This window comes from Rhamphochromis longiceps, linkage group LG13 (genome assembly GCF_057381845.1).
Source record: "Rhamphochromis longiceps isolate RC_006_pf linkage group LG13, R_longiceps_female_GT1.1, whole genome shotgun sequence".
Lineage (NCBI taxonomy): Eukaryota > Metazoa > Chordata > Actinopteri > Cichliformes > Cichlidae > Rhamphochromis > Rhamphochromis longiceps.
Window position 1 is genome coordinate 10547959 of NC_140569.1, and position 61096 is coordinate 10609054.

The window sequence follows — 61096 nt, forward strand, 5'->3', positions numbered from 1 at the left end:
GTTTGTGGCTGTTTCTTCAGTTTTGAAAGCAAAAGTATGACAGGTTTGAATACAACAGCAGGAACGCTGAAACTGTAGTCGAGATATGTCGCTTTAATGACTGTTACACAGGATTTTTTCCTGGCTCAGAGTAGGCCTGTTTGGTACACACTTAAGCATGATCAGTTTAAATAAAGTATCGTCTATGAGTCTGTGTTACCAGTGTACCATTCTGTGTTTAAAAAATCCTCTAAACTGGAAAAACTTGGATGTTACCTGTAACAAAGTCCTCCTCTGCTCCCTGTAGGTGCTGTGCAGTGTCACATTTGATTCCCTGGAGTCCAGCATCAAAACAGATATTATCACTACAGCTTTAAGGTAAAACAACCCGAACACATATCCCAAAAAGTTGATTCTGTTCATCTGGAAGTAGCGTTTTCAGCGGGAGAGAAAATTTCGTTACTCATCCAAGTGACTTCTTCAGTCACTTGCAGACCCCTGCAGGTTTCCCCTTAGATCCTGAGACTGAAGAAGTCACTTTGATGAGTGACTAAACATTTGTCCCGCTGAAAACGCTACATCCAGATAAACAGAATCAACTTTTTGGAATTTCCTTACATGGATGCTCAGACGGGAGCATGACCATAACTGGATATTTGTTGCTCATGCTGATACTGTTTATCATGGATTAAAAAAACGGTATCACCTCATATACTTTATATATACAGATATGCAGTATGTTAATGTAGTATTGAAAAGGATCATTGTTCAGGAAGTTTCAAGGAATGTATTTCAAAAGCTAGTTATTAATTGTGGAGATACTGCCAGCGTCTACCAACATCTGCACTCCTGTGATGCATGCATTTCTTTTTCCAGTGGCATCAAAGACAAAAACTTTATGCTTCATTATGAAGTAAGTAAAATCATTTTTTAAGTCACATAGTTTATCAGATATTAAATATAATTGTTTTAGTTTTCAAATAGAGCTGTAAAGTCAACTTTCCTTTCTTTTAGTTCCCCCCATATGCAACCAATGAGACTGGAAAGATGGGAGGCCTCAACAGGCGAGAGCTTGGACATGGTTTGTTTGACTTTTTTCATCCTCTGTTTGTATTCAGTCTAATAATCCCTCATTTCCATCAAGAATCTTTTGTGCATTGTTCGTGTTTTTGCAGGAGCTCTGGCCGAGAAGGCTCTGAGACCAGTCATTCCTAAGGACTTCCCTTTCACCATCAGGGTCACTGCTGAGGTGTTAGAGTCAAATGGTGAGTGCGGGGAAGCAATTTTATAAGTCGTAATATAAAAAGTCACAAATACGAATGTGTCCATTGCTCTTATTTTTCAACATATTTCCATCTCTGCATGTCCTCTCAGGATCCTCCTCTATGGCTTCAGCGTGTGGGGGCAGCCTCGCTCTTATGGATGCAGGTACTGTTCTGACTTTTTAGTTAATCCAGGAAAAATCCAGTTGTAAATTGCTCTCTGGACCTTAGACGTGCAGACAGCAAACATCAGCTTTTTTTTTTCAAAGTGACCTGAATTTTGCATGTGTCTGGATACGATGCTAGTCAGATAATATGTCATATAATAATGATTAACTAATATATCTAAATCTGTGTTGCCAGGTGTGCCCATCTCTTCTGCTGTGGCAGGTGTAGCCATTGGTCTCATCTCCAAGGCTAACCCAGAAAAACCTGCTGAGATAGAAAACTACAGACTATTAACAGACATTCTGGTAAGTCCAGTTTGTGATCAGTTATTATCACTAACAAGTGGAAGAAAGATTATAGTTGAATGCTCAAAATGTTATTGCAGTTGTTCCTGGGTATGACAGGTGTTGAATATGAGCTCTTAACTGTTTCGTAAACAGGGAATAGAGGATTACCTGGGAGATATGGACTTCAAACTGGCAGGAACAAACAAGGGTATCACTGCTTTACAGGTACTGCATTGAGTAACTTGTAATAAGTGTCTAAGAAAGATGTTTTAGAAGTAAAATTTAATAAAGCTAGCTGAAGGGACATCACTTTTTCATAGAAATGTTTTAATATAAACTGTACTCAATGTGTAAAATATTAAAGAAGAGACCAGTATAGTGTTAGAGCTTTATTTTATTCTCTTTTTATTATAAGACAACACTAACTTGTCTCTGTAATGGCAAGTTAAGCAGGATTCTTCTTAGTGAAAGTGTTGTTCTGCTTAAACGACTGCGTGGTGAAACATAAATGGCCTTTCTGATACAGATGAAATGTATTAACTAAATTTTCTTTATTTTACCTCCAGGCTGATGTGAAGATTCCTGGGTTGCCACTGAAGGTGGTCATGGAGGCAATCCAACAGGCCACAGGTAGCCCCAAAACTGAGAAATATACTCTTTATTAAAATTTTATTTGCATGGCTGTTTTTCAGCATTTGCCTGTTGTTGTGTTTCAGTGGCAAAGAGGGAGATCTTGGGCATTATGAACAAATGCATAGCAAAACCCAGAGAGAGCAGGAAAGAGAATGGACCTGTTGTAGGTAGGTTATTTCTGAATATTATATATATAGAAAGATGCAATATTTAATAGACAGTTTTTACTGTCATCTGTTCCAATATGTGATGTTTTCTGTCTTCAGAAAATGTCCGGGTACCTGTCTCAAGGCGAGCTCGCTTTGTTGGCCCTGGAGGCTACAACCTCCGCAGGCTTCAAGCTCAAACAGGTAATGTATAAGTAATAAAGTCTGAAAAAGGCAACTTGGAATGTGATGGTGACGTGATGCTAATCCAGCAGCACACAGATTTGTTTTTTCATAATAGAAACTGTTGTGCAGAATATAAAAACGTCACCACGTTTTCTTCTTTGCCTTTAGGTGTGACGATAAGTCAGGTAGACGAAGAGACTTTTTCCGTGTTCGCTCCAACACCAGGAGCCATGAACGAAGCCCAACACTTCATCAGCGAGATCTGCAAAGATGATGTGAGTCTCCCCCACTTGTAATTACCTTTATAATAGCAGTCTGTCTTTATTCAGAGCCTTTCAAAATTTGTGTTAAAATTTGCTCTACAGAGAACCCGAAACAGATTAAAAAAAGAGTAATATAGTATAAAGCTTAAGCTAGATGGCATTTAAACAAAGAAATAAGAGAAATAATCCTGATCAGTACACTTAAAAAAACAGGAAAGCTCTCAGCATGCTCTAATAAAACATAAAATATATATGTCTATATTTATATATTCTAATAGTTTCTTTGCACCCTTTTATGCACATATATAAACTCAATTGCTGTTTTATATCACAATGCAAACATGACCTGCATAAACAAATCAAAACATTAAGAACAACTGCTTACACATATTACACATATTCATAATGTATGTAGGTGAAAATGGGTCTATTTCTTTGTTTTGCAGCAAGAACAGCAGCTGGAGTTTGGTGCTATCTACACTGCCACCATCACAGAAATAAGGTAAACTAAAACAATGCGTTATTTACCAACAGTGTTTGTTTACAGTTATTTCTCCACACTTGGAAACTGATTTATGTATAAATAAAGTATTGCAGCCTTCATACATTCATCTGTTCTTCTGCTCCTCTGCTTTAGGGACATTGGCGTGATGGTGAAACTTTATCCCAACATGACTCCTGTCCTGCTGCACAACTCCCAGCTGGACCACAAACGGGTTTGTGAATTTGTCTGCGTAAAATGGTTTTCCTTTTGAGTCTGATGGTAAGATTTCTACTTAAGTCACTTCCTTTATTTTCCTTTTAGATCAAACATCCGAGTGCTTTGGGCTTAGAGGTGGGACAGGAGATACAGGTGCGTCTCGGTTACTGCAGACAAGGCATTGCGTATTTCAGTCTGGGATGCTTGTATCTAAACTGTGTTCTGCTAACAGGTCAAGTATTTTGGACGGGACCCAACAGATGGCAGAATGAGGCTTTCGCGGAAGGTGCTCCAGTCTACTGCTGCAAGCGTCGTAAAGAGACTGAATGACAAACAGAGCATCTCCATGGGTTCAAGCGACATGCAGACGACCAGTACAGATTCGTGACACTCCCCCATGACTGCCTAACTTCTGGCTTTTCTGTCAGAGTAGACTTGGACTGAGTCAACTTTCCCTTTTCAAACAACAGATCTTGTTACGAACTATACATAAAGAAGGTTACTCCGCTGCTGAGAGCATGGATGTGGCTAAAATGCTGCTGACATCATGACTCTGAGAATTTGCACAAACAAACGGATAAGACGAGGAGGCAAACATTTTCAAAAATACAAGTGTCTACCCATTTTCATGCTCTGTTGTTTGACTGTATCAAAGTCATAAGATTTTTCTTTCATTACACAACAACAGTGCTTCTGTCATTCACATGTGTGATAATGTTGCCTCTTGAGGCATATTTGGTATCTGTTGTAGCAGCGTGTCCACTAAAGAAAAGAAAGGCAAGTGGGTGATGTGTTAGAGAGAGGCGTTTTCTTAATCTTTATATGGTGTTGCATTTATATTATATGTGAGTAATAAAATGTAAATAAAAAATCAGCCACAGGTGGGCCACATGCCAGTGTACTCCTAGTGCTGTTACCAACCATGGATAAGTAGGTCAGGAAGGGGATCCGATGTAAAATCTTCAAATCAAATATGTGGATCATCAAGAATGAACGACTACCAATGGTGCTGTTGACCAGCAGGGTGCTGGTGGAAACTGCTGTGCAAAGACAAAGAAAGAGGAAAGCAGGAGAGAAAGAAAGGTTTGTAAATGAGAGTTTACAAACCCAACTAAAAGGAGTAGCAGTATGTAGACGTAATATGTAAATAAAGTCATTAATGATTTCTTTATTCATGTCTTTAAGTCAACAAAACACCTTCCAACCGTGCCAGAATGTACTGAGTACATGCATTTTCTTCATAAAAAGCTGATTTAATTGCATGTTTCAGTGGCCACATGCAGGCACACAAGTACTGCTTCAGCGTGTTTTAAAAAAGACAGTTGCTTCACAAGCAACTGCTTCACAAGGGCGGCACGGTGGTTAGCACTGTTGCCGCACAGCAACCTGAGTTCAATTCCAACATCAGGCCGGGGTCTTTCTGTGTGGAGTTTGCATGTTCTCCCCGTGTTTGCGTGGGTTCTCTCCGAGTACTCCGGCTTCCTCCCACCGTCCAAAGACATGCAGCTTGTGGGGATAGGTTAATTGATTAATCCAAATTGTCACTAGGTGTGAATGTGAGTGTGAATGGTTGTCTGTCCCTATGTGTTAGCCCTGCGACAGACTGGCGACCTGTCCAGGGTGTACCCCGCCTTTCGCCCTATGACAGCTGGGATAGGCTCCAGCGCCCCCCGCGACCCTGAAAAGGATAAGCGGAAGCGAATGGATGGATGGATGGACAGTTGCTTCACAATAGAAAAGGTTCATCCAGTGGGTCCTTAAAAGAAACTGAGTGGTGGAAATGATAACAGGAGAGCTGTAAAATTTCAACATTTATTTAAAACAATTTATTGCATAATATTGGACAGGGAAAGATCTAATAACTCTTTGGAGTCTTACAGAAGAATTAAGTGTTTCTCTGTTCAGCCTTAATCTAAGAGTGTTAGTAGTAATGTGTAGGGTTGCATCAGGAAGGGCCTACAGATCTGGAGGGAGGAGGAATGAAAATCAGTAGAAGCAAGGCAGAATACATGTGTATGACTTAAATACCTCTGGGCTACAATCCAAAACAACAGACAGTGCACAAGACAGTATAGGCAGGGTGGAGTGGCTGTCGAGGTAATTTGTGGATATATTGGACAAAGGATGTTGAAGACGAAGCTTGCCAGACAGGAGGACAAGAGGATAACCTCCGAGAAGATTGATGGATGCAGAGGAAGGTTGATGTGACAGAGGAGGATGGACTGAGATGGAGGCAGATGATCCTCTGTGGCTCACCTTTCTCTGCAGAATAGTTTGAATTCAGTCATGTTGGGAGGTTCGTGAACATGAACGGCCTGTTTAAGGTCATGCGTCTAATTTAGGTCCCAACTTTGAATAGACCAATCCCAAACCTTTGTTTTGTTTTTGTTTTTTTGTTTTTTTTGAGGCATTCAGTGAAGTTTTGGTGTTTTGGATCATTGTCTTGCCGCATAACCCAAGTCTGCTAAAATTTCAGATGGCTGGACATTCTCATTCATGATTTTCTGGTAGAGGACAGACTTCACGGTTCCATCAGCTGCATAAAGCAGCAAACCAGCCCCAGACCATCACACTACCGTCACCATGTTTGACTGTTGCTTTGATATTCTTTTAATTAAATGTTAGTTTTACTTACCAAAAAGTTAATCTTTTGTCTGAGGAATATTTTCCAAGAAGTCTAGAAACTTATGCCAAAAAAACCCATCAAGCTTTTATTCCTTTCTTTCTCTGTAGATCATGGCTTGAAGTGTTGCTTTTTCCAAGACAAATTCCTCGTTTGTGTAAAAAAAAAAAAAACTTGTCAGTTATGATTGTGATTAATTAACGTGAAAAACTCTGTTAATCTTCTGCTTAAGTAAGTATCTGCTTCCTCTATGAATTAAACAAGCTGAACAAAATCACATCTGTACATTATGCCAACATCTGCAAACAGCTATGGGTGCTATTACCTTTCTCTACCGTTGGTGACGCGGTGAGCTGGAGGAGCCGCAGTTCTGCCATTGGACGATGCAGCCCGGGGGAGGAGACCCCGCGGCAGTTAGCGCTTGATTGACGTAGAAAAAGAAAAAGAACACAAGATCGGATTACAAGATGGCGGTCTGTGGACGTTAGCAAGAAGGCCGTTAGAGTTGTTGTGTTCTCTCAGAATTTTCCAGTTTAATATTAGGCCCCTTAATAAGTAGATTCACGTCGTAATATGTTTATGAAATACCTACTAATATATTTTGTTGCTATTGGGAACTAAATTTAAACATGCATGTTTTATAACATGCGGTTGGAAACAAAGTTAACAGGTCGAGGAAAACACTAGACGGGTGAGGTGATAGCTTGTTAGCAGAAAGCTAGCCTGCTAGCTCCGACTCGTTTAAACCATGTCGGACACTCGGCGGCGAGTGAAGGTATATACGCTGAATGAAGATCGGCAATGGGATGATCGGGGTACCGGGCACGTTTCGTCTACATTTGTCGAACGACTGAGGGGGATATCGTTATTAGTTCGGGCTGAATCGGACGGTAAGTTCCCTGTTAGCATAGTTGTTGCGGTGGTTAGCATGCTAACTCCTGGTTGTTCGGAGAGAGCGCTTCGATTGCCCACAGTGGGCACCAGATTACCTTATTAGACTTTTTTTCTACATGTGGGGCAGACTTCGCCGTCATAGTGCCAGAACTGTTAATATTAGGCACGTCTCTCAATAAATGGCAAATATTTATTGAATAGCTGTTGCTAGCATGCTTATTAGTTTAGTCCGACGGGATCTCTATAGCATGGTGCCCCTGAAAGTCTGAACGCATAAACTTGTTATTGCTCTTTGTGGTTCATGTATGTGACAAAGAAAGTACATAACGTTATTACAATAGAATCTAAGGTCTGCTGTAGTTATTTTACCTTTGTTTTTAAGCATTTTAGTTTAATTCGATTGTTTTTGTGTGTATTTGCATAGCCATGACTGTTTATTCCCAGGCAGAATAACAAACCTCGTCTTTAAAGAACCGGCTTTCTAACTGGTTTGAATATTTAGTCACCTATATCTCTGTGCTTTAGGATCACTGCTATTGGAATCGAAGATAAGTCCAAATACTGCATATCAAAAACAACAGGTAAGTTTTTATTATTACCTGAGTCTGGCTCAGCTACAGATAGCACACATATTTAAATAATCCCAACACTGGTTTGAGATCTGCTGCTGGATAGTTAATGTAATCTAGGCGAGACAGTAGAAATTGGCTGACTGATGCAATTGTAAACTTGGTATCGAGTAATAATCGGGTAATGCCGTGAGTAATTACCACATATGAACCACACCGGTTTGTAAATCAAGGTATCATTAGAATTATGGCATAAATATGAAGTCTTCCCACATTTATAGCTGAGTGTCTGAAAGTCAACTTCCACCTTCCTTTAACAGTGAGCTGCTGTAATTGATGAAACATTTAACTAATTCAACTTAACCTTAACCTTGTAACTCTGCAAGTTCCTAAATAAAGAAAAATATTTTCCACCTTTTTCTAAATATTTTTGCACGTCTTTAAAATTACTGCTCTTTGTTGAAGGTTGTTGAATAACTTCCTTTTTTTAGGTATTGGAGGCTGACAGCAGCTCTTGTTCTCAGACATGTTGAGGCGTGTTTTTTTTTTTTTTCTTTCTTTTTTTTTGTTGTTGTGTTGCATGGGTTTTTTTTTAATGTATCACTGTTATTGTGATATGACACTTTTATATTACCTAAAAATTTATAGAATTATTAATGATTAGGGTCTGGCTAACTTCAGGTTTAATCCTGGATTTCCAGTGTTTTGGAGCTGGTTTACTTCTTATGGGGTACATTACTGTGGTAATTTACACTCGCCTAATCTCCTCAGGAATGGGGCATGTTTGAGACAAGAGATCAACATGTTTGAAATCGCGTCCCATGGAACAATTATTTCTATGAAATAATGCATAAAGATCAATTAGAGCTTAGTGTGCAGATATTAAGAAAATCTGAAGTTTGTCTCAGCATCGGTAAGAAATAGAGATTCTTGAGGGCAACTTTATTCCTTGCTTCTTTCCTGTTGACTGCAAACAATATTAAAGCAACTTTATTGTTGTATAGGCTGTAATACATTGAAATGATACTAAAACAGGCAATTTAAACCTTTTCGTTTCTGACGTCATGAAACATTTGCAAGTTGGCTACTTACCAGTTTGAAATCTTTTATTTTGTTAAATTTTGTCTCTACTTGCCCTTAGACTATTTCAAATTGCGGAGACTGAGTGAAAGAAGCGGCAAATCTAAACGTCATTAGCTTCTTTTTGTTGTAATATAGTAATGAGGTCTTCCCAGATCTTTGACATTAAGTTTGTTGCCTTAAATTATCAAAATTTGTACACACTTTACTATTTACTTTAATCATTATTACTTTAAGACATATATAACAATACTTTAAAATTACACAGCGCTTTTCTTCTCACACAGACTGACACTGCTGTTTTGGCTACAGAAGTTGTGTTGCAGCGAGTCTGTATTATCGGTTTACCTACTTCATGTTATATAATGCTAATTTTATAGCATGATAGTATTCATAAACTATGCCCCTCAGCTGCTAATAGACCGGTTCATGTTTCTGGTTGGTCATGCTGCCATTGCTGCCTCTTTCATGTGAATGTGGTCATAGCTAGATCGAAAAACCCCTGTTTGACTTATTTGATAACCACCTTGGTGAAGCTAGGTACAAAAAAGATATTCTGCATGTGTTTAGCTTGCTTTGTCTGTTGTAGACTTTTGTTCAAATCATTTTCATACTCTGTGGATAAGTCACTGTCATGCTAGAGGAGTGCATTCCCACCAGGATAGAAAACTTTATCCTTCAGATACACTTTAAGGATTTGCACCCAAATCCTGCCAGCAATACGTACAAGAAGGCATAACGGAGCCACAAGATCCTCTGTCTGCAGGAGTTAAATGTTGACGTTTTTATTTTCCTTTGCTGCCTGTGTGTGTGTGTGCACACATTTGTAAGCATGTGTTCAGTTAACATACAATTTAATGAAGTGTATCTTGAATAAGTGTCTGTGTGTGTCTGTGAGTGCCTGCCGTGAAAGAGTTAAGCGTGTCCGTGTGTAAAGTTTAATAATCCTTTGTCTTTGTTCCAGGACACATTGATTGTCTGGTCAGAAGCAGATAACTATGACCTTGCACTCAGTTTCCAGGAAAAGGCTGGCTGTGATGAGATCTGGGAAAGAATTTGCCAGGTAAAACTCAAACCAGGAACATACAGCTGTTTCACTGATGCTAAAATTCCATTGAGCCTACCACAATGGGCAAGCTCTGTTGATCTATTTAATAGTTTGTGTACTGGACAAATTACTGAGAAACGTTAACCTGTGCAAAGAGGTGACTGTACACATGATACTATCAATTGTGTTCATTTAATAATAGCTTTTATTTGTGACTCAGGTCCAAGGTAGAGACCCTGCTCTGGACATCACCCAGGACCCCATTGATGAGTCTGAGGAAGAGCGCTTTGAGGAGATTCCAGAGACAAGCCACTTAGTTGAGCTCCCCCCTTGTGAGCAAGGCAGACTGGAGGAAATTGCCGACTTGGTTACCTCTGTCCTTTCTTCACCCATCCGGAGGGAAAAGCTTGCCCTGGCCCTGATGACTGAGGGCTACATCAAGAAACTCCTGGGTCTCTTTAGAGTATGTGAGGAAGTGGACAACAGGGAAGGCCTCCATCACCTCTATGAGATTGTCCGAGGCGTCTTATTTCTCAATAAAGCAGCCCTCTTTGAGGTGATGTTCTCTGACGACTGTATCATGGATGTGGTGGGCTGCCTGGAGTACGACCCAGCATTGGTTCAACCTAAACGCCACCGGGAATTCTTGACCAAGACGGCGAAATTTAAGGAGGTGATCCCTATCACAGACTCTGAACTGCGGCAGAAGATCCACCAGACATACAGAGTTCAGTACATCCAGGACATAATCCTGCCCACACCATCTGTCTTTGAGGAGAACTTCCTATCCACACTCACCTCCTTCATCTTCTTCAACAAGGTGGAAATTGTCAGTATGTTGCAGGTAAGGATTCAAACCAAGCTATTTATAAAACAACATTATGAGTTAATTATTTAATCCACTGTGTAGTTTAGCCAGTACATATACAGTATTGCTGTACATGTTGTGACTAATTAAAATTTGTTTGACAAATGACCCTGCTTGTAGATTAGTCCACCAAGATGACTCATGCTTAAAACCAAATTAAAATTTTTTCTTTAAATGTATTTAATTCTCATGTGAAATGTTAAATCAAGTGGGAAAGCTCAAATAATAAGTGTGAACAGATGGAAATGTATAAGCCTGTAATGACTGTACAAATAATGTATGCGTAAGATGTGTGTGTCAAGTTTTGTATTGTGATGATGACCAATTAAAACTATACATTAAAACATTTTCAAAATCTTTGAGTGAATAGGTTTAGGCCCATTGTAACACTTGTATGTGGATTGTAATATGGTGCAAATGTGAGGCATATGTTCTGAACAATAAGTTTTATACCACACAATTATTTTCATGGTGTAAACAAACAGGACCTTAGAATTCTTTCATTTCACAGTCAGGTGACTGATTTTAATTTTCTGTACGGTTCTAGGACTCATGGGTTTATTGCTGGAATAATTTGCCTTTCATTCTTGTTGTGCTGAAATTGCAAGTCAGGATTAGATTTTCTGTTTATTTTTAAGACCTGTTTCTTTATTGTTCTGATGTTTTAACCCGGCTTTAAATGTGCCGCAGGAGGATGAGAAGTTCCTAACGGAGGTCTTTGCACAGCTCACAGATGATGCGACTGAGGACAGTAAAAGGAGAGAATTGGCAAGTTTTAAGAAGTTTTTTTTGTTCTTGTTGTTTTTTTTTTTGTTTTTTTTTTTGGACATATGTTGAAACCTCAAAGTAGTTGCCTTTCATAACCATGTTTGAGAAATGAGCCCAGAAATGGCGGTAGGCACAGTGATTTTTATTTGGGACCGGTTTAATTATTTTGATCTTTGCATTTCTCATTTATATTGTCATTTATCTATCTCCTTTTTTTTCCTCCTCTCCTTAGGTGAACTTCGTCAAAGAATTCTGTGCGTTTTCACAAACGTTGCAGCCTCAAAACAGGGATGCGTTCTTCAAAACTCTGGCAAATCTAGGCATTTTACCTGCTCTTGAAATAGTAATGGTACGTTATAGTTCTGGCATGAATGTGTATCTGAGGTAGTCTTAATAAAAGTCTTTTTTGATTGGTCAATGCTCAGTTGAATTAACTTCTTTTTTTTTTTTTTTTTTTTTTTTGTTCAGGGAATGGATGACTTGCAGGTGAGGGCAGCAGCTACTGATATCTTCTCTTACCTGGTGGAATTCAGCCCCTCCATGGTTAGGGAATTTGTCATGCAGGAACCTCAGCAGACAGATGATGTAAGCATCTAATCATTATTTTTTTTAAAAAAAAAAAAGAACTTTCTCTTTAATGAAAGCAGTGTTTTGGCAGCCCAGGCTCTCTCAGTTTCAAATAGTTCATTACCACATCAGGCATGTAGAACAGTCCATAACTGAGGTGAAATCTAAATAAGGAAAACTGTTTGCTTTATGAACAATGAGGGAAACGAGGTGTTTTGTATTGTGACAACAGCCTGTCACTGTTGGGGCTCACGTGATGTGCTCGATTTTTACTACAGAGCCATAACATTTGAAGGCATTTTATAGCTGATACACAATTTACATGTTTGATAAAGTAGTATAAAAACACAGAACTGTTATAGAGAATTACTGAGACAAACTTTCTTTAGTGTCCTCTGTTGATCTTCTGTTCTGTGTACAAGAAGGCTTTTTTTTGTTTGTTTTAATACTGTGTGTTTGCCCTGTTTTTTGAGAGAGACAGTTTTCTTTTCATGCCATACAAAATTTATTTTTAATCTGAGCGCGCTACTGTGTTAACTTCTCCTTTGTTTGCTTTGTGTATTTGTGTTTCAGGATGTTCTCCTGATAAATGTTGTGATTAAGCAGATGATTTGTGACTCTGACCCAGAGCTGGGGGGAGCTGTCCAGCTGATGGGTCTGCTCAGGACACTCATCGACCCTGAGAATATGTTGGCTTCCACCAACGTAAGCAAAATCAACCAGATTTTTGTTGATTTCTTCCCCTTTCCTTTTTCTCCAGCCATTGCTCAATGTTGATCACTCTGCTTTTTCATTTAAATCAGTTGTTCTCAGACTTTTATTTGGTGTGACTCATTTCCCCACACTTTTTAGTCATTAACAATGAAGAAAGGATCCAATTTAGTCAAATTAGGGTCAGTGGAGTCTTCTGTATTTAAAAAAAACAAAGTCTACAAAGTCAAGTTTATTCAACTTAGTTTCACGCATTATTTTTACCCACCTGCAGTGGCTCTGCCAGTGAGTCCTGCCTCACAGTTGAAGAAACACTGATGTAAAGCAGCACATTTATGGTGCCTACCTCATTGTTATCTGACAAAATCCCCCATCTGTGTCTCCACATGTCCGTTACCACCGCTAGATTAAGTATATGTGTCCCCTGAGTGAAACCTTAAACACTTATTAAAGTTTTTTTGTGTTTGTTTTTTCTGCTAGAAAACTGAGAAGACAGAGTTTCTGAGTTTCTTCTACAAATACTGCATGCACGTGTTGACTGCTCCTCTGCTGGCCAACACTGCACTTGACAAAAATTCAAAAGGTGAGCTGGGAAGTTAAACTAGGGTACAACAGACTGGAAGAAAGGAAATTTCACTGTTTAATCTATGTAATCACATTTCAGATCTGCAGGAGGGATCAACAAAGGTCAACCCAGTGTGCCCAGGTGGGTGTTATTTAAACTGTCAACCATGAACTACTCAACAGTTAGAAATTTGTGCATTTGAAGTGGCTTGAAAGTACTGCTCTTGTAGTAGACAACATCATTATATTATTTGTTTTTACCTGAACCCTTCCAAAATAAATGACCAGCAGCTCTTACTAAGGGTGTGGTTCTTTTTCTTTTAGAGGACGTGAATAAGAAATAAAATGTTAAGCTAGTCACCAGACTATGGGAACAGCTTCAAATTATTAAGGAAGATGCTGAGGATCACAAAATCTGGAATGACTCTTAAAACCATATATTAAAGGATTGTACACTTGCTGTCTGGCTTGTATTTGGAAATGTACCTGGACAGTGCTGCATGTCCTAACACGATTTGTCTTTATTTGTGTAGACAACTTCCAGACAGCTCAGTTGCTGGCACTGATCCTGGAGCTTCTGACCTTTTGTGTGGAACACCACACCTATCACATCAAGACCTACATCATGAACAAAGACCTGCTTAGAAGAGTGCTGGTGCTGATGAACTCAAAGCACACGTTCCTTGCTCTTTGTAAGTTCCCTGTGTTCTGATAGCGACTACATTGTGGTTGAACCTCATATACAGATATAACCATACCAGAGCTGTGTAACTGCTGTTTGTATCCAAGCTCACAGAAATAATACAGATAAGACTTTGAATCATATCGTGCCTCGTTTTTTTACAAAGTGGCTCTGTTTTTGTCCAAGGTGCTCTGCGTTTCATGCGCAGAATCATTGGTCTAAAAGACGAATACTACAACCGCTACATCATCAAAGGGAACCTGTTTGAGCCTGTCATTAATGCCTTGCTGGACAATGGGACCCGATACAACCTCCTCAACTCTGCCATCATAGAGCTCTTTGAGTTTATTAAAGTGGTATGTAAAAGCACAAAGGCTACTTTAACAAGCCTTTGTTTTTGCATTAAATATATAATGATCCACCTTTTGCTTTCCAGGAGGACATCAAATCACTCATAGCTCACATCGTGGATAACTTCTACAAAGCACTTGAATCCATTGAGTATGTCCAGACATTCAAGGGCTTGAAAGGACGATATGAACAGGAAAAAGACCGGCAGAGCCAGAGACTCAACAGGTCAGAAGCAAGGGTCATTCCCTTACTGTGATCTTTATCACTCATGCACTCCACCACATAAATTTACATGTATATATGCCGACTTTACATAGTTTTCTATTCCCATTTTGTGCACACCCCTACCGAATTTCTGCATGTTTTAGTCAACCTCTGTTAACCCTAGTGCTTGTCATCATTGTTCAGCTTCATAACCTTCATTTATATTTAATCAGAGACTTATTACCACAAGGTAGTACTTCCCCTTGTGTAGACACCTGTACCTCATGAAGCAGTTTTCTCAACTGTAGATATCGAAGAGATGCGCGGTCTTTGGATGAGGATGAAGAGTTGTGGTTCAATGACGATGATGACGATGACGATGGAGAGGCAGTGGAGAAGAGAATGGGGGATGACTTCTCTGATAGCTACGGCAAGTACATGGAAGCCAAAAAAGGTAAGCTATATTCTCTTACTGTATGAATGTTGCTGGATAGTTTTTCCCAGATTGTTGCATGATCCTAGTTTGTGTTGTAGGAGCTGCCAACGGAGCCAATGGTGCCAATAACAATGGGAAAGCTGCTGCCCTCCCACCTGCCTCACCAGCCGTCACTCCAAACAACAGTTCAGCTTCTTCTGTCAAAACTGTTCCTCTTCCTGCCACACCAGTAGTCAAGGTAATATTTCATGTTGCATTCTGAGAAAGACTTGAATTCCTATCCTGTCCTATCCTAATCCTTTGTCCAATTTTGGGACAGTATAACACAGGACAGTCTTTAATTTTCTGTGTTGCACAATATGTTTCGAGTGGTATCACAACATGAATGCAGATAAAAGTTACACAAGTTACTTGTTGTTTGACTTCACTGGTCAGAATAAGTAAAATGTGAGTGAAATTTAGAACACTATGTTTCAGCACTAATAGCTGTCCTGCGCTCCTGCAAAAGTACATGTTGAAATGAAACAGTCACTCTTGTTGTTGTCTTAGACTGCTCTGGTTGGTTTGGTGGACTACCCTGACGATGAAGATGAAGAGGAAGATGATGAGGAAGAAGACCAGTCTCCAAGGAAGCGGCCTCGTTTGAGCTCCTAAGGCGAATTGTCCTCTTTGGTCATGGTGGACGGACATTGAGTCCCTTTGAAATCCCCTCCTCTGGTTGTCTCATTGGCTACCTGCCTGTGCCACCTGTCTCACTGAAGAAATGGACAAAGATGAGCTCCCACCTCTCTCAGTCCCTTCTGATTGCTGCTCCAGCTTCTCCCTCGGCAAAAGGAGATGAAGAGTTGCTTTTGTTTTGTTTTGTTTTTGTTTTTTTAAAGAAAGAAGGATCAATCTGTGTCTCAGCCTGTTTACCTCTTCCTTTTCAACAACCTCTTCAGGGAGATTCCCAAATCTCTTTTCTTCCACCTGAGAACCTCATTGACCCTTTGAGAATTCATCTCTCCCCTCTTTCACTCCTTCCTGCTCTCCTTTCCTGCTCTCACTTATTCCTCCTCACCCACAACCCTAAACACCAACAAGACATTGAAGTTTGAATTGGTGGCACAGCAGTTCCCAGCTCTACAGGGCTAAGGAAGCTGCAGTCCAACAAGAGCCCCACTGCGCCTGTCACCTCTTATTTAAAAAAAATAAATAAAAATAAAAAGCCCTTCCATACTTCTCAAATCCAAATCGATGAGCTCCAGAGAGAGAGGAAGTCAGATCACAACCAGCCAGTGTATGAACTTGACAGCAGGTCAGTCAGGCTAGCAGGACTAGCCGTCATAGTAATAGAAAGCTTGACTGGCTGAAGCTGTGTGTGCCGCCCTCCCAGAGAACTACTTACTTTAGTCATGGATAGAGGGACATCATAGAAAAATCCCCAAATTCTTAAGACAAGGGAGCTGACCAGTGAGACTGGGATGAAGACTAAGAGCGAGAGGAGCAGGACTCAAACCTTCAAAAGCCATGTTGTCAGTTTGGTCGAGGCACACACACAAACACACACACACACGATGATACACGCACATACAAGACTGTGTTAGCCAGGAAGTCCTGTATTTCATGACTTTGTTAAAAAGTACTGTACAGATCTTTTTGTTCCTCTTTTTAATCTTTTGCCCCTGACGTGATTTTTGAAAGGGGAGCAAGACCCCTACCTGCCTGTGTTCTTTTTGTTGTCGCACAAAAAGGTGGGGTCACTGTTCACCCTTTAGTACAGTTCATTTGATTCAGTGTACAAATACAGAGAAGTCCTAAATGCTGGTTTAAAAATAACAAAAAAACTTGCAGTAAAGTTTCTTTTTTTCAGTCAACATTTCGAGGATGTCTGGAATTTTGTACTTAAGTCAAACTTGGCGTCCTCGTTACAGTGTGCACATCATCAGCCCAGTTTGTGTTTTAAAAGGGTGGCAAACCTGAGTCGTTCATCCTTCTCCCAGACAGATCTCAGGTTCAGAGTTTAACTTGCATCAGAAACAAAAAGCTGCCCACCTTGTTGTGGCACAGCTGGTATAAAAGATGGATGTAGCCAGTGGCGTCACCCACTGGTTTGTGAAGTCCTGTTATGAAGCCTTGAGCTTAGCCTCTTGTAGTTTTAAAACCAGATGTGAGAAGGGGGGAGATGATCTTGCTGTGAACAAGGATATCACACACTGGATCCTACCCTGACTAATCCTCTTTTCGGATTCTAATAATGACTGCAATTTACAAAAGTGAGCTTCATGTTTTATTCAGTATTACCTGAAACTAGTGATTGAAACCATGAAGCCATAAACAAAGTGTACTGAGGTCATAGGGCAAGCAAGTTGAGGGCCGGTTTCCCATAAACTTCAATTTTTTTTTGCAACCAGAGTTGGCCCCATCCACACTGGTTTCACTTTTCAGTCCTGGAAGCTGTGTCCATCTTTTATACTATGGTCTGGCCAGAGTAACACTACTAGATGGTGAATAATCAGATATTACATATACTGTGGAGACTTCTTCTAATGAGATTGAGGTGCTAAAGGGGGCTTTTGTTTTCATTTTGAGGGTTCAAAATGTCGTTCTGCTCTGGTTGAGATCTTCTTACTCCCAAAATTTAAAGCCTATTTCAAGTTTTTTTGTTTTGTTTTTTTCATTTTCTGTTTAAAAAAAAAAAAACACAAAAAAGAAGAAAAATAAACCCTACAGATCAAAAGTTAGTTTAAGTCCTTTTAAAAAAAAAAGTTTTCATTGACTGAATGGATGATCTGTTTTTATTAGGTATGATAAATATGATTTACCCCGCAGTCAATGCAGTGAAGTTTTTGAATCAAACAGTGGTTCTTGTGCGTATTATTTCTGACAACACACCGGTGTGATGAAGCGGGATAATTCTGTCGGGTTGGAACATTTCTTTCATTGCTTCTTCTCTCATGGTCCCAACACAAGCACATAGGAAGATGAAGGGAATCTAAACTGGGTAAAAAAAATAGCTAGATCAGTTGTTCATGTACAACAACAAAAGCAGGAGGTAGGAAATGAGAGAATTATTGCCAATGTGCTTTTCAGGAGCAGCACCTGCAGTGAATTGTCTTTCCTCCTCTATGTTGGTTCCATCCAACAATGACTGTTTCTGCTCTCCCTTGATGAATTTGTACCAAGTGCATTTACTACCACCATCCATTCTTAACATTTGTATGAATTTATTTGATAAGTTTTGAAATTAAATGTGACCCTGACATTGAACTTGTGAATCTAGCTTTGTTTACCAACTTTGTACCAATTGGCAATTGGAGCTGCAAGTGTCCTAGATTTTATGTTAGGCATTTTGATTGCTTAATAAGAGGCCAGAAAATATTAAGAAAATGGGGTTTAACATCTGAAAAGTTATATGTGCTTTCTTTTACTATGCACTGTATATCAGTTGGCTGAATTGCATGGAAAGTTACAGAGATAAGAGCAGGAGAACAAAAAGCCTGCGCTATTGGCCCTCATGGAGAATGGTCTGAAAAAGAGAAGTGAGCAGCAGTTCTCTGGATGAAAATGCCTTGTCAATGTCAGAGTAGCCAGGCTGCTTTGTTACACTGGTAACAGGAAAAATGTGTAACACACTGAATCTTGCTGCAGCAGTAGAAGATCATATATCAGCTGAGAACAGAAAACAGGCTACTGTTTGCACAGGTTTAAAAAATTGGACAAACTTTGCCGCAATAATTAGGGCAGTTATGAAAACAAAAGGGGGGTCCAACCTAGTACTTAAAAGGTCTAACTACTGAAGTGGGTAGGTTTTTATATATATATACATTCAAGTCTAGACTGCAGGTTGTTTCTAAAAAATATATTTTTTATTAAACAGCATACACAATAACAACATTACAAATAAACTGGTGCATTTTGGTTGATTGAAGTGAAGACTCTTGATTGGTTTGCAGATAAATACAGCACTCGTAGAAAGCAGCGCACTGTTCTCTTGGCCCCTGTATGAACATGTGATTGGTCATCTTGACAACTTGCACAGCTCTCTTAACTGCCAACGACGTACCAGCTTCCTTGTGGGAGTGCTAACAGTGGAAAACAATCTGTGCACTGGATCCAACTAATACTGCCTTTACCTCAGCGTAGAGTCCTCCCAAATCTGTACTCACTGATTCATCACGTCATGGCCAGTTACTGTTAACTGTTGCTAGAAGGAAATCAGCCAGTGTCTGAATCCAAATCCAGCACTCCAAACATATTGACTAGTTTCAAAGTAGCAAAATGGGTTTCAGAAACTGTGAAGCAAGATTTTGTACCATTACTGACGAGCATAGTGTTGCATATCTTCTGCTTATTTTCTTAATTGTCCTTCAATTTTAGAAAACCGAGGAAAAAAAATACAACTATACACCCTTTTATTTGAAAAGTACAAAATGTCTAAATATCCTCTTTACCTTGGTATGTGACAAAAGAAATATTCAAATCTTCACAATTTTGCTTAAAAATGTCAAATTATGACAAAAATAATTAATACCTGTTTGGATTGATTTGTTGTCCAATGGCTAGACATTTCTAAAAAGTAGTGTACAGACTGAAAAAACATTTTTATTCCACTTTTTCAACCAATGGTCTACAAATGTAGCAGTTATACAGCACATTTTAAGTAGTAGTGCTTTGAAGCTATACTCAGTCATGCATTCACACACCAGTGCAGGTGGAGCTGCCAAGTAAGGTGCTGCCTTGCCATCAAGAAGAAACTGGGGTTCATCGTTCTGCTCACTAAACACACTTTGGCATGTGGTGGGGTTGTGGCCGCACCACCAAACCTGCAATTAGGGGCAACCTACTCTTCTCCTGAACCCACGATCCCCACAGTATAATTAAAGTCTGTCAGGATATCGCTTGATATACAGAAGCACACAGCCCCTTGTGCTTTAGCTCAATTAACATTTTCTGAAATTAGTCCAATACAGAAAGTAGCTATCAGACCTTTAAATACTGCAGTGGTCTGTTAAGAGTAATGAGTGTCATTTAAAAACAAAGATGCTCTTTTTGCTACACAGAAAAGAACTCAGAAGATGGAAGAGCCCATAATTTTTGTCTTTAGAAAGAAAAGAGAAAAGATTTGCATTACGAAATATGCAGCAGTGTAAAGGAAGCCATGTGTTTGATTGCCAGAGTAAATAGATAAGATATAAGGGAGAATATTGCATTTTGAGGGGAAGTCATTTCTTGATCACTTCCTCTTTCAGCTTGTCGGCAAGGTGCTTTCTCTTCTTCAGCCTCTTTCTTTCCTCAGCAGATATCTCCTGTGAGAAGAGACCAGACCAGGAAGCAGTCAATACTCACCAGCAAAATAGGGAAAGTGGAAAAAGCAGCGAGAAAGGCGACTAAAATACAACCAAGCACATGTGTCTACATACAGTACACAAGCAAGAAAACTAAACACAGGCAGCTAGTACTGGAAACATTGGCATAGTAATCCTGTAACTTTGAGGTAAACAAGGTGCTGACAGAGAATCGCATCTAATAAGGAATAGGAACTGAGTCAAGATCGATGATTTCAGTCAACACAAATCAAGATCTGATTCTCTTCAGTTTGTGGCAATAAAATTATTAATTTAGGGGGGAAAAAGATGCAGACCTTTAGTTGGTGATAATGAAGGGAATGATTACTACAAAGCAAAAGCAGATGAACACAAGACATGAACAAGTACAGTTGTTAACATCAGAGGCAGCTGATGGATCACCTTCTGACTGGAGGAGTGCTGTGCTGGAGAAGCACAGTGAGGAGTAGGTGGAGGAGGAGGAGAAGAAGGAGGATGAGGAGGGGAACAGGCCCCATTTCTCTGGGACTGACCCACTGCCTCCTAACAGGCCAGTCCAGAGCAGACACAAGTGGAAGTGGGTGGAAATGAAGAACAAGAAAAAGAAGCAAATAAAACAAGTTGGAAGGGGAAAAAACAAGAAGACAAAAAAATTAAATGTAGGTTTAAGAAAATCAGGCGAAATTTGGATAACTGGTCCTGGGTGAGGCATAATTCATAACCAGCGTCAAACTTAAATTTCTAATCTCTAAAGATAACTTTGAAGAACTTTAATAAGCCACTATGAGTATTAATGCATGAATGTGTGTCTAATCAAAAACAATGTATTCACTTCAACACAACTACTGCAAATCCCTGTTTCAACAGATAGAATTTGTGCCAAACTGCCTGCAGCAGTTGGATGAGCAACTTTATGAAGTGAGGTATGGAGAAGGAGGCGAGGACCTGCATTTACCGGGGTAGTGCTGGGTGCTGGTGTGGGACTGCTGGGTGCCTCCTCCGGCAAGGACGATTGCTTGGTTTTCTGCTGCTCTTTTCGGAGCGCGTGCAGCTTGTCCCTCTGCTGACGCAGATATGCCGCCCTCTGCTGGAGCTGCTCCTGCTGTGATACTGATAACTCCTGCAGAGAAACGCAGGTGAAGCTCAATTATTATATTTCAACAGCAATTACAGCTGCTCTCCTATCTCCCAAACTGCTTCCACAGTACATCTGCACATTTGATTTGGCACAGACTTTTACACCTCCTGACACAATCCTCACATTTATCCAGGCTTGGGACTGTTACTAGTCATTCTAGCATGCGGAGCTTTAGTCTCCTCCTAGTTTCAAACTGGCAATCTCTCACACATGAGGCATAAGGGCATGTAAACTTGTTATTGTCAAGTCTCTACATTTCTTTCAAACTCTTAGTTACACCCACTGCATGTTTGTTGAGTCCTTTTTAAAAACACCAAAAATCAAAACATGTAATCTGCAACATTAGTAATACTACTGATGCTGCTCGTTTACATGACTTCCAGCATTAAAAATGTATCTCATCTGACTATGTGGGTTGGCTGTAGCTCAGGAGATAACGCAGGTCACCTACTAATCTGAAGATTGGTGGTCACATTCACAACAAGACCTTACAAAGCATTGGTGAAATCACCGACAACACCTGTCTGTCTTTTATATACAGTCTATGCATTGGTGTTCCTCCCTTAAATTAATGCAGGTCATAATTTGTATTGTATTGTGATTATCTGTATCTGTATCTATTGTACATATTTATGTTAGGTAGGGAAGTAAAAAAAATATCTGTATTTTATTTTGTTTTCTTTCAGTAATAGGTAATTCAGTTGTTTAAAACTAAATAATTGTTGTCTACCTAAAAGGAAATATTAAACCCTTCTGTTTAGAGTGCAATTGTGCTTTGGCACTGATCTTTCCTTCAGAGTGAGGATGAGGCAAATCGCTTTTTATGTTATGCGCAGATTTCCTGTAATCTATGGGGTAGGTCAGCAGTCTCACAGACTCACAGTATATGGCTTAGAGAAGCCAGCCTCCCTGTGTGCTTCCTCCAGCCACGCCTCGCTTGTAGTCTGGCTGCTGTTGCTCTGCTCCCCGGCATGAGGACTGCTGCTGATGGAGGGCTCACCAGACTTCACAGGAGCTCTCACAGCTGGCAGAACTCGGGATCCCACAGCATCACTACCACGATCTGTGGGCACATACACAAATGACTTTGATGAGCTGCCACTCTCGTGTTGGTTGTGTGTTTAAAATAAAACAAAAGATTAAAAAGCTTCACATGTTATCTGCAACATTAGTAATACTACTGATGCTGCTCGTTTACATGATTTCCAGTAATAAAAATGTTTCTCATCTGACTATGTGGGTTGTCTGTAGCTCAGGAGATCAAGAATAATGTGGTATAGTGGGGTAATTTTATATAACAAGAAGAAAGAAAGAGTTCAGTTGGTCGCAAAGTGTTTGTCTTCTCTTCTAACTTACCTGTTGTGGGTTTAGAGGAGCTACTCCTCTCAGCACCACCTCCTGTAGCAGCTGTCTTGCTCCCTTCTTTTCTAACTGGGTTACTGTTGACCTACAGGTGGGGATATGGGTGATGGAAAGAATGAATGAACATTTAAACTGTCTCCAAATAATGTGCAAAATCCACAAAGCACAAACACTTCAAAGCTGCTTAATGATCCAATAATTAGGCTGGTATTTATATCTGTTAAGAGCAGAGGTCTACTGTGCATTTTAGTTTTACCAGCATTTTCTCTCTGTTAGCTATCACAGACACAGCTGGACTGGCATTACTGTATTTCTAGTTAGTAAACTGCAGTGTACTTATTAATACATCCCTGATTAAAATCTTACTGCATGGATGGTTCAACTTTATACTGTGTTTTTCCAGTTACCAGTGTGGTGTGCTGATCATTAACCCATGCTTTCACCTTGGTGAAATTTAAATAGCACATTAATAAAAAAGTGATTTCAAAGTTAAAGGGGACTTCACAATAAGAATTGAGCTCAGGCACTCAATGGAAAAGTAGTTAGTGAGATTATGTGAGATAAAGTCCAACAAAAGGTAACACTGGCATGCACAAGAAGCCTCACTAAGATGCACTATTTGGCTGGTTCACAGGTCTTATTTAACTCATAGTGCTCATGATGCCTCACCTTGGCAGGGCTGATGTGTTGGCTGAGGGCGGAGGAGGTATTCTTGGCTTCATCACACTCTGCCATTAGCTTACTAGAGCAGCCACTGGAGGTGGAACCAACCTCTTTCTCTAATAGCAGCCTCCTGGACATTTCCTCATCATACTCCTCTTTTGACTTTCTACACAGGAATAAGCAGGAGAGAAAAAAAAGAAAGAAAGAGTTCAACATAAGCCTAGGACCAACTAACTGTTTAAACTTCACTATTTCAGCCCTGTTGCAAAGCCTTTGGTCAAGAGCCCTCTCGAAGGGGTTCACAGTATGTTCAGTAGTTTTGGTGTGATAACCTTGGCCTTTGACACCACGTGAGATGTTGGTTTTTTATTTTTATTTTACTTGTTTTTAGGTGATTCGATGCTGTTTTATCTTGTTTTTGCTTTAACATAGGGCTGTTTTAATTTTATGTCTTATGTGTTTTATTTATTTAATTTGCTGTTTTTTGTTATTCTATTGTTTTAACTTATTTTCTGTACAGCACTTTGTTCCTGTGCTGGGTATTTTAAAGTGCTTTATAAATAAAATTGGATTGGATTGGATTGATAAGAGCATTGACAATTTAGAGGTAAGCCTGTTCTATTGTCCAGTTAGCCCTTGGCTGACAGCACCAGTAGAAACTAGAAAAAGACAGCCGCGACAGGGATTTCCATGTGGTAACCCCGTTTTGACCCAACCAGCTCCCAGGCATCACCCGGGAATCACAGCCAGATCCTTTAATTAGATTTATTTAATAGCCTAAATTGTCTCAGTGGAGACTGCTGCAAAGCATTTACAAGTAGGTGTATGGAAACACAGAGATACTGTGACTGGAACTGTGCCTAGTCATAAATCCTGTGAGGATTTTTATAGGTTGATATTGACAGAACATAGATACATTTGAACTGTTGAGGATAAAACAATTAAACATAAACTTGCAGAATTAATACTAGTTTAAGACCCGTCATCAAAATAAGCGTCAGCTTCAGTGATGCAGTTCCAATCAGAGATTACGTAAAACAATTCCTTTATGATGCCACTTATATAGAAGAAACTATTGATAACCTGGAGAGGAGTAGGGGCAGCATAGTGGACCGCTGATAAGGTTCCCTGGTATGACAAAAGGGATGAAACCATCGTTTTTCTCAGCTGCTTGTTTAGTGTCAATCCCTCCAACCTAAATTAGCTGGATCCTAAGGAGCTTAACTGTGGTCCCATTAGACTCGGTGTGTTCTACTTGGCCAGGCACTCAATAGCAAAATCCCATTAGAGAAGAGTGATAGGAGCTTCGGGAAGCCTTCAGGAAGTGCAATGGATGCATAAAGAAAATGTGGAAATTTCTTAATGGTATAGTGAGGAACAAAAGCCTCATATGTACTATAAAATTAACTGAATTACCTGAAAAGTAAAATTAGTAAACACCTACTGACTAATGTAAATGTGAAATTTCAGCCTAAATACAAAGAAAAAGAATCTATTCAGTTAGGAATAATTGAGAAAAAAATGGGGATTTAACTTCCCGTCAGAGTTGTTAAGCAAATACATTCCTAATTAATGTTAACTTGGAATACAAATAAATAGAGCAGCACTTTTTTATTCTGTTGTAGAAATGATCAAAAACTGTTTCCATGAAATTCCCGTCAGAGACTGTTCAAAATCTGGCTCATAGGACTTCTAAAATATCCTTTCAACAGATGTGCCATAAAAACACGAAGAGCCACAGCATTTAAAAAAAAACATTAGAGTGCTCTTAACTAAGGTGGCACAGTGAACTGTGAGGATGTTTCTAAGAAAGGGTGAATGAGATGTCAGGTTCAACAGAACTAGTGATGGTCCACAGTCAGTAAAAAACTATGTGGGGAAAGATAGTTGAGCAGGTACTGGCTCGTTTTGGCGTTCACTGATTGATTCACCTGTGAAACAAACTAACTGAACCAGACACTCACTAAAGGTTTTCTTACAGTCACATATTGAAATATCAACAATCCTAAATCTTCAAATCGGCCATTCGAATAGCTTTACACAACAACTAAAAGTTTATTTTTGGGACACCAGTAAATGTTATGTCAAACACTGAAGGAGTCAGATACCACAAGAATGACAGAGCGACTTACTTAAGAACCTCCTGCAGGATTTTCATCTCTTGCTGTTGCAACTCTGTCATGACGTCCACACCATCAGTCAGACACTCTGGGAGGGCCCCTACACACACGAAGACATTTAACCTACAGCTGAGCGTTTGGCTTTGCAAGTGTGTGTTTGGATTTGCTTTACATGTTAATCCAGCCTACCGTTCCTTTCTTTAATGACCCTGAGGGCTTGGAGCTGCAGCTCCATATTCTTGTGAACCATCAATGAGCGAAAGATCTGGAAGTCATCTGTAGCCAGAACTGGCTGGAATACTGCCTGAAGAACAAAAAAACCAACATCAGTGACGTAGTCCGTTCACAGGTTGTAGTAATGTGTGAAATAGTTGTTGTTTTCATTGACTGGCTTTATTGAACAAACTACTGAGAATTATTATGTATTGAGAAGACAATGAGGCAATGTCAATGTCATATCCAAGACGAATTTAAACTCTGAACAATGCAGGAGGAGAAGCAATTCTTGTGAAAATGAAAATTTTCCATAAAACAACCAATATCACCCTGACCTTAAACATAATTTGGGTGAAGGCTCATCAGGTGATCACTTTGTGCAAGTTTAGTTTATTAAATACTGCCATGGAAGAGTAGCGTGTCCTGTTGATCATGGACAAACCTTACTGGGCCTTCAGTCCAATAAAAACTATGTAAAAAGTTTGTGTTCATATCACATGATAATGAAGACTGAGTGTGTGCTTATAGAAGAGACACAACTGTAAAATTCAAATTATATTCTGCATCAAAATCTATTCAATTAGACTTTTTTTTTTCTTCACAATTCCAATGTCGTCCAACTGATCACTGCCAGTGGTAATCCATGAACATGGTCTATATTTTTGGACATTTTTGCTTTAGTTCTGGCAACTCATCAGTTTCACCAAAACAGTTTCAGTCTCTCATAAACACAAAAAAAAACAACAACTATATTGTGAAGTATTTGACTCAATAACTAAACACAGAGGAAGACTGAAAACACAGTGACTCCTAATGAAGTGCAGCTTGAAGATGATTTCTTTTGATAGGTCTGCTTTGTGTAATAAACATTCAGACACAGTATAACACTTCATGGTGCTAAGGTTGTAGTATTTACAGAGGACTTACATTAATCTAAACTAATGTGATAAAATGGAAACAACCGTTTAACCCTTCCTTAATTGATGGCTCAATTCAGAACTAAGAAATGTGTTTTCTGAGGAAAAAGCTCAGTTTGACTATGTTTACAGCAACAGATAAAAAAGCAGAAACAAAAGACAAACATCTCAAACTAATTAGGTTATTTGGCAACAGGATAAGTAACAGAATGAGTATAAAAACAGTGCATTAGTGATACCAAATCTTTTAGAAGTAATGACTGCAGAGATTCTGCAGTCTGTATAAAAGGGCTAGAGCAAATGTTCAGAAATACATTTGCAAAGAGTTTTCATCATTTTGATATTTAAAACGGCTAAAGATTCAGAAAATCTGGAAAATGACCATGATTTCAGGATTTCAGGAGGGAATATCAGCATGGGATCAGGAATAATTCCAAAACAAACACTGTCAGATCACAACTTGCATTGATAAATGCAGCTTAAAATTATCATGCAAAGACAAAATGTACCTACACAAATCCAGAAACACTTATCTGGATGCTAAGCTCATTTAAGGTAAACTAGGGGACAATAAAAAAAACAAAAAAACAAAAACACTGCCCTCTGGGTTTTGAAGTTCGTTTTGGAATTTATAGATGTATAGATGTATGTATAGATGCTATGCCTTCAGCCAAAAGAGAAAGAATCATTTAACTTAGTGCACAGTTCAATCGCCAGTATCCATGGTGGTGTAGGGGTGAATGAGTTTGCATCTGTAAAAGCACAATATATATACAGGCTTTGCTTATTTCAGTAAGACAATGTCAACCAAACTCAGCATCTGAAAAGTAGTAAGTACCTGACATGTCAAGACCTGTCAGCTATTGAAAACATCTGATGAACTATGCAGCAAAAAACACAGCAAAGACGGCCTTAGACAGCTGGAATGTTGTATAACGCAAGACTGTGAATGTTTCAACTTAAATGGAAACCCCTCCAAACTCATTTTTTAAAAACGTGTTGTTGGCATCAAGCAGTGGGCTTGATGCCAGCAACACTGGGCTTATGTAAGCAAATCCTATCCCTGATTCTCAATTCAGGTTAGCTGGCAGGATGACAGTGGTGTGCAAGCAGGAAGCTTAGAGTACCTCCAGAGCTTTAGACTTGGCAAAGGGAGAAGTACACGCATCCGAAAACTGCTGCTCGTTGATGCCAACCTCCTGCATGTAATTCTCCAACAGCTTCTCCACCTACGAAAGCAAAGCAGCTCACACCAGTCCATTCTGACGAGTCAGCAATATGAAACTACTACTGACTGATGCTGATGAGGCAATGCACGACATTAGCCAGATTGTAGTAATCACAATTGAACTCACCAATTTCTTATACTGCTCGTGGATTTCTGTGTATGCCAACTTATTCTCATCTTCGTCGTCAAAAACTGAAATATTGAAAACACACAGTTGACAGAAATGAATTGTGTCCACGGAAATATTTTATAGACTTAGCTAGATGCACTGACTTTAGCACGCAGAAAAGTTAAACATGTAAAACCTGTTTATAGGTCCGCTTATATGCAGATGTTTGTTGTATTTGGTGTCGTAAGATTTGCTGTCGCTGTTTCCGCTCGTATCATATGTAAATGTACAGGAGGAGAAAGTCTAGTACTAAACTTGAGTGGATAGACTATCAGACAGCATCGCTGTTACACGTTAGCGTTAGCTTAGCCGCAGCGCTAACGGTGCACAGCTCCAGAGAGGCTTAGTCTCAGACTAAAATCACCTCATAACCTGTTTTTACCTGTGCATTTGTTTTCCAAAAAGTCCGTTACAGGAACGACCCATTCGGGACTTCCAAGGTAGCCAACGATGCTTTCTAAAACCCATTCACTGTCGTCCTCAGCCATGTTGGTCGTAGCTGGCGGGCGTAAGCAGCAGCAACAACAACAAAGGCAGCAGCGGCAGCCCTGACACAGTGTTGTTCTTCAGGTCGGCGCGTGCAGCACAGCTCACACAGATGGGAAAACACATCTGGTTTATCGTCCCTCATTAACTAGTCCGCATGAGTCTCGGAGGCTGCTTTTTCCGTTCTGGACAAGGTGAGAAATGCGCAGTCATGAATTTGAGAATGGTGAGTGGTGACGCCTAATTGGTTGCTAAGGTAACCATTACGTCAGTCAGCTGCTCCTTCTGCCTGGACGAAGTAGAGCCCTCCACTGGCACCGAGACGGAGAAGCCGCTAAAGTAAGCATTAAAAACTCCCCACAGTCCCAAACCTGCAGTTGCTGGAAATATCACAAAAACAAGATAAAACAAAAGTTAATTCTGCATCGTTCGCTCATTGTATATAGATTACTGAGTCTTTTGTTTGTACTTTTTGTTACCATTTAGCGTGTGCTATCTCAAAAAGCAATGTATGGTGAACCAAACGTTTTCAGATTCTACTCCCTTTATTTGTTGTTTTTATGCTTCACATAAAAATGAAATTACATATAGTAGAAATATAAGTTAAAATGAAATAAATAGTATGAGTGTTAAATATTTAAAAATATTACTATGCAGAAATCTCGAGTAACCCCTCATTTCTTTATATTATGCTGGGAATCAGCCTTTACTATTCTCTTTTTTTGAAGGTCTGATGATGGAATTAATTTGTCCTCCTGTTCTCTTGCACATTTTGCCAACTTATGTCATGTTTTCAGCCACTAGCAGTTTGGGAAATACATTGATCATCCAAAAAATACTCTTTTGTGTTGATCAAACTATGTTATCTTTGGGAATTTTCATAGATTTAAAGAAATGGGAACAAATGATGAACCTTTGCAACAGGCTAGTGGTAACAAAACAACTTAAATTGGTTCTTTGTATGTTGTCTGTCTACAACAGAGGTTTAAGTGGCTTAAGAAACAACAACAACAATGACAAAAATGTTCCTTTGAAAATAATCGGGTACAAGAATTTGAAACGAGTGAGAAAAAAAAGCCAGTGCAAAAAGAAGAACTATGACTCAAGACCACTTTAACAATTAGACGAATGTCTGGCTCCTTGGAAGCAAAATATAAAGAAATGAGAGTTGACTCAAGACTTTTGCACATTACTGTACGTAGATTATGTTTTAAGTTGGCCGTGGTACTAATTTTAATCTCACATTAGCTTCATCCTGTGGCAAATCTAATTATTATGGTATTATGGTAAATATGATTGCAATTATTAAATATGATTATGATGATTATTGTTATTCGCCATCCTGTGGTAAGGCTTCTTTGATTGTCCATTCTGGTTACACAGGGCCTTGTCTGTGTAACCTGAATGTGCAGCGATGTACTAAGGATTAACTTCTGAGGTAAACCACTTTACTTAACGAAAGCCAGATCACTAAACAGACACACATACACACACAAACGCACAGAGAAACATAAGCTAAGATGCTTATTTTTTATTAATAGTAAAAATCGAGTGATCACATAATTTAGTAGTGTGCATTGACAAGGATATTCAATAAATATACATTCCTTCTGTATCTTTAAAGGTACAAGATTTCATTATTAGCATCATCTCAAGAAAGGCTCATAGCTACTGTGCACAGCTCATAAAGGCAAGGCATGCAAGCAGCAGTCATGCCGAAAAAACATACTAAAGGTAGGCAACATTTAAAAAGCTTTACAGGCAGTATTTGAAATTTATCTCTCGGTAATAGTGCTTTGTTTTGCTAAAATAAGCAGTTCTGCCCTTCTGTGTACAAGAAAAATATGATCTGTTACAGAGTTTTCACTAAAAAATGAACATTTCGCTGGAGCAATGGACAGGCAGACAACACACAATTCAGAAACATTCCAGTTTGTTTTTTTGTTTTTTTAAAATTTTGCTCTGACTCTATAAGTTGCATGTAGCAGATTTTAAACCACTTAAATCTTGGCATCTGTGTACTCTGTACTGTGTACAGAGCTGAAATAATCCCCACTGTAACTGGAAAAAGATTTGTTTTCCAAAACAGAATAGTTACAAAACACAAAAACCATAAAAACCTGGGCAGAATGCAGTACCAGCGTTACCGCCCTCCCCATATGACAATCATAGATTATAGCAGCGTATAGTAGTGAATCTGACTCCAGGTCAGCTGGCAGATAAGCATTACAGTGTGGTGACAGTGCTTTACACATAGATATTATTATTGTCATAATCTCAAAGTCTACTCACTTGGTATGGAGAAGTTATGCTACAAATAAAAAACGACTGTGTTTGTCATTTAAGGATACTTTTATGAAGTAATTATTATAGATAGATACGTGGCTGTGTCTTGCACAGAAAGGTATAGGTTCTTAGGGTACACATAAGTAGTAAAAAAAAGTTTTTTGCTTTTCAGAATGAAATAATTTTTTAAATGGTATTATTATTGTTTATAGTTTATACATTCTGGTGTGAAAGAATCGCTCTCAGGATAGAGTCAGTTAAGTGTTATCTGATAAAACACACACATGCTCATGGAACTGCCTGTTATGCATGTTACACGTGCATAAAATCAGCAGCTGTGAACCAACATGTTGCTTGATCAAGGCTGAATTTTTCATTTAACATTTAATAGCAACTTTTAAGTGAAAGCAAGTAACTTGCCTCGTGACATCCACTAGATGGCAACAGCTACCCAAGTTTCAACTGACTCGATATTGGCCAACAAACATTTGAAATCCCAAGCCCCTGAAATGAAGAAAACTGGACTTCCTTTTGATCCATGTGCCAATTTAAAAAGATCCAGCTGCCTTCACGTAACATGCTTAGGACTACCACGGCGTGGATGACTGAGAACCTCGACAGAGATTCGTTTTTCAAATGGTACACAGCCTGAAAAATTACCAAACCCGAGATATTGTTTTAGGGATGGAACTAATGTTTTGTTTTCATTGCTGATTAAATTGCTAATATCTTTATTAGTTGGATCAAGAAACGTCACCTCATATATTAATGACAGAAAATTACTGTTTATGTAATTAATACATTATCAGAAGACTTGTCAATTAATTCTCTCCTGAAATCAGACGTAACACTGATGACGCATGTGGCGCTGTCATGTTAAACACTCCATAGCAACACATATATACATTTTAGACACAGACATCCCTACGATTTTCTCTCTGGTGGTGTTTTTGACTTTACTCAGTTAATGGCTTTGAAAGTTGAAAAAAAACCCTTCTGTATTATTATAAATCCCACAAGAATCATTTCTAAAGGTTACACTTGTAGCAAAGAGTGTGTAAACATGCAATCATTCGAAATGCAAATAAATGTTGCTTCAAGCTTTCAGTCAAGTATAAACTAAAGATGCTAGATTTGTAGCTCTATCTCCACAAGATAAAGGGAATATATATTCTGTCACAGGCATGACATTACAGGCCAACATGTCCTTGAGGTTAAAATACAGCAACTGCCTCTGTCAAGCTCTGTTAAAAATTCATTGTATTGATTTGGTTGACAGCAGAGACCCTCTGGCCCCTTTCGTCTTAACGCTACTTCAGTATGTGTTCAATAAGTCACAATGCTGGGTTTGAAAGGATACTACAGATATCCATGCAATCCACCTCTAATCCCAGGATTTGTTTATGGTTATCGATAATGATCTTTTAAGACCCTTCTGGATCATTAGCTCCCCCTCCTTCCACCATAAAAAACCACAGCTTGCTTTATTGAAAGTAGTGGCTGATGGAGGATGCTAAGCCATCAAATGCATCATCTAATTCAGTCATGCAGTGGAACAATGCACCCATATTCATACTTCTGGAAATGGAAATAAAACATGGTGGACATGGTTTGAGCAATCCCTTAAAAGGCCCACTTCATCAGCTTTTTTTTCTAAAACAACTAATGCTTACAATTAGAGATCAATACATTACTTGGCTCAGCCACATGAAGCTGTTTGTTTCCAGGAAGCCGATTAAACTTTTATTTCAGTCTCTGCTTAATTGTTGTTTTTAAGAATTTTGCAATTTAAATAATGTTCTGGTGTGAGTGAATACTATGGGAAAAGCATAAACCTGTTTACTTTAGGCTAACATATTCAAGACCATTGAGAGCACAGAGGCAGTTAGAGATCTGCAACAGCTTAAGGTGTGTGGTAACCTGTGTGTGGTGAATTCTGAATGCCAGATGTAGCGACTGTAGCTACATATGCTAACGTGCCTCCTGCCTCTTCACATGCAGCTGTTATCCCTCCTTTTAAAGGGTGATTAATTATGAATGTTAGCTTAAGTGACATACAATATTTAGGCAATCAGTGCAATTTATTTCCTTTCCTGGGAGATCTAAACAAGGACAAAAAATAATATATAAGTTGTAAGGTTGTAAAATATTATTAGCCTATTAATCAGAATTCTAAACCAAAATGATTTGGTTTCATTTGTAAAGAATCAAAAGTGCCAGCCTGCTGTGGAGCATTTACTTTCCTTCCTGAGTTCTTCCTTTTATCAAGTCCTGCAAACCAGATACCTAAATTTGAAAAGTGTCTTTCTATAAAATCACAGTAATAAACTGCTACAAAGACCCAGTGTTGGAAGTCCAATGCCACTGGAGGAAAGAAGTTCTTCAAACATGATTTTTGTGGTCACACAAATCCATTGGCGATCTCTCTGCCACCACTGCTCTCAGCAGACTGACTGGGTACTTCCATTGGATTGTCGCCGTTACCTTTTATTTCTACCTGTTTTTGGTCAAAGCGACTCATTTTCATTTGACTCCTCTCTTGGTAGTTGTCCATAACTGGCACTAACCCACTAGCAGTGCCTTGTCGAGTAAGTTTGCTCAGTCTGTCGTTACGGTGCCTTGTTTCGTCCGGTGTCTGTCCAACAACTTTGTGATGATTTCTTGGTAGTATAGATCCTTTATTATGCTGCCCTTTCTGAATAGGCAGTGGTCCATTGCGTAGCTGGCTGGCTTTGAGTAACACCATTGGTTTGATCTGGTGCTTGTTGCAAACCAGGAATTTATTAGCCTGCAGGGGGATGGTGTAGTGTGAAAACCAGTCCCGCTCAAACGCAGCCTGTAACTGCTCCACGACGGTGAAGTTCCTGTCGTCGATATCTTCTAGCTTACTGATCACAAGGCCTGCTCCTGCATTAAAGGTAAACTCATCCCCCTCCCAGTCAAGATTACCTGTCAGGAAATAGACCACAGTGAGAAACACAAATGACATCGCAGTTTTGGGTAACTTGTAGATGGAACTGAAGAACTGAAAAGCATATCTGAGTTTATAGATTGTAAATCAAAGTGGAAATTGTACGATGAACTCATTTGCAACCGGACAGTGATGATTGATATAACTTGTGGGTTTTAGGTCTGTATATTCAACCTGCATTCTCTTCACTTTCCAGCAGGGAGAGTCTCCTTGAGTGGGGTGATATGTGACAGGAGCAGCATGAGGGTAAGGTAAAGGAAGGTTTACATAGCAGTAGTGAGAACTGCTATAGTTTGAAGAGAGTGGCACAAATAAAAAGGCAGGAGGCAAAAGATTAGAAATGAGTACATCACCTAGACAACAAATTAGACACTTCCCTGAATAGGGAAGAGTCTAATTTGCAAAGGGGCAAAGTCACCTCTTTTTGTTAAGAAAACTGCATCTTTAGTACAATGCTGCAGATGTTCTATCAGTCTGTGGTGGCAAGTGTGCTGTTCTGTGCTGCAGCCTGCTGGTGAGGCAGCATCAGGAACAAGGAGGCAAGAAGGCTGGAGGAAAGCTGGCTCTGTTATTGGAGCCAGACTGGACATGCTGAAGGAGGTGGAGGAAGGATACACACTAAAGATGTTAGAAGCCATCCTGAACAACTCTGAGCACCTACATTATAAAATCTTTATGGAACAAAAAAACATCCGTCAGGCTTTTCAGTTCTTATACAAATAGCAGATGAGCTATGTCAGACATGAATTTCCCTCTTGGATCAAAAAAGTTATTCTTATTTTTATACTTATCAGAGGGAAGTTAGGGAGGCAAGGTTGAGATGATTTGTATAGTGCAGAAGAGTGATAGTGAATATACTAGAGAAAGGATGCTGAAGATGGAGCTGCCAGGCAGGAGGAAAAGAGGAAGACCACACAGGAGGTTCATGGATGTGGTGAAGGAGGACATGCAGAGGGCTGGAGCGATAGAAGAGGATGGTAGGGATAGGGTGAGATGGCGGCAGTGGTGACCACTAAAGGGAGCATCTCAAAGAAAAGGTTGTTCATTTTGTAACGTGTGCTCCCGTAGTAAGTAGAACAGGCAGCAAAGCAGGATAATCTTCGCTAAGTTTGGTTACCAGTATGGTGATGGTCAAAACACTCAAGTCGAGAGTTCAAAACAGGACTACACAAATCAATTTTGTTGATGATACAGTGGCTACATTAGGTTTTTATATTCAGTCGATGGGTGCCACGGACTTTCCTGTCTCGGATGCTCACTGTCTGGTTATTGTTTTCCATAAAAATGGATCAACATCCAGATTTTGGAGATGATTTAGCTGAATTTCAGAGACTGGACCACATGCCTCAAACACTGTTCATACTTGCACCATACGTACATTTGCTCTAGTTTTGTGCAACACCCTCCCTCCTGCCTCTAGCAAAGGTATCAGGTGAACTTGCCAGGGTTACGAGATGCAGCAGATCCTCAGCGAGGCTTTCCCCAAATCACAGTGTCTGGCCTAGCTTGTTGCTTCATTATCACTAAATTATTTTAATTTGTATTTAGGGTTGTTTTCCTGGTTAGTGATAAAGCTTAAACAAATGAAGCACACATATAATTAACCTCTGAACATCTGATTATAGTGTTTTTGACCTTAGAGTGCCAGTACAGTCATTTCCCCTTGTATATTTTTTTCATCTGTGTTAGGCAAATTTCCTCATCATATTGATCTTTTATTCTCACTGTCAGAAAGAAAACAAAAGAGGAAGTATTCCTTTAGGTCCACTAAAAATAGGTCATAGGCATAAAGTGAGCAGACATATAGGCCACAGTCATAAAGTCTAGTCGATGAGCTCACCTAAATAAATGGCTCTGTCTGTAACCATAAACCTGTTGTGGTTTATTCCTTCGAGACTGACATCCCTCTGGCCCCTGGGGTTGAAGAATTTCTGCACACACGTACACACACATGCACAGTTATGCAGTGAGCTTTGATAAAGAGTATCTGTAGAGATGAAAATAGTGCATATTGGCCCTGAACTTACAGCTTCTAGTGAGCAGTTGGCCTGCTCCATGCACAGACTCCTCAGGGACCAGATGAAGTTGAAAGTTAGCGGATGAGTCTTTTCCGAGCAACTTATCAGCAGACGGACTCGTACATTCCTCAGGATCAGAGCCTCTCTTATAAGGCTGTCGATACGCGACCAGTACCTTGGCACGGATACAAATACACGCAGAATTAGGCATGCAGCTGGTCCGGCACATACGCAGTTTAAACACTGCACTCAAGCCACTGGTGATAAATGCCTGCCAAGTCACTGTGCGGCAGCATATTTGCTCTAACCTGCTGGTGTTTCTGCCGATGAGGGGCAGGTAATCAGTAATGGAGATATATATGAAATGGTTGGCTTCTTGGATGACCCTGGCAATAGCTTCCAGATCACTGCTGCGATGTTTGGGAATGAAAACATCCGGTGAGCTCTGTCAACAGAGAATTAGGGAATGTTGGTGTTGCGTACTCCTCTTTAAAGATACACACAACAGTGATCACAAGAGCATTGTGTAAACAGATAATTATTACCACAGGAATCTTCGTAAACTACAGAGTTGCCACTGTGATCATTAAAGCTGTTATAATCATAATAACTGACTGAGCTTTTCTCGTTATTATCATTGTAAATGAGCATCAGGGTTTCTCGTTGTGTGAATAAGAGAGGATTAAAGTTTCAGTTTTAACTTCCTTGCTGACAGGCACTGTACCCTATGAATGATTAACTCAGAGTGTGTGCTTGAGTGTGCTTTTTGTGTTCATTTTAATATTACTGAAATGGACAGCTTAGCCGAATCAACATTTTTTTTCTGCTGGATCACCATCACTCTTGTCCAAGAAGATAAGGACACTGAAAGACACAGCATCCTGCAGAGGACTCTATGAAAAATTAACGTTCCCTCTCCTAAGCTGTCGCCACCACTGCAGGCAGCTTTTACACTAATGTGTACTGCACGCACTTATATTTATGTCTAATTTCAGCAAATATGTATTGTAATTTACCAAAAGTTGGGGTTTTGGACTCCAAAAAGTGTGTGTTTGCTACATGAACCAATGAATTAATTCATTTATAATGCAAACTAATACTTTAAATGTTACTTACAGAAACATAGGCCAAGGCTTTTGTGCCATTGATTGTGAGATTCAGTGGCGTGTCTCTGTTGGATACAGCAAATAGGCGCTTGGACCAGAAGGAGGGAATAAAGTCTTTATACTGGAGACCCCAGTAGAGACTGAACACTTTGTGGAGGTCCAGAGCCAGACAGCTGCAGTTGTACACCAACACACCCAGCTCCTTCCTCTAAAAAACAAACAAAAAAATAAACAAACACATTTTGTAGAGCAAAACAACAATTGAAACCGGCAGCATTTACATAATTAAAGATGTATATCTTCATTTTTGCCTTTAGTTATTTGAATCAGCCTTTGCCTATCATCTCCATCAACATTTACCTTCCAACTAATATTAACCTGTTTTACTGTTTTAACACTTTTATGCATTCATCTACATACACACACATTTCTCTGATATTTCCACGTCAGGCCATATTGTCCGCATGCCTAATTCAATTCCAAGCCTTAGTCTATCCTGACAAAAACAGCAGGGAATGTAAATATGCCGCAGTGAGCCTTTCTGTTCCTTATCTTCTTTTTTGCTCTCAGTACCATTTCAAAGTGGCACTTGTCATTTTTTTGATTCTCACCATGCAGTTCTTGGAGTGACCTTTTCTTTCTGTCATTCTACACAACCCAGCAGCGTTCATATGAGTAAAGCATTTCTAATAAATTCTTCTCTTGCAGCTCATGTGTTACTAAACTCTTGCCATTGTCTTTTTAAAAAAAAACGCGAATATATGCACTCCTCAATAGACTAAAAATCTAGTCCATAACCTATTTTCATAGATATCTACAGAAATAAGGAAGGAAAAGAACAATGTCAGTCTGTTTGTTTTGTGGTCTAATTTAAATACAATGTAGCATCAATATAAGCCTGGCTGAGAATGCATCAAACATGCTGACCTGACAAATACTTTTGAATAGTTACCTTGTGCTCCTTGCAGTTCATCTTCCTAAATTAAGGCCCTCACTAACAAACGGTCTCACACTTTAATGAGCTGTCTACCTTTGAAAAACAGATGAAAGATTCTGGATTCTCTATTTTTGGACGCCACCTCCTGCGCTCACAAAAACATATACACAGATATAAACTGACTGTGTGCTAACTATTGTTCTCTGTTAGGTACACTTTGCTAGTAACGCTTGGACCTACAGAAACATCTACACAGATATAGTTGAACCCCCTTTTGCCTTCAACAGTTGCTTTAGTTCTTTGTGGCACAGATTCAGCAAGACTGTGGAAGGATTCTTCATTCCTCTTATTCTATATCGACATCGCAGAGCGGCTCGAACTTCAGCAGGTTGTCTTGATCTTATCTACATGCCTAAACGCACTGGGTAGCTGCCATGTGATTGGCTGCAGTAACAAACAGTTAAGAAAGTGTACATAATGAAGTGCCTGGTGAGTGTATATACAGCACTTTCAAAATGTTTTAGGTGTTTAAGTTCTAAAAGAACTTAAGAGTTTTCACACTAAATGTTGGTATGATTCAGTATTTCTTTCTAATTCCTGCATTGAGGCAACTGGTGGCGTGAGTCGATGCAATATAAATAAAATTGAACAGAATGAATTTGTGTACAGTTAGACGAATAAAACTATTTGTGTATTCATTAAAAAACATTCTAGCTTCCCTCTTGGTGCCTATAATATTTGCACAGCACTCTACAAATACATTAAATCTGAATATTCTTGTTTCGTCAACAATGCTGTTTTTAAGCTATACTGGCTCATACCTTGCGAAATGTAAAGTTCGATCCAATAGATCATTACGAGAACTTTACATTAACAATACCAAATTTCAATAATTTGTGTTACTATCCTGCCTCAGAAATCACAGAAGTAAAATTTGGTTGATTTTTCTCCAAAGTCTCTGTAAGTATTTCTGTGGGTATTGTAAAGTATGGTGGCAGTACGGTGGCCAGAGATCTCCAGTCCATGCTGGCACTGCCGATGTAGAAATGTTTCCTGTCGACCACCCAGAAGGAGGAGTGAAGGTTGCCTTTGGTCAGAGCTGCCATGTTAATATAGTGAACCTCAGCATCTAGAGATGGAGAGAAAAGGGAGTTACATGTGAGACATGGAGGAGGATAAAGACAAATCTGCCAGAAGCCATACAAATAGAGACAGGGGATAGGAAAGATGGTGAGAGACTGAAAGACTGAAAATGTGACCAGGGGGAGCAAAGGGCTGAACAGTCAGATCTAAACACAACATAACATCTTATGTGTTATGTCATAACATATAAAGCAATGAAAGTAAGAGCTAGGTGTGATTACTGAGTTTAGTGAGCTCAGTTGAGTTAGCTATTCCAGTTGAGATTTTCAGCTGAATTCCTCTTGCTTTCAGTCCCTGCAGGCTGGACAGCAGAGCCCTGCCCTAGAGGAAACAAACCAGCAAAGCAAGACTGTTACATGAAATCCATGCAGTATAATCAGATACACAGAGTTCAGACTAAGTGCTTAAATTTTTTACATTCAAGTACTATCATAAGTGATAAATGTGCTATTTGTGTCCCATTCATTTTTTTTCAAAGCACTCGTCTGCAGGCAGCTACTGTAATCTCTATTTTTCTTTTGGAGTCTTATTTAGAAAAATATTTATATGCCTCTTATGGTTTTCCAGTGATGACTACCTCTGATCACTGTAACTATCCAAAAACATGTAACCTTCTGTGCATATTTAGAAGCACAAATTTTACAAACCCACAAACGATGCATGTTATTGCTGTAACACAAAATAAAAAGCAACCTGTTTGACATAATTTACATGCATTCATCTCATGTCATTTAGAAACGAGCAAACTAACAATATATTACACTTGATATGAAGATTAATTTCCAGTTTCATGAAGTTTTCCTTCATAAAACCGACCTGAAATCCACCCAGAGTACAAGATACTGTGAGGGACTCCTTTCATTAAGTACCTTTGGTGATACAAGGAAAATTACTCATCCTTCATTAGTTTCTCTTTAGTGATCACTGAACACACATTACAGGACACAAATGAAGACAGGAGCATTTTAAATAAGAGCTAAAAGCTACAGTTGAGATGCAAATTTGGTCAATTTGGCTCCATTTCTACACTCAGATCCTGATGTACACTAGGGAAGTTGTTATTTCACGATGTATTAAAACTGTGTTTTACAATTTAAATGAGACATATTTGATTTTACACTTTAAGCCCTGTTAATGCATTACATCGAGTACTGCCCAGGCTTTAAAAACAACATTATAACACCTTCTATGGCTCCAGAGGATTATTTTCAGTCTGTTCAATGGTGTCTTTATCAGTTTGAGTTTGGGAAGTTCACATTTTTGCTAGAAAATGTATGTTCCATATCACACTATATGGACAAAATTATTGGGCCACACCTCTCAATCTTTGAATTCAGGTCTCCTCAGAAACACAGTATGACTTAGAAACATTCTTAAAAATGGGTTTATCCTAAAGAGCTCACTGAATTCAAGTATGATACTGATAATAGGGTGCTACAATTGCAGCAAATCAGTCTGTGAAATTTCTTCTCTGCCATATAATTTGCAATCAACTGTAAGTGAAATTATTGCAAAGTGGAAGTATTTAGGAACAACACAGCAGAGCCATAAAATGGGGCACTAAGTAAAGTTAAATCGGTGGTGCGTAGGGTTTAAAAGTCACCAATGCTCTGCTGACTCAATACCTGCAAAGTTCCTAACCTACTTTGGCATTAACATCAGCACAAAACTGTGCACTGGGAGCTTCGTGACATGGGCTCTGTTTGCCGAGTAGCTCTTGTAATGTGTAAGTGACCTCGTACCACTATACTGACACAGAGATTTAAAGATGTTTGCCAAGAGTGTAGTGGAAAAAGGTAGATAAATGCAATATTTTCCAATTTTCAATTTTAAGGATTGGTTTTAAAAATGGTTATCTATGTCACTCCTACAACAGACTGGTCCAAATGCAACCCCCCAACCGCAACCTTGAATTGGATAAGGGGAAGAAAATTAAGTGGATGGCTCTTAAAAATCTATTTCTTTTGACTTAACTTTATTTCTGGGATTTAGTGCATTGTAGACAGACAGGAAATATGTACTAATATAATCAAACGGATCAGACAGACGGGAGACAAACTAAGGATCCAGGTACAGAATGCTTTCTAGCTCAAAATCTATAAGCTATTGGTTCCCACCCTGTTTGCAGGACTGACAGATATTCTTTTCAGTGATGGTTTGTAAATACCCACACTGTGTCTCCAGGATTATTAGCTTTATGCCTGTTGTAGCCACACAGATGTTCACAATTTGAAGAAGAAAGCAGAGCACTTCCACCTGCATGCAGTGAAGCTTGCCCTTTTACAGAACATTACATTTTAAATTTCATATACAGCATGTTCAATTTTTAATTGAACATGTTGTAAAATTTTTAGGTTGGTGCAGACTGAAAGAGCATTAGCTCCTCTCTGGCCTGAGGGGACTGAAAGGTGCAATCCGTTTCTGACCATCAGCCTCAGGGTTTCATTAATTCTGACATATTCAATTTTTTATGAACCATGTGTTTTGCCAGGCTGTACACACACACACACACACACACACACACACACACACACACACACACACACACACACACACACACACACACACACACACACACAATGGTCAATAACATTCACCCAGTCCAATATGAATGTGTAATTATCAGCAGGAAATATTGTACTTTTTCATGATTTGATTTACTGTTTTACTTGTAAATGTTTATCAAACACACTTTCTGTAACAGTCCAAACACATGGCTGATGCTAGGTTAAGTGGTGATTCTAAATAAGATGTGTTTGCCTGTGTGTGTCAGCCCTGTGATGGACTGGTACTCCCATCTCTCACCCAGTGTCAGTGCGGACAAGTTCTAGCCTCCTAAAAGTGGTTAGGAACATGGATGGATGGATATTGCATAAAGCTACACTTCCAGTTCAACAGGATGATTCACAGAACAGAGCATCAGAGCAGCTGATTAGCACCAACTGCATAAACACAGAGTGACTCTAGGAGTAATGGGAGTTGGATAAAAAGCAAAATAACATCAGTAACATTTTTGAAAGACGCACAAACATAGATTAAAGCCCATAAATTTAAATAAATGTTGCACAAAGAACAAATACAATGATTAATAATAAAGATATATTCTATCATCACCCCTACAAAACAGAAGTTTTTTGGTTGACACCCTTTACATGTTATGCTTAGGACATTTTGTTAATCTATCAGTAAGCACAATCTCTTTAATCAAAATGATATGTTTAATGCTAAAATATAATTATTGTTGTTATACTTGAATATCAAATTCTGTTTTACAAAAAGCACAGAAAAATATTAAAAAACATTTCTTTGTAATCATCTTGTTTTCTGAAAGAATTTTTCTTTTTAAAGAAAATGTATCCAGTAAATGTATTTAGCAATGCAAGTGTTTAAAAAGGCCAAACAGTCAAATTATTCAATAACCCACAAGATTATAAACACAGTCATCTGCTTAAATTTAAAAATGTAAAACGGACTGAGTACATGTAAAGTAGTAAAAATAAGCTTGCTGATCAACTCTTATAAGCATAAAATCTGATGTTATCAGATTTGGATAACATATAATTTACAGTAGCATTTTTCTCTGTGTAAATGTCCTTTTACTTATGAGGTTTAAAATCAGGATCTTGATTTTATTGAACCTTTAATGTATTTAAGGAACCAACTTTGTCTTTCACCAGTTTATACAGACTAACACAGAGAGAGAGAGAGAAAACGTCACAGGCATAAAATGTAAATACTACTCTTGCAGAATTAAATCCCTGTTGATTTGCTCTATTTTTACCTGTCGGGCAGCAGGCTGGAAACTGGATTCATTATCAGAGGAGTTAAGGAGCCACTGCGGGGAAACTATCTCTACGACCCGGATAGCTTGGTTCAGTAGGTTGTACAGCCCTATGGAGAGGGGGAGGTGGGACGTGCTGTTGTTTAAGAAGGAAATGTCTTCTGGGATGTTCTCCACGAGCACGACTCTGTGAAATGGAAAGAAAAACATACATATTTATGTAGGAACTGCTTGATAACAGACGCACAAAGTCACAAAAGCATCATTTGGATGGTCACAGAACCCTGTTAATGGGAAAATGGATGTGAAATTAATGCGGGGCTTATGCTCTTTCACAAAGCAATTATGGGTGCACATCAATGGGAGATCTTGTGGTAGTGAAATAAGGTTATACTCCTTCTCTGTGACAAATTAGCTTACTTCAGCCTTCTTCCTCTCTCTGGATCGTTAGCTTAATGAGAGAAAGATTTTGAGACTACACAGGCCCCTTAGATTCTATTAAGCTTCATTAAATTGTGTACAGGTTGCCTCTGGCAGGGGTTGAGAATAATTGAAGGCTGATATGCAGAGTTGTCAGATATGTAGATTCAATTACAGCTAGTCAGGGAAAAATGACATTTTTTGCTGTATTGTCAGTGGTTTCTATTATACACTACTCCCTGTGTGGTCACATGGTGCATTTAATGTAAAGATCAGCAGTCTGGGGTTAGACTGCATACTATAGCTACAGCAAACAGAATGTATAATGATGTCATGTACAGAGGCAATTCATCCTTTAAATGATCTGATTGAGTGGCACCAGGTTATTTCCTTTTCTTGTAAACCCTTAGCACAAAGTTGAATGATGGGGAAAATGTACTCTGTGATTGTGTTTTTCTTTTGTATATATCATCCAGTGACTCAGCAGTTGTCATTTTCAGATATCCTGACAAAAATAATAAAGGCATTAGCACTGGAGTAAACAGACTGAATTAGCTGTGGAAGCCAGGCCTAGATCTGCAGCCACTCGGAACCAAGCCATTACCAAGCTCCACTACTTTCTCTCTGCGTTTCTTTAAAGGCAGACATCGATTTATGACAATTGGATTTCAAAAGAGGGAAATACAAAGAGGGGGAGCGGCTATTTTCCTCGAGGGTAAACAGCTTAGCTATCAATTCGGCTGCACCTAGGTTGATTAAGTCTATGAAATAAATGTTGTCCAGGAAGCTAGCAGAACCACTTCTGCACACGACCTTTATGCACTTAAGTGAGAAAATGGATTAAAGTAAGAATTTGTAAGGTAAATATACTGTTGATTACTTTGGTGGTTTATCCAGGGGGGTGATTAAATGCCGGAAATTACAGGAAGTCAATAACCACAGAGGCCAGGACCAGGGCTCAAACTGCTGACACTGCAGCTGAGAAACAATTCCTCTACTCTCTAAGGCACCAATGCCAATCTTGTTATTTTTATGAGTGCCTCCATTCACAGTGGAAACAGAAAAGTGTAAAATAACATGATGTCTGTGAAGGTTCACAGTCATCCAGGTCATCGTAGTCAAAGGAGCTTGCAAAGAAAAGCGTCTGGACTTCTTTAAGTTACTTGAAGACGTTTCACCTCTCATCCGAGAAGCTTCTTCAGTTCAAAGGTCAAATGGTGGAGAGTCCCAGATATAAACCTAGTGGGAGTATCCCCCCACAGAGGGGTAAAAGGACCCCCTGATGATCCTCTAATCGCCTGAGCCAAGGTGTGAAACTGGGTGTGTCTGATCTTCAACTGTGTCTGATCAGACACCAGCGAGGGAGGATAAGAAGGACAGACGCAACAACATTGTCATCCCCTATGTAGCCGGTGTATCAGAAAAACTCAGGAGAGTTTTCTCCAAGCACGACATCCCGGTGCATTTCAGACCCAGCAACACGCTCAGACAAAAACTGGTTCACCCGAAAGACAAAACGCCAAAACACGACTTAACAATGTGGTGTACGCTGTACAGTGCAGCGAGGAATGCCCAGACCTCTACATTGGAGAGACCAAACAGCCACTTCACAAGCGCATGGCACAACACAGAAGAACCACCGCCACAGGACAAGACTCAGCAGTCCATCTGCATCTAAAGGTCAAAGGACACTCTTTCGAGGATGCCAATGTTCACATTTTGGACAGAGAGGACAGATGGTTTGAAAGAGGAGTGAAAGAAGCCATCTATGTCCACTGTGAGCGACCGTCTTTGAACAGAGGCGGTGGTTTACCACACCAACTGTCTGCCATCTATAATCCAGTTTTGAGATCCCTTCCCAGACGCCTTAACGCCCACTCACATCCTGGGCCATCTGACCTCAGGAATTCGCATGATAAGGTGGGGCCAGGTTTCACAATGAACTCACCCGAAACCCTGGCTGATTGGGTCCCACACCCAGTTTCACACCTTGGCTCAGGCGATTAGAGGATCATCAGGGGGTCCTTTTGCCCCTCTGTGGGGGGATACTCCCACTAGGTTTATATCTGGGACTCTCCACCATTTGACCTTAGAACTGAAGAAGCTTCTCGGATGAGAGGTGAAACGTCTTCAAGTAACTTAAAGAAGTCCAGACGCTTTTCTTTGCTCCTTTGAGTAAAATAACATGATAAAAGCTCATATGACATACAGTGTATCCTGAAAAGTGGTGTAGTGGAATTTAAAAGTAGCACATTTGCTGGTAAAAAGAACAACAACAACAAAACTGTAAACATTTAAAACGAGTGCAGAGCTTTATCTCTATTCTCTCATGAAAAGGTTGATGGAAGGAAAAGATTAACATTAATGACACATTTATTGATTCATTTTATTTTGGGCAAGATAAGAAATTTCTTCCTTTTTTTGTTTGACTGTTTTATTTTAGGCTAATTGTTGCACCTTCTATCCACTAATGCTGCAAAGCCAGTTTTGCTTTTCTGCCTTTTGACAAACAACCCACATTTTTGCTAGTTTTTAATACCAGTTGTTATGTACTGTTACTATGTGGTGCATGTGCCAATCATTGGTAAATTTCTTATGGTAGTCTTTCCCAGAGCAACTGTGAGTGGTTGGGTCTGGCAGTTTGGTGTCGCCTTGATGTTACAAGCTTTTCATCACAGCTACCAGTCTTTTTTGAGTGGAAATGCATGAAATCGGCTGTAGATTGAGCGCTGGCACTGGTGGAACAGGGTTATTAGAGCGGAGCAGAATGGTTTAAAATAGAATACAGTGACTTGTGACTCAAAAAGAATGTGTGATAATAAAGGTTGCTGTTTTTGAGTGATTATTACACAAAAAACATCTGTATAAGCTTTATAATAAAGGTGAAGCCGAATATTAAGTATAAACCAGCTTATCAATATTACTAAGAGGATGTAAATAATATATTGTAATGATGTAATGCTGTAATATAATACACGACTCTGCAGTAATCTCTGAGTATCTAATACTTTGCATTTCATTAGAGTAACACTTTATTATTGACATGCAAAGTTTTTGTAGCATTGTTTGTATTGCATTTATTATTACAGAATTACAAAATGAAAAGCTATTCACCTTTTCAAATTATTTCTACTAACCAACAATGCAAAGTGCAGAAAAACAAACTGATTAGTATACATAGACCTACTTTGAGTACCTGAAGCTAAGTCGCCACTTTCACTCTTACCTGTATTTGTGTAAATTAATCTAATTCATGCCAAATGGATACATTTTAACTGTGGAAATATATATATATTTTTAAAATTAGTTCATTTATAGGCTACATATTTTTAAAACTGTAGAATGTAAAGAATCACTAACAGCAATATTAAATAAAAGATCACTATTGCTCTTTTCCATATTTACATTCATCTAGTTTCATTTTGGACTGTAGCAGATAAAGTTAATTATTGTTTCCCTGTCCATTCGCGATCATTTGTTCTGTTAAAGCCTAATTTAACCTTTTTGTTTTTCAAATGTCTGCCTGCATGTAGAGTAGTCAGAACACAGGGTCAGCAAAAAAGTGACAGCTCGGGAGCTGGACTCAAGGGCATGCTGGTGGGAGTATGAGCTGCAGGTGATAATGTAGTGGCATCACACCGAGAGGCCAGTTTGCAGTTCACAGCTTGAAAATGTATTCCTGGCTAAAATAAAACAAAGTCAGGGTTTTGGAAAGATGACAGTGGTCAAACAGTAGGATTCGTTCCCTCGACATGCTGATATCACCACATGGAGAAAAACTGTTAATGTTTAATAAAGCAGAGCAACACCAGTGGCACTTGCTGAGTTTCTTTTGAGGGATTTAATTCGATGTGTATTCTGTGCTCTGCCATGCACGGAGCTCGAGGACTCGACACTGAGAGTGAGTGAACTGGAAAAGGAATATAGGGAACTGTGATTAAATTATACAGCGTTGCACCTCGCAGTGTACGTAGAGTATCCCTCTTTGTCCTAAATTGACAGCAAAAACTAGGACAGCTGCAGTAAACACCTCACAATGAGGAAAACAAAGATGGATAGGAAAACAGATTGAGGAAGAACAGGGGTAATCTCATTCTGAAAGGAATCCTCTCAGTCCACTTTAGTGGCTGTGAGATATGATGAATAATCACTCTGACCAGTTTAAACAACGAGACAGGATTTGGTATTAAAAGTGAGGGAAGCAGAGAGGCAGCGGTTGTGTCTTCCGGCAGAGGATTCATTGATTTATGCAGTCTGTGTTGTCCACGGCTGGTTCCCTCCTTTGTTACCCATCTGTGCACTTGTGAGTGTGATTCAGCTCAAGCAGCCAATACCTAAGTGGTGTAAACTTCACAGTGTGTGTGTGCATACACGAGGCAGTGACACAGAAAGAAGAACGAGGGTGTCTGAATGTAAAATCTCACACTCTGAATGATAATGGATTTCCAGTTTCAGTGCTGTAAGCGAGAGCAGTTAGATCACTAAAACGTATTCTCTTAAAATTATGCTCTCCTTCCCGATGTTTTCCTCCACAAGGGCTGAACATAAGAATACATTTCACACTGTTACAGGGCTGCCAGAGCTGAGACTGGCATCTTCACATGTTAAAGATACAGCACAGTAAAAAGTGGATACATCGTACGTCGGCATAATGTATGTAATAAAATCTGTTACATGCAAATGCTTTTATCAGCAGGCGCCCGCTGATCCACACCTATAGTAAGAGCATGTTGATATACCTCAGTGTGCCCGAGTCATTCCTGACATCTGATATAAATTATCCACCCTCTCACGAGCTGCCCTGAGCAGTGGGTGCACAGCAGCGAGGACATTAATATGGGTATCACAGAAGCTGCTGCTGCTGCTCTGCTCCCTGCATGATGTTCATTTTATTTTCACCAGGTACAACCAAAGCGCTCCTGTCACAGTAAACACAGCTAGGATGTTTATTTAAATTTACAGTGCTCCCTTCCTGATTTCTTAGTTGTTTTTTTTTGTCACACTAACAAGTTTACATGTTAATGTTTTTCTAATATTATACAAGATAAGCCAAGTAAATACAAAACACCCTTTTTAAATGATGAATTACTTTATTAAAGGAAAAAAGTTATCCAAACCTGCTTCTACCCCAAGTAATTGTCCCCCTTGTTAAATCATGAATTAACTGTGATTAATCCAATTTTTTGGAAAACAGAGTTCAATTTCATTAACCACACACAGGCCGGATTACAGCCAGACCTGGGGACGCTTTGCTGCTTCAGGACCTGAATGATTTGTTTGACTGATGGATGAATTTTGTTCTCTACCAGAAAATCCTGAAGGACATTTTTGGGCCATTAGTTTGTGCCCTGAAGCTCAAGCTCACTTGGTTTATGCAGCAAGACAATGATCCAAAACATACCAGTAAACCCATCCCCAAATGGCTAAAAAACAAAACAAAATGAAGGTTTTGGAATGGTCTAGTCAAAGTCTGGGATGAAATCGTATTGACTTGCTTTGGTGTGACCTTAAACAGACTATTCATATTCAAAAACCCTGCAGTGTGGATGAATTAAAACAATGCTGCGAAGAGGAGTGAGCTAAATGTTCTTGGCAGAGATGTTGAAAGACTCATTCCCAGTTATTACAAAAACTTGGTGGCACAACCAGTTATTACGTTCAATTACTTTTATTTTTTACACAGGGCTAGAAAAGTTTGGATAGACTTTAAATATTAAATAATAATTTTAAAACTGCATTTTGAATTTATTTGTGGTATATTTGTCTAGTATTAACATTTGTTTGATGACCTGAAACATAAGTGTGATAAATGTGCAAAAAATAAAAAGACAAACAAAGTAAATGCTTTTTCATACCTAAAATGATCTGGACTGATTGCCAGTTTGGCCTAATTACTACCTAGCTTTATTTTATACCTGTGTGTTTCAGATACTGGTTGCTGATTGGTTCAGGTAATTTTTTAATTAGCTCAGCCTTTCATTTTTGGGGACGAGGGTCTATTTAAGGTTTTTGATGTCTGATAATCCATTTGTGCTGAGCGCTGCATTTTGTGCCCTGGAGGCAGGAGCAGCACTGAAAGTTTAAACGTAATCTGGTTTGAGCTGAAAAAGGTTATCATTCAGTTTTCACTCGATTAAGCCACACAACACAAACTGCCTCTTATATTGTTATATACTAAATAGCAACACCAATTAAATACAAGTTGCTTGCTTGCTAGTGTTTAACTGATAAGACTTTGCAATGATAAAGTGGACATGATACTTGAAACTCTTTATTCTGGTGTACATTTTAATTAAAATGGATGCTAATGTCTTTGGTAAATAGTATAGTATGTGTGGCACAAGAAATGAAAACAAAATAGCTTATATTTTTATCAGTTTTCTGTCTTGCTGCTCTACATCTCTTTTGCGTGGTTCACTGCATCCTCTTCCAGCTTTGCCCAGAGGGAAATCTGAAGTGTTTTAATGGTTTGGGTCATGTCAGGAATTGTCAGCAGGTAACAATAAATTGCTCCCCTCTTATTTTTACCTCAAACTAGTAAGTCAGTGACCCACAAACCCTGAGTGTTCCTTTCTGTGCTGACTTGATAGCTACGTTTACCATCATGTCACGATCTGTCGGTTTTAATGTTATTTTGGGGAGTTTTATTCTCTCTAGCATCTTGTTAGGGTGTCTTGCTTTTATTTCCTGTTTTATTTTGTTAGTCCTCTATTTCTGGTGCCTTGTCAGTAGTTTTCAATTATTATCTTAATTAGTTTCTTCTGTGCTCTGTTAACAGGTTGTTTCCACTCTCCCCGATTACCTCCCATGTCTATTTAGAGCCTCATTTTACTTCCTGTGTCCCTGTTGTCTTGGTCTAAGAAGGCTGTATGTACATCTGCAAACTGCACTTCATGACAAGTCAAATCTTTGATTTGTAGACAACTCAACCTACTACCTGAAACCCAGCTGCCAAGATGCTTCCAGTGAGCTTTCCTCTGTTTTCTTAACATTAACAATCACAGTAGCCAATCTGATCCAATTGAAAATGGATATCCATATACCGGTATATTGGCAGTATATCTGCCATTGTTTCAAATGGTTACTCACAGTTTTCCTGTGCACAGAAAGTACACGCTATTTAACTTTCCCAAAGTCCCAAATAATTAGTTGTTTGGACAGCAGCTACTTTAGAGGCAGTTGCATTGAGATATAGAAACTAGCAGACTTGAAAGACTTCATGCTAAAACCAAGACTTTGTGGACTTGATGTTGCTTGAGCATGCCAATTCTCAAATTCATTAAATCAGCTTATTTAAGAACTTAGACATGGACTTTAAAAAGAAATTAAAACTGAGCTGATTCCATTTAGTAATGAATTTTAAATGTATTTTTTATTTATATTAATAAACTTTTAATTAATTAACTTTTAAGCAGTTTGCAATATATGAACTTTAAACGAGATCTATATGATGTACTCCTTTACACACCATGATGCACCATTTAATCTGTCTTCATGGTGACCTTTTTAATCTTTGTCTGTTCAAGGCTTCATATTTCAGAGAGGTTTGAAATATGAAGCCAGTGTGGAAATGCCGAAAGTTACACTTATTCTCATGGCTGCTTGAGGCTGTCTCAAAGTGAGTCAGTCCCCACAGACTCTGATGTTAAAATGGCACGTTTTGAAAACTGTGTTTTTAGTAAGGTACAAAATGTTTTTGACCTCTATGGGTAGTTTCTATCTTCATAACAACTTTAGTACAGATGATTTTGATTTTGTGAATTGCATTTATAGTACAGTTTATGGCTAACCGAGCCTGAGAGCCTTAGCTAAAAAAGTGTTAGTCCTCTCCTCAAACCAATGGGCGATGCCATGTTGTTAGATCCATACATCATATTCAGATTATCTGTAAATGATATCTGAAACGCGTCTGATTTTAGGGATGAGGCAAGCGTGGTTCTTCAAGCGTACTTTCTGCATTTCCACAGTAGCTGATGGATCAATACTAACCTCCTTATTAGCTGTCTTACGTGAAGCAATTATAGACGTACACCAGGGATGGATCAGACCCGCATTTGGATGCGATGAGATGAGAGGAAAATTAATGCTCCCACTTTGTTCCAACAACAAAGCAACACACGTGCACATTGTTGTATACCTAAGAGGCTTCAAGCTTCAGTGCAGTTGTAGATTACACTGTTTATCATCGGAAGAGGTAGTATAAATCAAATTAATTATGTGTTTGATTATACTGCCAGGAAAACATGAAGCAACTATCTGCGTCAGCGAGGACACAGAGTGGCAGCAACTCCCATCTTATCCCACCCTGTTCTTTGGATGCAAGAATTAGCATCATTCATGATGGAGGCCAAAGCAGATTAAAAGGAAATCTACATAACAAAACAAACAACTGACAAGTCAAAATTACAACATCACAAATAAAAGCTGCTGACATGTTATTTGGAAGCTCAAAGGGGGTTTTTAGTTAAAGGAGAGTAATGGCTACACAGCATCGAGGTTGCCTGGCTCTGTTCGATTGTTCAGTAGTTTCATTTTTTAAGTTAATCACTAGATCGTTTTCAGAGTGTGAACCTTCCATATAAGACATGCAAGTATGAGCCGTAGATGCATTTGCTTTGATGAATTCGCTTTAGAAATGTAAAGGGCTTGCATGAGCAAATCTCACCGCAACCCCATTACGAATGTGTCAAACTCACAGTGATTTATCATGTTTCAGACCTTGCATTGGGACTTGCTTTGAGCAAATCGCTTTATGAAATCATTAATTACATCTCGTAGTCCTTTAAAATGATGCATGTCACAGTCAAAGCGTCATCGCTAAGCTCATGCAAAGTGAATAACAGTGCACGCGTAGAAGTCTGACAGCACACATTTCTGGAATTTGCCTGCCAAGCAAACAACATCTGTTCGTGTCTCACTGATTCAAGCTCCAAGTCTACCCTGATAACTTTTTCTTTTTCTCCCTCCACCTGGATCACCGTCCCTCAATCATTGCACTGGCCTTATATTTATCTCTCATTCTACCCACTAGCTTTAGGGGCCCTTCAGAGGAGAAGGGGAGTCCAATTTGTCTTTACAAGTTGGGACTACACTTTCAGCCTTGAGTGGAAGAGATAGATGCCCGATAGAGTTCTCTAAAGGCTTGTTAATAGCTGATTGGAGGAAGAGGAGGGAGAGAGTAAATGGACACAGACTTAAAGAGAGAAGAAGGAAGTAATTCAAGACTGAATGTTAAATTGAATAATAAGAGTTTAATGGAGAGGAACCAGTACGAAGTGGCGAGCAGGAGAAAAGGACTGCTGTATCAGCTGGATGCCTGCTGATCAGCCATTTTTACTCTGGACTACAAGGATGTGCTGCAGTGGCTTTTACACTTTTTTTGTCTAGGGATCTATAATCTTAAAACTTGGAACAGACTGTAGAAACTTGCTAAAGTCTGGTTTAAATTAACTGTAGGCACAGCCTGGTCATCATTTCACACCCGTGGGGGAGTGAATAGACATTTGTTATGTTCTGGTGCTTTAGGCAACAGTCAACTCACTTATAATGCAAACAATTCCAGACAGTTGGTTATTACAGTTGCCAAGGCCCAGACAAGCAAAAGAGAAGCTACTTAACTCATGTCAACCGAAGTCTCAAAAGATATTCATTTCTTAGTAAATGCTTCGCTCCTTTGTTGTACTTAACTGCTTCTTCTTATATCTCGCACGTCTACTTGCATCTAAACATCTCAGTGATCTCTAGTTTTGAATCACTTACTTATTTGAGTCTCAGCTGCTGCTTGGGTTTTGATTTCCAGGTGTTTGGAGCTTTGATTTGTATTATTTATTTATTTATTTATTTATTCCATTTATTTATTATTTTTAATTCCCGTGCCATCTTGGATGATTTCATTCCTGTTTTGCTTCATGGCTTTGTTTCTGTTATTAGTAGCTGAAGTTCCTTCACTCATCCTCCATCTGTTTCTTCTTTGGTCTTGTCTTTTTTTGTCTTCATGAGTCTTCTTGAACCCATGTTCAGTATTTTTCCTTTGGATTCGCTTGTCTCCTACTTGTTAAGTGTTAGTATTAATGTCTGTATTTCTTGTTTCATTTTGTCCGGTGTTAGTTTTGCTTGCTGTTTGTCTCCCTCCAGTTGTCTTCACATTTGTCTCGTTAAACTTCTATTGACCATTTTGATACTTTTGATTTTGATGCTTCTTTAGTTTGAAAGTCTGCCTGCAGTGTACAGCATTTTGGTGCTATCCACATTAAACCCTGTAAAAACAGAGGAATCACTGTATATCTCATTTTCAAACTACAGCTTGTTAAATTTTATTCAGCTCTGAGGTTTCTTTTTGTGTGTGTTATTTCCATCTGCCACCTGGTGATATCAGCGTAGAATGTCACAGGGATTTTTATTTTATTGTATTATTTTTATATTACTTTTTATTTGATTTCAAATGCTAATTTGTAAGTCGCCTTGACTACATCAGAAAATAAGCTCAGTGGGAAATAAACAAAAATGCCACGTTTACATTTTTTGATGATCATCATAAAATGTTTTAATTGATTTAATTTGATCTCCACCACTAAACTTCTGTGTTTGGCATGATGCTTTGAATAGCCTGGACCACGTCCTTGACTTCTGTTGACTTGTTTAGTTACTTGTTACCAAATATCATAAAAGCTTCAAAGTTCAGGAGAGCGGCATTTACTTTTGTGTTTTGTTGCAGATGTTTGTTTGTTTGTTTTTTAATCTTTCTGAAGCTTGTGTAAATACAGAGCTCGTTTCAGGCATCCAATCAAAAGCCCTTAAAAAATTAGAACCCCAACCCTAAAAACCTGTTGACTCTGTGATGAGGGAATCACAAGTGAAAAATGCTACGTCATTTCAGGGCTGTAGGACTTGCTGCAGCAAGCCTTTATTCCTGATTTGTGAGCTCACTGTAGATCCTGTGACCTTACAATGCTGTCAACAGTGCACATACTGAATTTTAAAACATAAATAAACTTCCCGACTATGATATCTATACCCTTGCTGATGCAGCACAGATAGATACCAGTGGAAACATTGGAAACTGATGTAACTTTTAAATTCTGTAAATCTATTTATTATCAATTTAAACCAGCTTTCCATTATAATTGACTAATGGGAAATGTAATACAATAGAACAAACACAATGAGAAGTACAGGCGAAAGGAAAAATGCTTGAAGGTCTTATGACAAAAAGTCAAAAGGGTCAAAATGTGATAATTATGAAAAACTACTGATATAATTCACAACATAAAATAATGCAGTGTTTCTCAGCCTAATTTTTTTTTAGTTTCTCCAATTTTTCAGACCTCTTGCAAATAATTTTCTTGCAATTCTAATAAAGAAAAAAAAAAAATCAGCTTTAGCTTTTAACTTGTGATGAGGCAGAAAGTTTGGAAACCACTCTGGGTGTTCTACAGCTGTGTGTTTACAGATCAGCAGTGTTCACCTGCAATCCTTGCTACAGTTCTCCTCTGTGATCCCGTCCTCGTCTTCACCCCAGATGTCCACGGCAGAGAAAATCAAGGCCACCAATACAGCAAAGCAGCACACCAAGGCAAAGATCACAATGCACTTCTGCTGAGACTGCAAGAAAGAATAAAAAACAACAACACTTAAATTATAAAGGCACATTTTCTGCTCTTCATCGCTACTGCAGAAACACAGCCAAAGTTCTTCAACCTTGGCTCCTATTAGCCGTCTGGCTGACAGAAGTGATTTAATGCCCAGCTCAGCGGGTCACTGGATGATAGAGGAGAATTGAACACCAACATGTAAGAAGTATGACCTCGGAAGTTCTGACTTTCATATAATCGAGAAACAGGAATGAGAAGAAAAGAACAAAAGATATACAAGGAGGTGGTTTTGTTTCTCTCGCTGTCTCTAATTTTTTTAATTTCTTTTTGGTAATATTTATGGTCTCATGAATTTCAACATCCGATATAACTCAGAAGAAAATAAAGGTCACCTGAACTGTGCAACATGCAAATATGAAGTTTGACATCAAAGAATCTGTTTTGCTTGTTAATATTAATCAGCCCTTTGGAGAAATCACAAAGCCAAAATGTAATTTTGTCCCATGCATTGCTGACCAATTACAGTGTGAAAGGAAATGCAATATCTCTACCTCATCAGCCAAACAGCCCCTCTGGGTGCAAATCTACTCTGAAAAAAGAACACTATCCATTATTGTTGACAGGAGGAGGAAAAGTTTCTTACTAAGAATATTTCCTTGGGGATTTGTCGACCTTTGAAAGACCCGGCAGTAGCAAAATAACTGTACAGTTTTCTGTTTACCTCCTGAAGATAAACACACCAGAAATGGGATAAAATGTATAAATAATTATAACCAGATTTGTTCCATTTGCTGTTGTTTAATTATACATACAAGATCTAAAATTGCATGACCCCCAGGAAGTAGAGGAAATTACATAGTACCAGCTCAGAGGTCATGGTAAACGTATCTTGTATTTTGTGTCTTTATATGCCACAAAGCATTTTTGTTTAATTCAACACATTTTCACAGCATCATATTAAATACGATGTCACCTCTGCATTTAACGTGCAGTGAAAGCCAAGATGACTTAGAAATGTGTGTGGTTCTGGTGATTATGATGGATCTATAGAAGAAAACTATTTAGGCCAAATATTGCACAAGCTTAAAAAATGATAATAGAAAAGACCTTTAAGACCATTTCAGACCAGTGAAATGAAATGAAATATGACACATATGTAAAATACAATAGTTGTAGTCAACATACACGTAGTTTTCTATATCGGCTCAAAAGTTCCTACATCACGTTCATTTGCTGTCTTCTTAAGCCTTTGTTTGTTTGTTTGTTTGTTTGTTTTTCAAAAACCTGCTGAAGGTGGTTCAAGTTTCTTTTTTCTCCTCAAAAAATAGAACAAAACTAAACAAAAAAGCAAATGCATAACAACTGTGCTGTGGATTTTAGCAAAACGTTTAGTATCCACTTTGGATGCTAGAGAGAAGAGGTCCCGGGGACCCCTCCAAACAAGCCATACTTGTTCATTCTTTTTCTAAATGTATTTTTATAAACTTTAACATTTAACATGCTAATTGAGGCTTGTGAACTCTGAGCTCTTGGGTTTCTGCAATTTCTCTGATCATTGCACGGTCTGAGCTTAGGGTGAATTTACTGGGACGTCCCTGGGAAGATGGTGTTGACACACACCCGAATGGTTCAGACCAACAATCTGCCTAAATGTTTGCCTTTATAAGCAAACCTCCAGCAACGACCGGCGCTGGGGGTCACATCTGCTGATAATCAGTTAATTAAGTGCAACTGATTAGCACCACTGCTGCTGTTTAGCCCCTTAATTCCTAATGAAACAACAGGGGTGCACTCATTTATATCTATGCCGCTTAACCTGCATAGATTCCTATAAAAACTTGACTATAGATGTCTAGAGATACATATGTAATCATGTGGCTAGTAGGCATACTGTACATGTTTCCAACTTCTTATAGTGTGTAACTCTGTAAAAGTTTTAGTGATATTGAAGAAAATAATTCACGATACAAAAATGAAATATAGAACTGTATTGATTTTTGCTTGAAATCATATTACAACGCTCTACTAGTCAGTGAAGAAAAAATATTCAAATATTTATATCAGTATGTTAAAGATTTTAATCAACTTTACAACCAACAAGCAGTAAATGGGACATTATGTTTCTATTGTAGTCTCAAGGTACTGACTCATTTACAGAGAACTGCCATAGTTATTTGTAAAATAATAATAAATGCATCCTGATTCCGAGAAACCAGCCAGAAGAGCCCAAATTAATTACCCTTGAACACTTGCACAGCAGATCACTAGCACAGTCAGCTAAACTCTCTGTCTACAAAGAGAAATGTTATATCACAGACCATCAACCTCTGCGAGCCACACAAACACATAGCTTTGGTTGCTGTAGTGTGTTTATTGTAGCTAGAGAGATGAACGCCCACAGGTCCTCAATGTGGGAATTAAATTAATCGTTGAGCCAGTCAATGGAGCATTCCCAGAGAAGCAAAGACACACTAGCTGGGATATTCAGCTTCACACTCTCATTCTCACACAACTATCTGTCTGCGCTGATGTCTGCCATAGGAATGGCGTTTTCCACTGGTGGATGAGATATATTACACCGTACATGTTCCATTTAAACCATAATGCAATCAGTTTACATCTTAGACTGACCGGACAAAGAAGATGAAGCAAGGAGATTAACTTAATTGCTGAACCTCCAATCACATGTGATTGGTTGTGTTTGTGCCTGATAGCAGTGATATGAAAAGGTCACGTTAGTGCTCACAAGGGACCATGTTACCTGGCACTGGAGCACAGCTAGAAGTCAGTGCTCCTTAAATCATAGGAAGTAGCAGCATTAGCTAGACAAATAAAGAAAACTTTAATGCAATTATCAAAAAATGTGAACAAAATAATTGCTAGTTTGTGCTTCAATTTGTGAGTGCAGTGTTAGTAGTATTAGTCTGATACTTAGTACTAATCAGCTTGTATCTATGTCTTTGGGATGCAGCTCACTAAACAATCCTTAATGGAATCAAATCAAATCATCAAATCAAATTTATTTCTATAGCACATTTTAAAAGCCCAATGTACATCAAATTGCTTCACAATATAACCGCAATGTAGGCAGAAACAAGGGACAAATAGTACAATTACAATTATAATGACAATAACATAGTGTAGTGCAAGCCAGGTGACAGTCAAACTAATGTGCTTCAAAGGCTAAATTAAACAGGTGGGTTTTTAAGCGCGATTTAAATGCTTGAATAGATTCAGAGGTATGGACATCATCCGGGAGGTTATTCCAGAGTCTAGGAGCGGCAATAGCAAAAACATTAGCAGTCCATATTCTGGTCTAAATATAACTTCTGTCCCAACACTAAGGCAATGGTGACTGCCAAAATACTAACATTAAAGGTACAGTGTGTAAAATCTCACCACTAGATGTCAGTAAATTGCAGATTTCAGTCAACTGAATCCGATCAGTTCAAATACATAATTCATCTCAACTACTGTACAGGGAGTGCAGAATTATTAGGCAAGTTGTATTTTTGAGGAATAATTTTATTATTGAACAACAACCATGTTCTCAATGAACCCAAAAAACTCATTAATATCAAAGCTGAATGTTTTTGGAAGTAGTTTTTAGTTTGTTTTTAGTTTTAGCTATTTTAGGGGGATATCTGTGTGTGCAGGTGACTATTACTGTGCATAATTATTGGGCAACTTAACAAAAAACAAATATATACCCATTTCAATTATTTATTTTTACCAGTGAAACCAATATAACATCTCCACATTCACAAATATACATTTCTGACATTCAAAAACAAAACAAAAACAAATCAGCGACCAATATAGCCACCTTTCTTTGCAAGGACACTCAAAAGCCTGCCATCCATGGATTCTGTCAGTGTTTTGATCTGTTCACCATCAACATTGCGTGCAGCAGCAACCACAGCCTCCCAGACACTGTTCAGAGAGGTGTACTGTTTTCCCTCCTTGTAAATCTCACATTTGATGATGGACCACAGGTTCTCAATGGGGTTCAGATCAGGTGAACAAGGTGGCCATGTCATTAGTTTTTCTTCTTTTATACCCTTTCTTGCCAGCCACGCTGTGGAGTACTTGGACGCGTGTGATGGAGCATTGTCCTGCATGAAAATCATGTTTTTCGTGAAGGATGCAGACTTCTTCCTGTACCACTGCTTGAAGAAGGTGTCTTCCAGAAACTGGCAGTAGGACTGGGAGTTGAGCTTGACTCCATCCTCAACCCGAAAAGGCCCCACAAGCTCATCTTTGATGATACCAGCCCAAACCAGTACTCCACCTCCACCTTGCTGGCGTCTGAGTCGGACTGGAGCTCTCTGCCCTTTACCAATCCAGCCACGGGCCCATCCATCTGGCCCATCAAGACTCACTCTCATTTCATCAGTCCATAAAACCTTAGAAAAATCAGTCTTGAGATATTTCTTGGCCCAGTCTTGACGTTTCAGCTTGTGTGTCTTGTTCAGTGGTGGTCGTCTTTCAGCCTTTCTTACCTTGGCCATGTCTCTGAGTATTGCACACCTTGTGCTTTTGGGCACTCCAGTGATGTTGCAGCTCTGAAATATGGCCAAACTGGTGGCAAGTGGCATCTTGGCAGCTGCACGCTTGACTTTTCTCAGTTCATGGGCAGTTATTTTGTGCCTTGGTTTTTCCACACGCTTCTTGCGACCCTGTTGACTATTTTGAATGAAACGCTTGATTGTTCGATGATCACGCTTCAGAAGCTTTGCAATTTTGAGACTGCTGCATCCCTCTGCAAGATATCTCACTATTTTTGACTTTTCTGAGCCTGTCAAGTCCTTCTTTTGACCCATTTTGCCAAAGGAAAGGACGTTGCCTAATAATTATGCACACCTGATATAGGGTGTTGATGTCATTAGACCACACCCCTTCTCATTACAGAGATGCACATCACCTAATATGCTTAATTGGTAGTAGGCTTTCGAGCCTATACAGCTTGGAGTAAGACAACATGCATGAAGAGGATGATGTGGACAAAATACTCATTTGCCTAATAATTCTGCACTCCCTGTATTCAGGATGCCGGGCAACATGACAGATTCACAAACTGGTGCTTGCTCTTATGGATCTTTAATAGATTTACGCTTTAATAGTTCCTGAGAACACAGTAATTTTGTTGGAAGACACAAATACACACTAATCAATGTACTTATTTATAAGCACAACATTCTTGTTTTGTTTTAAGCAACCCCCTAAAATTGCTTACTGTACCTTTATGGCCTCAAAATGTGGAGTTCAAAAAGAGTGAGGGTACATCCTACTTTTACATATTTCCTTTATTATTTTTAACATTTATGTCACAAACCCTCCACAGCAAACAAGACCTCAGACCTCTTTCTCTCCAGCCACGTCCTCCAGCTTATCCAGGGCAACGCTGAGGGGTTACCAGGCCACACAGTCGAGAGATATAATCTCTCCACTTATGTTGTGGGTCACCGGGGCCTCTTCTCGGTAAGACATGCCCAGAACATCCAACCTAGGAAGCATCCTAGTCAGAGTGCCAAGCAACTTCAACTGGCTCCTTTCAATGTAGAGAAGTAGTGGTTTTATCTGGGTCATTCTCAAATGACTGGAGTCTTCACCTTATAATAATAATAATAATAATAATAATAATACATTTTATTTAAAAATAGCGCTTATCTCTAAGGAAGAAGTCAGCCACCCTTTGGAGAAAACTCATTTCCACTGCTTATATCTTTGGTCTTGTTCTTTCGGTTACTACTCAAAGCTTGTGACCATAGGTGAGGGTAGCGACATACATCGAGCGGTAACTCAACAACTTTGCTTCTCAGCTTTCTCTTCACCAGGACAGACTGGTACAGCGTCCACATCACCGCAGCTGTGGCTGCAAACCAACTATAAAGACATTAAAGGCAGACCTGGCCCCAGGTGTTACACGTGCTGCTGATTGATATCCATCATAGATCTGCAACAAAATAACAAGCAGAGAGGGAGGCAGGGTACAGACACTATTTACTGTAGCAATGTCTGGCAATCCAATCCTGGTGAAATATGGAAAGATTTTTATGGTTCCCATTTAATCCCCAATTTCCCTGCAAAATAAGTGCATGCATTTTACTCCTCAGACTTCCCCTACACACAATATGCTTAATTTCGTTAATGTAATAGGGGGTTAAAACGGCAACAATCGTTGCCGGTGGGATTAAACGGGTTAATTTAGCAGCTGATGATAAAACACTGTTCTATACTTCCCACATT

General features: G+C 39.1%; 4 protein-coding genes across 6 annotated transcripts in view; 2 read left to right on the top strand and 2 right to left on the bottom strand.

Annotated features, from left to right (window-relative positions):
• pnpt1 (polyribonucleotide nucleotidyltransferase 1) overlaps window positions 1-4791 on the top strand; it is an 8160-nt gene extending 3369 nt beyond the window's left edge. Inside the window, exons 14-28 of the mRNA XM_085428002.1 lie at window positions 287-357; window positions 856-892; window positions 994-1060; window positions 1155-1244; window positions 1354-1407; window positions 1605-1714; window positions 1850-1921; window positions 2263-2326; window positions 2413-2496; window positions 2596-2679; window positions 2830-2936; window positions 3371-3426; window positions 3562-3640; window positions 3730-3777; window positions 3857-4791. Of these exons, the coding sequence (XP_085284128.1) occupies window positions 287-357; window positions 856-892; window positions 994-1060; window positions 1155-1244; window positions 1354-1407; window positions 1605-1714; window positions 1850-1921; window positions 2263-2326; window positions 2413-2496; window positions 2596-2679; window positions 2830-2936; window positions 3371-3426; window positions 3562-3640; window positions 3730-3777; window positions 3857-4012 (1179 nt within the window). The 3' untranslated portion in view covers window positions 4013-4791. The remainder of the gene's footprint in view (window positions 1-286; window positions 358-855; window positions 893-993; window positions 1061-1154; window positions 1245-1353; window positions 1408-1604; window positions 1715-1849; window positions 1922-2262; window positions 2327-2412; window positions 2497-2595; window positions 2680-2829; window positions 2937-3370; window positions 3427-3561; window positions 3641-3729; window positions 3778-3856) is intronic.
• A 1896-nt stretch (window positions 4792-6687) lies between these two features.
• Window positions 6688-18238, top strand: ppp4r3b (protein phosphatase 4, regulatory subunit 3B). The gene is made up of 16 exons (XM_085427544.1): window positions 6688-7137; window positions 7667-7722; window positions 9755-9853; window positions 10059-10682; window positions 11397-11474; window positions 11707-11823; window positions 11943-12059; window positions 12615-12746; window positions 13233-13335; window positions 13417-13458; window positions 13850-14008; window positions 14185-14354; window positions 14435-14574; window positions 14862-15007; window positions 15088-15227; window positions 15539-18238. Exons 1-16 carry the CDS (start codon window positions 6996-6998, stop codon window positions 15641-15643), a joined length of 2370 nt encoding a protein of 789 aa, XP_085283670.1. The 5' UTR covers window positions 6688-6995; the 3' UTR covers window positions 15644-18238.
• A 506-nt stretch (window positions 18239-18744) lies between these two features.
• On the bottom strand, window positions 18745-28851 carry cfap36 (cilia and flagella associated protein 36). Of its 3 annotated transcripts, none has more exons than XM_085427546.1 (11): window positions 28491-28851; window positions 28067-28131; window positions 27839-27940; window positions 25768-25882; window positions 25591-25678; window positions 23465-23624; window positions 22790-22880; window positions 22315-22496; window positions 21241-21415; window positions 20719-20838; window positions 18745-20277 (listed from the first exon to the last, which is right to left on the bottom strand). In XM_085427546.1, the coding sequence occupies exons 1-11, from the start codon at window positions 28594-28596 to the stop codon at window positions 20264-20266; spliced, it is 1218 nt and encodes a 405-aa protein (XP_085283672.1). In that variant the 5' UTR covers window positions 28597-28851; the 3' UTR covers window positions 18745-20263. The 3 variants fall into 3 exon arrangements, with proteins under 3 accessions (XP_085283672.1, XP_085283671.1, XP_085283673.1); XM_085427545.1 differs by having other exon boundaries at window positions 18747-20277; window positions 21251-21415; XM_085427547.1 differs by lacking the exon at window positions 20719-20838 and having other exon boundaries at window positions 18794-20277; window positions 21251-21415; window positions 28491-28848.
• Window positions 28852-30452: 1601 nt separating this feature from the next.
• LOC146655388 (inactive phospholipase D5) lies at window positions 30453-60708 on the bottom strand. Its single transcript, XM_085428869.1, has 10 exons — window positions 60637-60708; window positions 54721-54857; window positions 42837-43023; window positions 39277-39376; window positions 38914-39041; window positions 36986-37183; window positions 36178-36314; window positions 35879-36044; window positions 35692-35782; window positions 30453-33829 (listed from the first exon to the last, which is right to left on the bottom strand). The coding sequence occupies exons 1-10, from the start codon at window positions 60706-60708 to the stop codon at window positions 33282-33284; spliced, it is 1764 nt and encodes a 587-aa protein (XP_085284995.1). The 3' UTR covers window positions 30453-33281.
• Window positions 60709-61096: the final 388 nt, after the last annotated feature.

Coding starts and splice junctions, on each gene's coding strand:
- ppp4r3b (XM_085427544.1), top strand. CDS start 6,996: ATGTCGGACACTCGGCGGCGAGTGAAGGTATATACGCTGAATGAAGAT. Junction 7,138..7,666: donor AGTTCGGGCTGAATCGGACG/GTAAGTTCCCTG, acceptor TCTGTGCTTTAG/GATCACTGCTATTGGAATCG. Junction 14,009..14,184: donor GCACACGTTCCTTGCTCTTT/GTAAGTTCCCTG, acceptor TTTTTGTCCAAG/GTGCTCTGCGTTTCATGCGC.
- LOC146655388 (XM_085428869.1), bottom strand. CDS start 60,708: ATGTGGACGCTGTACCAGTCTGTCCTGGTGAAGAGAAAGCTGAGAAGC. Junction 37,184..38,913: donor ACTGGAGATCTCTGGCCACC/GTACTGCCACCA, acceptor TTTGTTTTTTAG/AGGAAGGAGCTGGGTGTGTT. Junction 36,045..36,177: donor ATCGGCAGAAACACCAGCAG/GTTAGAGCAAAT, acceptor ATCCGTGCCAAG/GTACTGGTCGCGTATCGACA.
- cfap36 (XM_085427545.1), bottom strand. CDS start 28,596: ATGGCTGAGGACGACAGTGAATGGGTTTTAGAAAGCATCGTTGGCTAC. Junction 27,941..28,066: donor ACGAGCAGTATAAGAAATTG/GTGAGTTCAATT, acceptor TTGCTTTCGTAG/GTGGAGAAGCTGTTGGAGAA. Junction 22,497..22,789: donor CTCCTCTAAACCCACAACAG/GTAAGTTAGAAG, acceptor ATGTGCCCACAG/ATCGTGGTAGTGATGCTGTG.